At 45.5% G+C, this 71,802-nt stretch overlaps 1 protein-coding gene across 1 annotated transcript; it reads right to left on the bottom strand.

The window, feature by feature from the left end:
* Positions 1 to 30,465: 30,465 nt before the first annotated feature.
* WNT11 (Wnt family member 11) lies at positions 30,466 to 54,800 on the bottom strand. Its single transcript, XM_074861082.1, has 5 exons — positions 54,674 to 54,800; positions 45,279 to 45,514; positions 44,240 to 44,517; positions 42,486 to 42,778; positions 30,466 to 31,886 (listed from the first exon to the last, which is right to left on the bottom strand). The coding sequence occupies exons 1-5, from the start codon at positions 54,754 to 54,756 to the stop codon at positions 31,712 to 31,714; spliced, it is 1,065 nt and encodes a 354-aa protein (XP_074717183.1). The 5' UTR covers positions 54,757 to 54,800; the 3' UTR covers positions 30,466 to 31,711.
* Positions 54,801 to 71,802: the final 17,002 nt, after the last annotated feature.

Genomic DNA, 71,802 nt, shown 5'->3' with positions numbered 1-71,802 from the left:
CAGTGCCCCAAAGACACTGAAATAAGTTACTCTGAGCACTGCATCAAGGGGCAGGCTATCTGACATGCACTGCAGGGTATGGACTGGACTTGTCCTGGGTGATGCTAAGCACCGAAGCAAAGCACATAGGAGTGCATTTCCTGGAGACTCCCCTTTATGCTCAGTGGAAAGAAAGAGGCACTTCCAGAAGAACTGGGCTGAAATGCCCTCTGAAGTTGTCTCCATTGGTTACAACTAGTCAAGGGTGTTCCTGACCTCGGCTGGCTAGCTGAAGTTGGGTAAAATGAGGTCTAAAATATACAGATCTAAATATCTACACATTAATAAGCTAGAGGAGAAGTGGGGGTAGAGCAGAGGAGGTGAAGGTGGACACTGAGTGGCTGGAGGAGGTGGAGGTCCTAAGTGGAATGGTAGGGTAGAAGTCAAAGGCAGGAAGATAATGGGGCTGGGGAGTGAAGGAGGCAGAAGGCAAAGCTCCTTTAGTGAATTCTCGGATAAAGAGGAGAGCAATTCTTCATAGCCATCCCCAGTTGTTCAGACCTCCAAATTGTCAACCCTCATGCTCCCACAAGAACTCTATCAAGAGCTGTGAGCATAGGAAAAGTGAACTCCCGCCTATGTGAAAGTGCAGAACAGACATAAAGTTCACCAGATATCAACAGGATGCACAAAAAGCCATGGAAAAGAAGACACAGAGAGGCTACTAGCTGGAAATACAGAGATGAGCTAGTCACATGGGATAGACGTCTCAGACAGAAATGCAGCTGAATCACAACACCCAGATTTTTGGGAACAGATGCACTCTCCAGAACACACCAGAAAGCTTAGAGGTGCCTCATACTGGCCAAATGCGATCAAGGATATCTGAAGTCTGGTGAGCAGATGTTATACAGGCAAGGAAATGCTGGCCAAGCAACAAACAGAGACAATGAAAATATACAGCATCCCCAGTAGATTTTGGAACAAACTAGGAAAGGACCTTTTCATCGCAAACCACACAAACTACCTCATTGTTGTAGACAAGTGTTCAGACCGAGGAGAGGGAGATGAACTGCCAGATGAAATGCAATAAAGCAAAGAAGCATTTCAGCAGGCACCTTGTTTGACTTGCAGTAACTTTGCATGATTTACCCAGGAAGAGAAAGCCTGTCCCAGCGTGTCGCCCTCTGACCGTGACCAAACAGCAAAGCTGAACCAGCAGTTCTATTTGCTAAGATTGTACTGAAGGAAGCAAAGACAGTGCCTGATGAGTTATTCTCCAGGGTAGAAATTCTCTCACTGATGACCAGCGTGACGCTTTGATTCAAGCACCAAAGTCTAAATACTTGCACAGCATGAAAGAACCAAGAGGAGTGGAAAAAAATACGAAATGAGAAGGAAAACAGCCAAAGACCAGAGCTTACCTTTCTCTCAAGCTGGAGACCTTGTAGAACATCTTTTTGGGGTATTTTTCAGGACCATACTATTTTCTTGGAACAAAAAATGAACGTGTAAGAGCGCTCCATGTACTGAACAGTGAAGGGCGTATAAGAGAAAGCAATTCTTTGAAGCCACAAGTATATTTGCCCGTTGCACATATGAGATACAGATGCAGATGTAAGAGATTACAGATCCACTGAGACTTGACCGGAGGGACACAGAAGGAACACAAGCCACGAGCAAGCAGCAGATACAGAAATATATGCAAAATATCACATACACCCAGAAGAAATACATTCTGGAGAGTTTCCTGTTCTAAAAACAAAGGTCAGCCCCAGTTCACTGCAAGACTTACATGAGAGTTTGAAAATAATCAAGGTCTTTGCGTCAAGGGGTGAGATCTCCGGTCCAGCCCACTGCTAGACCTTATCTCTGTCTTTTCTTACTTTGTGGGCCAGCTATGGATCCTACATTACCTATACATTCCGCAGCTAAGCTATAGACTAAGATGAGATGAGGGAACCTCTCTGAACTCATCATTTATTCTTGTAATTCTTCAAAACCAATAAAGATTTGGACGATTTTCCTTCAAAAGGTGTTGCTGTGAAATGGTGCTAAGCAATGCGTAACATAAACAAAGCTACCAAAGGAAGCATGGTAGAATGTGAAATATGGAAAGAGACTTATTACTGTTACCTATTTGTATTTTCAATTTTCCTCTTCAAGGAAAAAAAAAATGGAAAAACAAACAAACAAACAAAAAAAAACACATGGAAAAGGGGACTTTACCAACTGTAGCCTCTGACCAGGGGAAGGTAACATGATAGCATGCTTATACTTAAAGCAGTTTTGGGAATGGAGGGACCCCTAATTGTGGGAAATGGTCAATAGGGAAGGATTGCAATGGGAAAGGAAGGGATCAGGTCCGAGTGTTGAAACTCCCTGTTTATGCTTGAACTCTGGCATCTGGTAAGGCAGATTTGCTGGAGGGTAAGTGAAGCGGGTTACGGTACAAAAGCAGAGGAAACATGTATGAGCTGGGAGTAATTTCATGCTAGTGTTTTAAGATTGAGGAGATTCGACTGATTCCTTCCCTGAGTTTCCTTACACCAAGCACAGGTTTTTGGAGGTTGGTGCAGAAAGATAGTCCAAGTATCTGTCTGGCTTTTGTTACTAGAAAATGCATCTGTCTGCCTGACTGCCAGTCACAGTGTTTATATCTAAACATTATTTCCTTATTCAGTTGGAGGACGGGGTGCACCAGGAAAGTGATCATCTGCAAGGCACTGAAAGCTAACATGGATTGAAAAAAAATCCCTTTCCCTTCCAATCTGTCAGACTGATGGACCAGAAAGGGTATCAAATCCATCAGGCCTGGCTGTATGTGTTTAGCAACAATGGAATGTAAAACACATTTGGGGCTCACCTGTTGAGAAATTCAGACGAAAGTTTCCCTTCATGATGTCTCATTTTCACAAACACCAAAGCCCTGCATGGCGAGGAGACCTGAAGAAACTCCTGCTGTTACTCAGCATGAAAATTACCCAGCTGGGATGGGCTCCATAAATAAACATTGCATTCAGAAAATCCTCCTCTGTAGGACTGTGTATACTCTAGCAGGAAAGAGGAGAGGCAAAGGGCTGCAAAACTGCGAGATACGATTTTGCACGCTCACTTGAGAAGACTTTGATTTTCACAAGGTGTAAAGTGGAAGTTTCAACCTCTGAAACTTGATGCACCCTAAACCAGCAGCAGTTTTGTTTCTCCAGTTTGGCTCTATCTGTCTCATTCAACTAAATCCACATAATTAAGCAACCCTGCACTTAAAACCGTTCTTCTGAAAATGACCTTCTGGCTTCAGACAGGCAAGGTATGCCTAAGGGGAGCAAGTGCTGATGAAGCCCTGGCCATACAGCAGATAGCTGCAAACCCTGGTTTGACTTTAGTGGAACAAGGACTGAAATTGTTTCCTACCTGCTGCTCATTCACTGATTTTGGGTAAAACTGGGTCCCTCAGTTTTCCTCCTTCCCTTGTTGCTTTTGTCTAGCTGGTTGTTGTAGATCAAGGTTTCCTGTGATGCTTTTGGACCTTCCTCATGCTTGTCGTGTAAAAGGGACTGTCCCTGCCAGCCCTGTGTGTCTAAGAGTCCCCAAATCATCTCAAATGACAACCATGTGTAACATTTCAACACTTACTTTGGGCAGCTCTACTGAGTGCAATATTTTGAAACGTCATCTGGCACAAAGGATCCTTTGAGTTCTGTTTTTTCTAAAACTGGTGGGCTTTAGCATATAAATTTCATGTTTTCTAAAGACAGAGGGTCACTCTAAGAGGACCCATGAGTACATGAGAAACCCACATACATTTTACTTTGACTTACACACCACACAGACACAGGCAGAAATGAATTTACTCCTTTGTGGTCTATTTTTGCCTCATTGACGTTTAAGACAATACCTCTAGGGAGCTCTTAGATGGGAGAAGTTGGCTGTGGCCACCTGCAGAGGTCCGTAGTTGAACCATAATCCCAGCTGATATAAAGAAGGGAAGTTGTATTGCTGCCTATGGAGCTATACCCTGGAGAGATGTGCAGGCAGGTCTGGTCCTGGAGCTGCACACTGGTCTGGTCCTGTTTGAACAGTTTCTCCTGTCACCTTCTGAGGGTTTTTTTCCAGTCTGAGCTATAAAATGCTTATTTCATAACAGACATTTGTTATAAGCCTCTTTAAAACTTTTATTTTTAGAAAGCGTAGCTGGGAGCTGCCTGAAATGCAGTCACTTGAAAGCAAGCTCAGCAGGCACTGTACTTCACTGCGCTTGTCCGTAGCCTGGACAGACCATCACTAACAGAAAGAAGGTTGCTTCCATCTTCCCAGTGCTCTCCTTCTGCATGTAGGATGGTGTGAGGACCAGCCTGGTATTTCAGACACCCAGGCTCAGCATCCCACCCTGCCACTCACTTCAGAGGTGACCTTGGCCGAAGTACTTCATCTCAGTTCCCTTTCTGAGACAATAAAAGTAAAAGCAAGGGTTGATGTCACAAAGCATTCAATATCTGCAGAGGTGAGATCACAAAAGTTCTCAGGAGTACGGCTCCAGTGCCCACTGTTTTTACAGTGCAAAATTTGCACCTCGTGAGGACTGGTAAAGTTGCTCTCCTCCATGTCTTTTTTTGTCCCTTATCCCTCCAGATGAAGGACATAAGGCACCAGGTAAAGGTGGCAGGGGTTCATCTCACCTAAGCTTAGACACCTGAAGGATCCAGAGTAGGACCCTGTAACAGTCTGGGGCACATCCAAAACTTCTTTCATATCCCACCAGCCTTCATCTTCTGAAAAAAACTGGGATGGAGAGTGGGTGCCTGCCTCTCTGTCTCTAGAAGCATTTGGGATCTACATGGTCGACAGACTCAGTGCATGGGCTCACCTGTAGATGCTGGCTGAGCACTAGCATACTCCTAGGAAGGTTTTGGCAACATTGCCTGAGCACTGACCAGAGACCATTCACCACACACAGTTTTGGGGAAGAAAAGTGGGATTTTTAACTGTGTGGATGTGAGTCATGATCTGAGATCAAACCTGGGCTGCTTTCCTTACCCATTCAGGTGTAGCTTGGATGGTCAGTGTTGGCTAGAGATTGAGCTCAGAGACAGCAAGTGGGGAGAGGTGTATGTGTACCCTAGAGATCGACTCAGCTGCAGAGGAGGGCTTGATGGCGTGATAAAAATGCATCTTCAGCACTCTCAGTCACTACCCAAATTGGAGAAGGAGCCTAGCCCTTTTGGCAGAGAAACCTGGACTTGCTATCAGGGTGTTGGTGCCTTTCTGGGAGGGGATGGCCAGGCATCACCATGCTGAGGACACCCTGACTGTTTTTGGAGCTGGGACAGGTATTAAATCAGTGTCTGCACTTAAGGCTGAGCCATAAATTTCACCCTGTCAGTTGCTCTCAGTCTCTTTGTTGTTCGTTGCCTTGATGTGTGAGATTTTCCTGCCCTTATTTGAAGAAAAAAACCCTGCAGTGTGGAAAAATGAAGGTGGGTGAGAACAGCACCCTTCCCACAACCAGCGCGATGCTGGTGTTGCTGCATCTGCTGACATGACTCTCTTGAATGTTCACGTGGGGCTCTGCGGTCCCTCTCCCTTCATTTCCAAAAAAAGTTCTTGGTTGTCTGCGACTGTTGGTATAAGCATTAATCATAACCATATTAGGACCAACAGTCAGACTGAAGCTAGCAATAACAGAACTGAGTGATGACACCCTGTCTTCTGTGACAATTCAGATTCAGATAATGATGGTGTTTTTTATTTATGAATAAGCAAATTTCCACGGGATGAGAAGCAATGAAATCTGCCCAGGCTTAGCTTTCTGGGGACACAGGAATTCACTCTAAATGGGTTCCATCCCATGACGGTTAGTGTAAATTAAGCAGTTTCTGGTTTAAGTGCCTGGAGATGTACATGCTTGTCAGATACTAATAGTTTTAAGTAAGTGATGACCCTTGTGTGACTTGGGTAAGTCCTGTCCAAACCCTTACATGTTTCAGAATCATTTAGGCCTTGATCTGACATCCACTAATTGGAATAGTCTTTCTGGCAGACTAAATATTTGCAGATTCCCTTTCCCCGGTGGTTCAGGCAAGCGCTGGAGTCTCAGCACTGACATCCTCCTGGCTCTGTGTCCTGGGTACCATCCCCAGGGAAGGCGATATTGGACTTGGACATTATCTGGATCTGATTAGCGTCAGATCTTCTGGCATCTGTCCCAGTCGTCCTCTCCGTCTATTTTATGTTCTCCCTTTTTAACTATTATCCTGATTTTTTTTTTTTTTCAAATAAAAGGAATATTTTTAACTAGCATCAGATTTGGAGGGAAACTGAAGCACGTCAGGAGTTGCTTAAGAGATTTAAGGCAATGCTGAGCTTGTTAATTTTTTCAGGGCTACTCCTTTTCCCAGAGGGAGGTTATTGTGACTTAACTGTGGCGAAGGCTCCAGGGTAACATAACTGCCAGCCACAGTTATGGGTTGAGGTGGTCAGCTCCATGGGAAGGTGCTACTGGAATGACAGGGATGTAGTCAGACTCAAAATAATTGCTTAATTCCCCATTTTGCTATAGCCTTTCTTTATAGTTTTTGCTGCCTCACCTTCCTAGATGAAAACCAGAACAAAACTATCCTTTTTTCCACCCTTTCATCTGCACTTCTTACTGCATGTCTATGAGTTTTCCCCCATATAATACTGTAGGAAGGGCTGCACTGGGTTAGCCTTTCTGCCCTACCTCTGAGAAGATGCAGGAGCTCAGGAAAGACTGATTGAGCCTGAATACAGCAAGGCCTATTTTGGTTCTGCTCTCATTTTGTTCCAGGACCTTAAAAGATGTTTATTTTTGATCCTACTTCACTTGCTGGCATTTTTTATTGAGGCAGTAGACTCAACATCTAGGGCAATGGAAGTGTTGCTGTTGGAAATGTAGTGGAGGATACCAAAGGCACCTTCACATCAGCAGCCAGACAGGGCAGTTTCTTTCTGCCCCCATCAGCGCAGTTTGTTCCTTATCTCCTTTCCACTACTGCAATATTTTTCAAAATCACATCTGAAATATTTTGCCGATTGCTGGGGGTAAAGTGCAAATGCACAATATCACTGACAGTCCAAGAAGCAACATGAGATGGCTTCATTTCCATTTTCTCTATCAGCTTAAGGAGTGTGTGAGTGCTTCCTGACATTTCTCTATTCGGAGATCTTAAGGGTGGCAAAAACCATCGAACCCCTAATTTGATCTCCTGCGTGGCACAGAACAGATGTTTTCACCTTGAAACTGGACTGAGCCCAGTGACCTGGATTTGTTTAAACTATCTATTCCTGAAGGTACCCTAACGATTGGCCAACCCTTTAACCATTCCTTGATAGATCGCCCCAGGCTGTCAACCTCCCCCTTCAATTTACAAGGCTCACTTGCTCATAACCAACGTTTTTTTGGCTTCAGCTCCCAGCTGTTGATTCTTGCTGTTTTTTTTCTCTGAGTAAAGCCCTTTATTATTCCCTTGTGTTAAGCTAATATGATTGTAGCTCTTGCTGGAAGAGTGGACGGTTTTCTCCTCTGAACTTACAGCAGCTCTTACCCCATATCTATGTTCAATTAAGAGTGTTCTCAGTAACCAGCAAAAAGGGTAGGCTTGAAAAAACACAGCCCAGGATTTGGCAAAAGAGATCTCCTCTTTTCCCAAAGCTATTACCCAGCAATGAAATCACTGTCAGGTTTCTCTCTCAAGAGGCAATAGCACAAATTCAGGATCCTTACTCAGGAACTTATTTCAACATGTACCTAAGAATGACTCTAAGGGTTTTACCAAAACAATGGGTGCTTAAGCAAGTCTTTAAGTACTCTCTTCTGAGGGCACTAGGATTGGGGCAAGGCTAAATCTTTGTTGTATCAGAGTAACGCTACCCACAAAGCATGGCAGTGGGAGAAGACAAGCCTAGGGCCTCTCTGCTGTGAGGTCCCACTTCATCAGCTCACTCTGTGCTTCAGTGATGTCCCAGGCAACCAGGCAATTTTGTTGGTGGCCAGACAGGGGTGGGAGATGTGTATGATGAGGTTTCTGAGCACCAGGAGCCCCATAGTTACAACTCGTAGACTACCTGACATCCCAGGGGATACTGGGGAGACTTTGCTCTGTCCTTTTCCCCACCCTCCCTCTCAGCTGCACCTCCAGTTTCATCCAAAGCCTACTGAAGTGAAAAATGTTTTTCGGTCGACTTCAACGGGCTTCAGCTCAGGCTCCCAGCGTGTGCATGCGTCTCTCACTTCCAAACACGGCTACCCCAGTTCAGACGCAGGGTGTCTGAAGGCTCCTGGCATCCACGTCCTGCAGCTTTCCTACTCAGCTCTGAGCTACATTGCCAAGGACTTCACACCTTGAGTACGGGCCATCGCATGGCTGGATGTGTGGCTCCTTCCAAACTGCCAGCATTAGCACCTTGTCCATGTGCAGCTTCACGCAGTGGTGTGGCTGTACTGGTCAGGGCTGAAGCTGCACAGGGACAAGGTTTCTGGTGGCCCACCTACATTTGCACCCCCGTTCCTCCCATCATGCACACATAGACACACATATGTGTACGCAGAGCCATGTGCATTTCCTGGCTTTGTTTCAACAAGAAAATAAAAAAGTGGGAACCTCTGGTCTAATCTGCAGGGACAGGATTCCTGAATTAATAAGTCACCAACATCTAATTCACCTCTCTGTCCTCAGCAGCAAGTGTAATGATTCCCTTTTTGCCTCTAACAAAAGCAATAAAAAGAAAAAAATTAAAACAGAAAATTCCTGAACAATGCTTTTCTTTTCTTTTTCTTTTTTTTTTTTCCTCCTAACATCAGTAAGTGGGGGTACTTCCATGATCCTGAAATTAAAACAATCCAGACAAACAATATGTCAAGCTCTGTCCTGCTTCCTGCTGCAATTATTCCTAATGTTTGGCCTCAGATCAGAGACAGCAGCAATCTCTATAAATACGACAGTGGAGCGGAGAGTTATTTCCAACAGAAACGCCTCCCGAATCATGTCAGGAATTTATGAGGCTGAGAACGGGCCAAGATTGAAATATGTTCTGGATCAAATGGCATTGCATAGGTGGCTCTGATCAGCTTGGCAGTGGTGGGATGAAGGAGGAATCCTCCAGATGGAGGAGTGGAGGGATATTTATTGATTTAAAAAAATAATAAATTAAAGCTGAGAGTGACAAGAAAAGGCATTGGTATTTTAAAACTCAGGCTCTGCCAGACAGAGCCAGCAAGGAAAAGGCTTTAACAAGTCTAGACTCCTCTGCATCTTTTTTTTTTTGTGTGTGTGTATGTGTGTTATTCTTACTGTTAAAACTCCCTGGACCACTTTGTGCCTGGTACATAGGAAGAAGCAATCCCTATACCTCTAACTTTTCCCCTCTAAATCTCATCTTCCTGGGGGTATGATAGCAGATTTGCCCCCCCCCCCCATTGCAGACCATTTGGAGCAGGTGTCTTCTGGTGGGTTTTGTTCAATGCCTGCCTCCCATCAAACACAAAGTAAAACATTTTGCCCATCTCTTTCTCCGCTGAGACCACGTTAGGTTAGACAGAGTCCTCCTCAGAGCCAGATCAGCCTCCTATGCCTAAATAAACCTGGGGAAGGAGAGAGCGAGCTGTGGGGAGATGGGCTGGCATGCTCTCTCCCCTTGCCAGCCCTGAAGGTGCAGCACTGAGAAACGTTTAAAATTGCAAAAGAAGCACCAGCATCTATTTTCTTTCACCGCACTTGCAGAGACTCAGTGTTAGACCTTTTCACCCCATTTTCCTGAACCATGATGTAACCAGTGCTGGAAGTAACAGATCTCACTTGTGCAGAGACACAGTGACCAGCACCAGCTCAGATAGAGCAACACCTTTCTTTGTTAAGCAAATTGAACATAGAGAAACAGCACAGACTTAGACCAGGATTTTCCAGGGGTAAACGCCTGGTTCGCATCTTAATAGGGCTTTTGGGCAGGGACAGCATATATATAGAGCCACATTGTGCTGGGTTTGGCTGGGATAGAGTTAATTTTCTTCGTAGTAGCTGGTACGGGGCTATGCTTTGGATTTATGCTGAAAGCAGTGTTGATAATACAGGGATTTCTTCATTATTGCTGAGCATTACTTACACAGAGTCAAGGCCTTGTCTGCTCCTCACCCCACACCAACAGCGCGTAGGCTGGGGGTGCACAAGGAGTTGGGAGGGGACACAGCCAGGACAGCTGACCCCAACTGACCCAAGGGGTATCCCAGACCATATGACGTCATGCTCAGTATAGAAATCTGGGGGAAGAAAAAGGAAGGGGGGGGCATAAGAGGGCCACAGAAATGGTGACAGGGTTGGAGCACCTCCCCTGTGAGGAAAAAGTTGGGGTTGTTCAGCCTGGAGAAGAGAAAGCTCCGGGGACACCTTAAAGGGGCCTTACAGTACTTAAAGGGGGCTCATAAGAAAGATGAGGACAAACTTTTTAGTAAGGCCTGTTGCAATAGGACGAGGAGTAATGGTTTTAAACTAAAAGAGGGGAGATTCAGACTAGATATAAGGATGAAAGTCTTTCATGTGAGGGTGGTGAGACACTGGCACAGGTTGCCCAGAGAAGCTGTAGCTGTCCCATCCCTGGAAGGGTTCAAGGCCAAGTTGGACAGGTCTCTGATCTGTTTGAAGATGTCCCTGCTGATTGCAGGGGGGTTGGACTAGATGACCTTTAAAGGTCCCTTCCAACCCAAACCATTCTATAATTCTATAATTCTATGACATTCAGAGTGATGGCATTTGTCTTCCCAAGTCACTGTTACGTGTGATTGAGCCTTGTTTTCCTGGAGATGGCTAAACACCTGCCTGCTGATGGGAAGTGGTGAATGAATTCCTTATTTTGCTTTGCTTGTGCACACAGCTTTTGTTATACCTATTAAACAGGTTTTATCTCAATCCACAAGTTTTCTCACTTTTACCCTTCCGATTCTCTCCACCGTCCCACTGGGGGGAAGTGAACGAGTGGCTGTGTGGGGCTTAGTTGCTGGCTGGGGTTAAACCACTACATGTTTTGTGAGTCCCAGACTCCACGAACTCCAGGATGCTTTTGAAGGACCAGTGACATTTCCAAAGGTCCCAATTAACATTTTACACTGAAACCACTCCCAGATGTCAAACCCAAAGAGCGATATCATATGTAGATCACGGTGGCATCACATGGTCGAACAAGCACTTGATCCCATGCACACACAGGGAGTAAGGGGATCATGGAAAGCTCATGCCCTCTGTGAACTTTTGGACCAATTTGCTAATTGTCATGACAAATTAACATTTGGTGCGGCGCCAAGTACACTGTTTCTATAGTCAATGGAAGGAGACAGGCAATGCAAGAAAACAGTTCATTCACCACGGTCAGATATTGAGAACGAAGTATTGAGGGAACGTGGATGACAATTTTTCTCTAGAATCCAGTGTTTAGAAGCAATGTCTATCCTTGGCTTCTGATTCATATACCAGCTCGGGGGTGGGATATAAACTCTATTTTTCACACTGTCCAAGCTGCTGATAATATATGTGATGAGAGGAGCTTGAAAGGAAAAGGAAGAGGTCTATTTTGAATAAATGAGGATATCCTACAGAGCCGTTGGGAGATGCCTATATACTGCTGAGGTAAGCATGGCTTAGAGCTGGCTTGTCTAACAGAAGGAGATAAGTAGCAGAAAAGAGAATATCAGTTAAAGTAGCCCTTATCTCAGGGCTAAACTCTTCTTCAGCTTTAGCAGGAGTTCCTGAGGATAAAATGTGGGTATGGTGTATTTGCATTTGAATACAGTAAAACTGTACCCTACGCTCACCCATATCAAAAGCAAGAAGGGTATTGCAAAGGAAAGAGGAATCATTACTTGCTTTTTAGAGTACTTTTTCAAACATTTGTTTCTGACTACAGCTGGGTGGGACATTATCTGTGTATATATATGGTCTAATGTAGTTATTTTTTTATCGTTACTCTTGTAAGGACAAGGTTCTGTGTAGAGATGACTTTTTAAAATGTCTCTCCTCAGCCTGTAAAGATTTAATTCAGTTCTGCTGTGGAGGCAGATTAAGTCATTTTAAGGGCAAGTTGTTGCCCCAACTCACACCTACAAAGCATGTGGGGTTGTGTTCTCCAGGCCCTCTGCACATAAGCTGCAAATATTTAGACTTCTTGGCTCTCTCCCACCAATGTGTAACTTCAACCTTCATCTTTGTGACCCCTGACTTTTGCCTCAAACCTTACAACTTGTATATCATTACTGAGTTCCTGCTCCATCATTCCTGGGCCTCCTTTGGACTTTTCCATCAGCTTCACTGGAGGTGGAGTTCCCATCTTTTTCCAATATTCTTCCACCCAGCGCTCTCATTCCTGGGGCCGGTCCATAATGCATAATGTTCCTCTTCATGTTCCTGCCAGGTAGGTCTTTATTAGTTTTGGTCTACGTGTTGGATCATTGTTTGGATCGTTGCACAACTAAGTCCTGGACAATAACAGGATTCTGTGCATTCGCTAGTGTTTCCGTCATCGTTTCCAGGACTAAAATTTCCCCAATTAAAATGAAGTAAGAAGAAAAGAAACAAAAAAGAAGAAACACAGACCATCCGCTGCTACCCTCTACTTGCAAAAGCCATCTCATCAGTGAAACAATGCTCCCAAAATTTGGCTTCAGATGTTACAGCCCAAGCGCAATAGGTTTTGTCACCTTTGACAGTTTTTTATTGCTGTTTCCTTCAACACTGGTCAATATTTGCATAATAAAGTTTCTCTGATGCTGGAATGCAGCCATGTCTTTGGAAACAAGCCCTGGCTCTGTCGGGAATGCCTCTTAGAATGAAAGAAATATATGAATTTCCTTAATTTGTGCAGGGATTTCCCTTTCAGTAGCTTGGCTGGCCCTGGTGGAATAATAGCTAAAAGAGACATTGTGCCCAGTTATTTTCTTCTTTCTCTTTGTGCTTCAGAGGTCAAGACTGTACAAGCTGCAGCTCTGCTAAACTGGAGGAAAATCTTGTGATAATCATGGTAAAGGCACAATAGAAGATGCAGCTGGATTTTTGTAGGGGAAGCAGCTGTGGGATCTGTTTTGAATGGGTAGGATTTGGGGAAATTCCTAAAGGCTTGGAATATGTGTGGCATTTCTAAAGTGCAGCATACCTGGCAGATAGAGAGCTAACATCAATGTTTATTATAGTAATAACACCCATGGCTTCCGGGAGCTGAGTACTGTACAGAAGGGAGACATTCAGGGGTCTGTAAGCCTGCTGGGATATGTTTTGGATGCTAGTTCAAATCCAGCCTGGTTTGATAGAGGTGAAAACCTGCTCTCTCCTCACTGCCTGGAGTTAGTAGGTAGACATATGTCCATCTTTTATAAAAGCACAGTTGCCCCCTGTGATGTCCTTGTCAGCAGGGAGGTGGGTGTTGAAGGAGCTGCTTTATACTCCAGCCTCACTGCAAGAGAGATGGTTTCTCTTCCACATTATCTCTGAAGACGTATCAAGCCTCTCGTATTGTTTGACTGAGGCACACTACTTCCATCCTTGCAGATGAACTGGTATCTCAGCTGGGAAGCCTGCCTTGCTTGCCCCACCTGACCTGGGATCTCCAGAGCAACTTCACGCAATGATACCTGAAGATAAAATATAGATAATATAAAAGATAATATCCTCTGAGGTGGGCCACATGCAAGGTTTGAGGAATCATCTCCCAACACCTACAGAAATGGGACAGCAGTGTCCTTGTAGTCTCAGGGATAAAGGAAAAGGCTCATGAAGTAGACTGGCTGGGAGATGAGTTCTTGACGTTCACAGCTCCACAGGCTGGTTCTTGCAGACCAACAGCAAGGCCATTGTGTCAAGAGATGTAAATTCCTCGAGTCAAAGTCAGAATGGATTTTCCAGTAGTGACCTTTCAGTCATTTGTTCACTGAGCAAACAGAGCCCAAAGTGTGTCCATGATTTTATACTAAGTCATTGCCTGAGGCACCTCCCTACCTACCTCTTCTTACACAGTCAAGGCACTCATATTCTTGCAGACCACATCCAGGCTATTGAACAGACTTAGATCACAAGCACTTTTGTACAAGGTCCTTTTGTATATACAGCAAAATATCCAAGCTCATGCTGCATGAGGACCTAGAGGTTTGTTCTGATATCTGCAGCAATGTCAAGATATGCCTGGAATGTCAAACCCATGCATTCTGGATTAAAGGCAAGCTGGGTTTTCTTTCTCAAAAGAGCAGTCCACATCTGCTGTCCCTTTGTGGAGATGCAACCCATCGTCTGTGAACAGCAGGATGCTGGGGCTCAAGCACACAACCCAGTTATGGCAGCCCATATGGCATTACCAGATGTTGGCTGAGATGTAATAACTATCCCAGCGCATAGCCTCCATGAAAAGCAAGCAGAAGTTGGACACTTCTGCATGGTAAGCTGAGTTGATGTGAATGACCTCACATTTGGCTGCCATGGCTTACCTTGCATTTGATAACCTTATTAAATGACTCTGTTGTGCTGGGGACTTAACCAGGGGTATTTATGGAGACTTGCTGGGTTTAGCATGTTGCCATGTGTCTTACCAAAGGAAGATTTCTCTGAGCCACAGTTTTCATCACATGAAAGTGAGCTGAGAATTCAGTCGGATGAACGCACATCTCACAAATTATTTCCAATGCCTGCACTGGCAAAAGTCTTTCTTGCCTTCTGAGGGCATGGTTCCCCTAAATCCACAGCGATTTCCTCTGTAGCAAAGTGGGCTGTGCTCCCATCTAGCCTTGAAGTCCAGTCACACAGCCTGGTTTGTATCGCTACACACAGCTTGGGGTTGCCAGCAGACTGCCTGGTCCACAGCACATGGCATTTGGCCTTCAGCCTCCTCTGGGTCTTGTGTGATGCCCCATGGCCCTAGTTCATAGTAATTATTGGAGGAGGGATGGGGGGGTTCAGTTCAAAGTGTCTGAAATATTAAGTGGGCTGTGCTGCAGCCTGCCAGAGTAATGTTTTTATAGCAAGAAACTGAGGGTAGGTGTTACGAGCTCTGAGATGTGGCATAAAGACTTGTGGGGGTGTTTGAAGGTGCAAAGCTTGCTGGGACAGAGGGAGCCAAAAGTGGTGCAGTCTCATCAGCAACACCTACTCTACTAAATAAAGCCGGCCAGGGCCCATTCGCTGGCCCTGAGGCCAAGTGTCACAACATGGCTTGTGTCCAAACACCTCGGCTCTCCTCTGACTGAGAGCAGGGTTTGAGAGTGAGCTAATGGTGAAGCAGCATGGACAACTGGCGCTCCAAGACCTGAGCTTACACCCTGGACCTCTCTTACTTAGCAGTGGAGATATTCCCTGAGATCCCAGGAATGATTTCAGGGATCTTTAAACAGGCTCCTCTATGGTTTAGAAGCAGCAAGAACCTTCTTATGGGGACTGCTGAGGACCTCAGATTTTATTTTATAATATAATCTGAAATTAGATGGTTGCCCAGCTCTCCTTCATCAAACACAAGAGCAGCAGCTCTGTCCACCTTCAAGTACCGGGACACTCCAGAAGAGAAGACCACCATGTCTTTCTGGTTGCCCTTTCCATAAGCCATTCACACAGACAACACCATTACTAAACAAGGCTATTATTTAAAAGTGTAATTTCACATGGGAGTAGCAGACTCAGCACTTCCCAGATGATGAGAAAACAGTCACTGGTCTCCTACCACTAAAATGAAGTGGGCCCACTTTCTTGGAGGTAAACATCTGTCTCTCATTACTGTCATATCTGAATGATCCTCAAGCTGATAGAAAAGTAAAAACCTTATCTTGCAAATAGGGGGAAAAAAAAAAAAAAAGGAAATACAGATGAAATATCGTAAGAAAATGTCACACCCAAAACCTATGCCTTTCATGTGAACCATGTCCACACCAGTGAAAAGGGTCACCTTGTTAAAGAAACTCAAATTTTGTACCATGTAACTCAATAGTTTTGTACAACATCATAACATACCAGTTATATCTTCTCAGCATCTTCCTGCATATGTTATGCAAAAGTTGGCTAATACATCCCAAATGTCCCAGCTGGTTTATGACCAAACACGCATTAGCCTGGCTAGCAATCACTCAGAAAAAGGCTTGTTAGACAGCTCTTTGCCATTAATTTTTTTTTGCTCAGACATTAAACAGCCTCGTCCACCTAGATCATAAAATGTCTTCCTAACCCTGCAGACTGTTAAAAAGTGTGTCTGCAGATATTTACTGTCACATCTGGAAAAGCCCGTGCTATCATAATGACTTCAGTACAGATTTCATCAGAAGACACATGGAAATTAAGCTGGATTCACCAAATCCCTTGCAAGCCATTCCACACTAAGCACATAGGAGCAAACTCCCTCTGCTTTGGGGTCTGCACAAGCTGGTGGTGCTCAGCTTGGTTTGCAGGTGAGTCTTCAGGTCTAGTGTTGGATCAAGCTTGAGTTAAGTATTTTTCCCTATTCCAACGATCCTGTTCCTGACTTTGTCTCTGCACATTTTGGATTCCTGCATGCCCCTGGGACCCTGGTTCATGATTCCTTTTCTGATACTTGCTAGCATGATGAAGTCGCATTTCCTTCTCTTGAAAAGAAACCTTTGTGGAAAGCCCAGACTTGACTATGACTTATCTATAGGTCAAGACACAGTCCCAGTGTTTGTCACAGTGCCAGCAGGGACTGGGTGCTCCCTACTTATCTACGACCTGAGATGCCTACTAACTTACCCTCTTGTTTTCTAGTTGTCTCTACTCTACGGTGTGGTGTAAAGGCTGCAGTGAGTTGCCCATGGTCTGATATAATTATGTGGTTTAATGGGGGGTCCTGAAACTCAGTACTGCACATCTTGAGGTTGCTCTGCTGTGGCTGGAGAAGAGCAGACCCAGGAGAGCCCTTGGCCTGTGGTTGCACTGCTCCAGCTGATGGAGCACAGATCAGTTGGAAGATGGCCTTGCACTTTGCAATGCTATCTTCAAATGGTCGAGGTGGCAGCATTATATTTTCCTTGTAAATGTCTCAATCCCTTCCTGGGGCTGGAAACTTGTGGCTCTGGGGACTTTGCCTACAAAAAGGCTGTTTCCACACAGATAAGTGAGTACAGCATGAAATTTTGCAAAACGTAGAGACAGAGAAACATTTCTTTCTAAAAAGAAAAAAGCCTCCAATGTGACAAATCCAAGTATTGGAAATCTCGCTGAGAAAAAGTCTTTTCTCTTGGTGAACATAGACAGGTTTTTACTCCCAAGTTTGATTTCTAGCCAGGAAGGACAAAAGTCCTTTTCATGAAACTTTAAAAAACTGGGAAAGAAATACAAAGTTTACAAATTCCTTTCAATGCTCCTCCTTATTTTACCATCATTACTGGAAACCCACTGGACCTGAAACCTTTCTGGCTTGAAAACCAATCAGGTGACATTTTAAAATACAGCCTTGAGAAGCAATCAGTGACTTCATTCCCTTCTTTTCCTTGATTGTTGCACTTTCTTTTCTCCATGGTTCCCAACCCTCTGCCTTCCAGCCCACCCTTAAAACCTACTACCTGCCTTTTCGTGCACACAAAGGACCCAGACTTCCCACTTATTTCTACAACCAGGACACAATTGACTACATATGCTTTAAAAAAACCCACACAGACTGTGTAAGGAACTCCGCCTTGAGCCAACCAACACTCCTGATTCTCTTTGCAGATCCTTTCCCATGGATGCAAAGCAATGATGGAGTGGGCGTCAGTGCCACCATACACAGTTTTTTGCACCCTCTTTGCAGGCCAGTCGGGCTGCAGGCTGTGAGCTGGGCCAAGAAGAGGTCTGTATCTCTTAATCTTCCTTCTCTTGGTGGGGAGCTTGGCCAGCTCTTGGAGAAGAGGGCACGTTTCTCCAGACCACTCTAGAAAAGGTTACAACATCTGCTTGCCAGGGAGGAAGAAAGCCACAGTACAAGGATCCCATCTGTTTTCCATCTTGACATGAAGCCAGAAAATCCAGTTGGTTTTTCATTTCCCCAGATGCTTGTGGAACTCAGCTCCTCACCCTCCTAACTATGCATGAGGAATGGAGGGTGCTGGACACCAGTGAGGTTTGGTGGTCCATGAAGATCTTGTGGACTGATTCACCAGCCCCTTGCCTAGTTTTTTGAGACAGGGAAGCCTTTTGTTCCCCTACAGACCTCACCTTGTGATACCTGAACATGTCTTCATGGTCTCAAGGATGGTGCTAAGACACAGAACTCTGTGTCCCAGGTGAACCCCATGCAATGAACCTCTCAAGAGTTTGTTCTTGAACCCCCAGTGTCCAAAGTTAGCTGAGCTGAGGAAACATGAAAGCTACTACTCCTGAAGCATTTTGGGATCCATCTCTGGTCCTTGTTGTGTGCTCCTCTCTCTGAGCAGCATATGAAGGGATCTCATAAAGGGAGAAGTATAATAGAGGTACAGAGGTTTCCTGCCAAATTTGGGAGGTGGAGAAAAGAGCAGTTTGCTGCTAGTCCTTACAGGTTAGCTGTCCTATTCCCCTGTCCCATTGGGAGATATGGAAGGAAAGGGGTTGTGTGACCTCTGTTAGTACCTGCAGGGTGATACATGTTTGTTTTATTCCAGAACATTTGGCTCAGCAGTCTTTCCAACTACATCTCACCTACATGTAGGCAAAGCGCTGGTCATTGTTCCCAGCCTGGCTATGGGGGCCCAGGTCTTGCCAGCACCTCCATCCTCTCTCCCTGCCTGCAAAGTCCTATGGAGAAAAAGCACTACCTCAGAAGAACCAGTAAAGGATCCACCAGTTCTTTTTCAGTCTCCACCCTCAGCCTCCAATTTATTAAGCAAAAGAACCAAATCAAAACCTGACCTGGTATCACTGGTGACGATGATGTGGTCCATATCTTGTGGTTGAGACTGGTGGTTTTTACCTGAAAAAAGTTGTTTCTCTTTCTCCTAGCCCTTCATCATGTTGTGGCCCAGGAACACTGTCTGAGCTCTCTCCTTTGGCTCTGAATCTCCTGGGAATCACTGGGACAAGAAAAATAAGCAAATGAGACTCAGTCCTACCTTGACTATCTTCAGTGAGGGAAGCCTGGACGGACATCACAGTGACTCCTGCTCCTTGCAGTCAAAAAGCTGCAAGGGCTCATTTCTGAGGAAAGATAAAAAAGAGGTCTACAGCTTGTGTGTTGCTTGACTACCAGCTATAACTATAGCAGGCTATCCCTCTTATGCCTCCATTATCACAGAATCACAGAATCACAGAATCAACTAGGTTGGAAAGGACCTTGAATATCATCTAGTCCAACCATTAACCTAACACTGCCAGTTCCCATCTACACCATATCTCTCAGCGCTATGTCGACCCTACCCTTAAACACCTCCAGGGATGGGGACTCTACCACCTCCCTGGGCAATCCATTCCACTGCCTAATAACCCGTTCTGTAAAGAAATACTTCCTGACATCTAGCCTAAACCTTCCCTGGCACAACTTGAGGCCATTCCCTCTTGTCCTATCGCTTGTTACTTGGTTAAAGAGGCTCATCCCCAGCTCTCTGCACCCTCCTTTCAGGTAGTTGTAGAGGCCCATGAGGTTTCCCCTCAGCCTCCTCCTCTCTAGACTAAACAACCCCAGTTCCCTCAGCCGCTCCTCGTATGACATGTGCTCCAGACCCTTCACCAGCTTCATTGCCCTTCTCTGGACACGCTCAAGTAATTCAATGTCCTTTTTGTAGTGAGGGGCCCAAAACTGAACACAGTAATCGAGGTGCGGCCATTATGCATCCTTGAGGATTATAAGGGTGATGATAGCTACATGAAAGTCAGAGGATGTCCTGGAAGGACATCCAGGAGGAATGAAGAGGGATCTCTTTCAGTACAAGAACCTTCTCTTGTAGAAGGAGGACTAGGGGACACCAAATGAAGTTTATGGGAGCTAGGTTCACAACAAACAAGGGAGTTAGCTCTTCAGTCAACAGAGAGGTGAATTGCAGGACTCTCTGCTGGGGCATGAAAAGGTGACAGGAGTTCAAGGGGAGAATGTATGATTTCAGGAAAGGGAAACCTAAGGGTTACGAAATGCTTTAAGCCTCCAAGACTATGTCTGTATTAGAGCCAGCTAGAACCAGAGCAACGTCTCCAGCTCTGTTCCATGATCATCCAGACTGCCTAAATCTTAGCTTACTCCCCACCGTGTCTGAGGCCCACACCAGTTATTGAGTCCAGACAACATCCAGGCATGGTCATCCTAGCAAAGGGCAAGGATCATTGACAAAACTCAGTAGGCGTGAAGTCATCTGTTTGGGCGATAAAAACCATCTGGTTACAAGTTCTGCTGTGCCATTTGCCATGGGCAGCCAGCAAACAGGCTCCAGTCTGGTTTATTTACTAGTGAAATGCAGCCAAAGATGCAGGTATCTCGGGGCTGTACACAGGCACTTGAGTCCAAGAAAGAAGTGTGATTTCCAACACGTCTCTCTCTTTGGCAGTGCCTGTTGGCTGGGCTGAGACATTCCCCTGTGAAGCACTTCAAGCTGCTGTGATGCTGAGATGCCAGTGGTCCTCATTTAGGCATGTCCATCTGGCCTTGCCCCATCTGCTAACAGGGCTGTGTCTCCACTAGACCTTTCCCTGTTCTTCTGATCCAGGGAACTTTAAAAAACAAGTACGATGCAAGCTGGGATGGGTCCCAGAAGGAGCATGGCACCCATGGCAGGAACACAATGTCCCATTAGTACCTCGCACCTTCCATAAGCAGCAGACCTGTTCTGGTCGAAACAGTTTGTCTGATGGGGTTTCTGCAAGTGAGAATAATGTGGCCCATCTGGTAGCTCCAGAGCTGGGATTTAAGCCCAGAAGCTTGGTCAAAGTCCAAACAGAAAGTTCAGCTGTAGCTGGGACATCATATTTAAAGGATAATATGGTTTTCCACTCTCAAGCACACTCTTATAAAATCCTGGTTATAACTGAGCACAAAGGAGAGCAGGAAAATGAATTGGTGTTTCATAGAGAAATGCCTTTCTTTGACTTATTATGCACATAGATTTAGCATGTTTCAAAGGCAATTTAGCCAGAATGGAGACAGGAACTCAGCTCCAAGAGTTTGGGATTATTATCACTAAAGTTAATTTGCCTAGCTCTACAAGGAATACAGTTGCTTTTTTTTTTCTTCTAAGTATCCCAGGTATAACTGATCATTTACTAGACTAATGCTGAACTACCCTGATGGTGTGCTACCTTAATCAGAGAAGTTCTGGGCTATTTTACACAACAATGTCCCTGATGCCAATTTCTAATCACTGCTTATAGAGGGAGTCCAGGATGAAGTAACTCAATGACAGAGCTAGCACATCCAGGCAGATGGGATATCATCCACCTTTGATGCTCTTGAAACCTCAACCCCCTGCCAAAGTTTTCTGGAGCTGCCCACTGAGAGCAGAAGTCATCTGAAAGGACAGAGGATGGATGTACACACATTCATGAAGGCAGAAGAATGTCACAAAAGGCTTGTATCCTTATCAAATCAGGGTCCAAACTGCAGTCCCTCCAGCTTACCAGAACTTGTCACCTCTCCTACAGCACTCAGCTCTGATAGACAAACTCTGGCCAAGTTTGCTAGGAGACTTAAGATATTGCCACCCCCAAGTGTTCATTCTTTTCCTCTGCCAGGCTTAGCTACCCCAGCGAGAAGAGCAGAAGATGTTCACTAGGTTCTCAGATGCCCCTAATCAGAGGTCCGTATATTGATTGTCACTCCTTGAATTCATTTGCCTCAGGAAAAGATCCCTCAGTCTTTTGGAGAAAAAGAAATACATTAAAAAAACCCAATAAATGCCATTTCCTACTTGCCCTCACACTGCACTGTCCTTCCCATCCATCACCGTGGTGTGTGGACACCTGTTCCCACCTCCTCCCATTGTGAGTATCCAACCTGTAGGCTGCATCCATCACAGCTCCAGATGCCTCTGGAGGCCCCTGAGATCTCTGTAAAGCTCTGTGGGCTCCAGCGGGGCTTGCAAGCTGTCAATACCTCGTACGGGATACTCAGCACCTCAGCTTCAAGTGACTGGTCCGTGATGTAAGAGGGAGCTTAGACCATTATCACCCAGCTCCTGGTCTGTTCTGCAACAAGTCCATCTTTCCTCTTGTTTAATCATGCAAACGACATGGGAATATAAAGGATATGAAAAAAAGATGGCATAAAATACAACTGTATTTTTACAAAATGTTCTTGTAACTAATATAATACACAGTCCAATGCACTTTACAAGGCAGGCCCTCTAAAACCTGCTACCAAACACCAGAATTCATATGTTCAGCTGGTATAAATCATTGCTGCTGATTTACACCAGCTGAGAAGCAGGTCACAATTGCCTAATTAAATAGCTTCTCTTTGAGCAAAAAGCTATACTTTTAAAAAGTATAACTGTGAATTACTTTATATAGCCCATCAACAGAAAGAGAGAAAGTGAGAAAGCAAGCACAAAAAAGAGAGAGCAAGAGAGAGCAGAAGAAAGAAAATTAAAAGGAAGGGAAAGAAAGGGAAAGAAAGAAGGAAAGGGAAAGAGAAAGAAAAAGAAAGAGAAATAAATATTTTTTAAAAATTATTATTTAGTTTGGGAGCTCAATTCCTTTCATTGGGAAAGAATAGGGAAGTTTGGGAAACCCAGACTAAATCACTCACAATGATAACAGGGTGATACTGAGAGCAGTAAAACTAATTTATTGGGTTGACTTTATCTGATTCTAGGGAAAGTGAGTACTGCTGAGTGCAGTTCTGACTGTGCTTGCGTCTGACAAGACACACAGTTCAGATGCAAAATTACATTAAGCAGATGTAGCCCATTAAGAAGCCGAGTCTGAAAATGTACTTTATCCTGTCAAGGCAAATCCTAGTTGAAAACTTTGGGCCTTTAAAAAAAACAAAACTGCAAGAAGATGTTCTATTTTGGGTTTTATTGCTTTAATCTTTTTTGTGTCAGTCCTAGTTACAGGGTGATGATAAATATAAACCCACCTCCACATAACATAACTCCATTACCTTGCCTCAGCTAGAGCAGTGAAAAGTCCCTTAGTATGAAACCCAGCAGAACCATCCTGGATTCAATTATAATCCAGAATTAGGTGAGGCTGGCCAGATCTCGGAGGCAAACCAGGTAAAACAAATCATATGCTCTTACCCCAGACCAAGCTAAAAAATAGAATAAAAAAGGGGCACAGCCAGTTCCTACCTCCCTCGTGCCCATCCATCACGAAGATGGTGCTGTGTTAGCTCAGATGTAGTGTCTCCATCACTGTCATCTGAAGCTGCAACGCGATGATTCTCTCCCCAGGTACCTCTCTGCATGAGAGCACCTGAAAAAATATGGGATATGGTGCAGAAGGAAAACTTGGATGGGATTTGAGATCTGTGGAGATGCATTTGGTTGTTCTAAAAGAGGACGGGAGTTTTATTCAATAAAAATTGTGGGGAAGTCCCGTACCCAATTCCTTTATAATTATCCTATTTATATACCCACATTAGTTGCTAAGCTGGGAAAGAACAATTGGTCTGGACTAAAAAAGGGCAAAATATACAATAATGTATTAGTCACTGAGGCACTTAATTCTTGCTATTGAATTTAGGTTCCTAAAAAGTATTTTGGAGCACCTTCCCTCTGAGTGCTGACTTTTTTTTGGAGTATTTCTGCTTGTTCTCCATGATTCCTTTATTCTTATGTATTTCATCCAGTACACACACCACTGAGAAAAGTGTTCAAAAGTACCAGCAGGGTATCAGCAACAAGAAAGAAAGTTAATCTCATTAGACTGACCAAGAACATTTTGAGGAGAAAAAGGATGACGTTGAAAGGATGATCAGTGTATGTTTATGTAGGAATATCTCTCATCTTATCTAAGTCACCTAAAGGTAAGCCAGGGCACTTAGGTTATTAACCAGACTACGTAGAGTAATGGAAAATATTTTGCAAGGATAAATCCTCTACCAGCAATTCAGTGTTCATGTAAAACACCGTTACTCTATGGCATTCATTTTGTTCTTTGATGTTTCTTTGTTTACATTTTATTATCTGGAATAACCTCTTTAATGTTGGGAAAAAAAAAAACATTACTTTGTACCAGAGCAGTTAACAACCCAAGTCAAGTTCAGGGCCTTGAGTCTGACATTTGATTGCAACCGCAAAGTGGACAGTGCACTTAATAGTTTGATTTTCTTTATAAACTCCAAGAAAAGTAACTTTTTTAGTTTTCTTGGAATTATGTGCAAATCCCAAGATGAAAATGTTCCCTCTAATGGAGAGAAGAGGAAAAAGTAAATCTAACCACCTACATTTACATGTTTACAATGCTTGATTTCATCCATTGAGTTTCGTTGTTTTATTTGGAAGGGTCTTTAAGCAATTTATGTAAAATAATAGATGCCAGCTGTAATCATTTTGAGCATAGGAGTTACACAGGATCATGCTCTGATGCTAATAGTCCAGATATGCTTAACAACTAATTACCTTGGTTTATAACAAGACCAAACATCAAAACAGAAGGACCTCTATGACAAGCATCAGGCTAAGGATAAATCTCATCCAACTTCTGACATCTGCTCTGTGGATGTCTGCATGAAAAGGGTCACACTAACTCCCAATGGACATAATTCATCTTATCCTGATTTTTGGAGGCACGCCAGGTTTCTAGCACTCTAGAAATATCTTTATTGACAGCACAGGGAGCTGAGGACAGCTTGCTCCATGACCTGTGCAATGTCAGAGGAGGTGAGTTCCTTCTGGAGTAATTCATTCAACAACTTGGGACTTTTTGTTAAGGTCCTGTTTAACTCAGAAGCCTCTCTTGGAGATTTGGGGCTGTAAGGACCAGATCTGGAGGTCTGACCTGGCCTATGTGCGTCAGTGGAAATTAGGAGGCAGGATCAGCCCAATGGCTTTGCAGAGCTCTTTTTTGAGTGTCACCTAGTTTGTTGGTCCACGGTGGACCTGGAAGAGCCCTTGGGACCAGTGCTGTGGAGGGAAGAACGAGTCCTTGAGTCCTTGCATCACCAGATGCAGGGGTGTAATTCAATTGTCTAATTGTCAACACTATTTGAAATGCCTTTGGGTGTCCCTTGATGTTTCTGCTCCAGCCCTGGTGGGCAGAGGACTCCCGCAGGGCCAGGGTCACTCTGAAGTCCTGTGCAAAGCCTCAAATGACACCAGATGCTTCACTGCAGACTGCTGAGAGGAGCCCTACGTCCAGCAGAGGAAGAGTTATGTGTGGGGGTCAGGGCGAGCTGGGGAGTTGTGGCTGCCTTAAATCAGCCGATTCTTTGCAACTGTCAGCTTGACGCTTTTATGTCACGCCAAGGGCTGCTCCTCAAGCGTGGATATACAGGGAGTTGCTAGCTGTCAGTTCCCACTTTCCCCAAATGCAAAGAGACTTCCAGCTTGCACCCCCCCCTCCCCCAAACCCCCACCCCCACCCCCCCGCAGCTTGCACACTGCCTGCAGCAAGAAAGGAAGCACCTGCAGAGGTGAGCATCGAGGTGGTATTTTAATCTGTTCAAGACAGATGAGGAGAGCAGCCCTGGACAGAGCAAGTTTAGAAAAGAAAACAGTTTTTCTGCCTAAGCCTGGCCCTGGTCAACATGTGCAGCACTTTGTAAAATTAATTACATATTGAGCCGGTAGTGGAGTGGGAAGTAGCTGCAGGTGGTGCATGTTTTCAGTGTCTGCATGCAGCAGAGAAAGGTCTGGATCCTCCTTTGCATGGTCAACCGCCTGGACGTGGGGATTTGATTTGAGATATGCACACCAGTTGGTTTTCTTTGGTGATGTAGTTGCTGTTATTAAGGACTTTTATAATGACCCAGATTATAGCATCTCACAGAATCACAGAATCACAGAATCACCTAGGTTGGAAAGGACCTTGAAGATCATCCAGTCCAACCGTTAACCTAGCACTGACAGATCCCAACTACACCAGATCCCTAAGTGCTATGTCGACCCTACTCTTAAACACCTCCAGGGATGGAGACTCCACCATCTCATCTTAAATTTCAAGCTATTCAGGAGTATCCTAAATATCCTAAACATAAGATACTCCTAAATAGCTTGAAATCTATGATGAGAAACAATGGGGAAGGAAGGAAGCCCCCTGGAATGATATAGCTAAAATCTCTCTTCTAAAATTCAGTATGAATTTTGAGAAAGCAGGCAATCCTCAAAGATGTTGAAGTTGAGCTGCCATACACTCCTAGAGTTTCAGACAAATGCGAGGTTGTGAAAACCCAACTTTACCTGGTTATTTTATAGTCCCACCTTCGCTCCAGCCTGGGTTCATCGTTCATCACCGCTGAGCAATGCTACAGATCCGATCCAGACTGAGTGAATTTGGGGCCCAGTGTTAGAAAATGTGAAAGAAACGTGGGTCTCCATTTTAAAAAAACCCATGTTTGTCAGCAGTTACCACTTAGAGAGATCTGAGATATCGATAACTGGCATTTATAGGATTCAATTCTCCAAGGTTTTCAGCGCTTTGGCCCTGATCCAGAAAAACACTTATACACGTGTTTAGCCTTAAGCGTGCGAGCTGTCCCCGTTCAAGTTGTCATTGTGTTGTACGAGTGGGCAGACTCCCAGAGTAACTCAACCCACGACAATTTTTAGGTCTGAAGCTTGTCCCTGTGTGGACGGCAGCACAAGAGCCCCAGTGCAGTGTTACGGGTCCTGTGGCTTTCTCATAAGCTCTGCGGCCTTTGCAGCATGTGCCTTCATATCCCAGCTCCTGAAGTCGTTCAATTACATGATACCCTCTTCTGCCTTTTTATTTTCTTTAGAGAAATTTCGAGGCCATGTGGTTCTGGTGAATACCCTGAAAAATTCCACTTAAAAGAGAAAAAAAAAACCTCGACACAACCAGAAAGGATGTTTAAAATAACTCATTTCATCTTTACAATGCAGACAAAATGCAGTCCACTCACTCTAAACCAAAAGCAAATAAAACCAGTCCACAATGCATACCATTGTTATTATTTTTATTATTATTGTTGCTTTTATAATTAGAAAACAAAGCTAATGCTGCTTCCCTGAATAGCAGGTAACTTTTGCTCTAGATGAATAAACCATGGCTCTGCTGAGATATTTAATCAAACTCTGTCTGACTGATGAAACTGGTCCTGAGGGAAAAACAAAACAAAACAAAACATGTTGTACATGTTAAAGTCATTAATCTCAGGTGGATTTTAAGTTTCCTGTTCTTTCTCTCCCTCTCCCAAATCTTCCTTTCTGCTCCGTCTCCCACATGTAGAGGACGAAGTCATTCCTCTCCTGGCTCCCAACTGCTCTTGGAAGCAAAGCGATGGTGTTTCATGACCCTCTGCCTGATGCAAGGAGGGCAAATCCTTCATGGTGGAGTGGTAGTGTTAAGGACAAGCAATCCCACGGCTGAATTTTTCTCTTGCTCCCCACATCCCCAAGTACCTACAGAGCCTCCTTCCAGCATCTTCCCAGAACAGGTAGCCTGGAGCTGGGCAGCGCAAACCCAGCTTACTTGGAGGATGCTAATGGTTGTCTACAGGGATCTGTTTTTCAGCAGAAAAAGGGAAGGTCCCTCAGGGTCTCTTACCACTTTCCTGACAACGGCACTGTTAATTGTATTCAGATTTTTGCCTCCTTTCCCCACCCCCCTTCCCCTCAGCAAGGGCTTTTGAGGCTGCACATGAAACACTCGTGGGCTGCCTGCTTTAGCATCATTAAGATACTTTCCGTTTTGCAGACTAAACTAAACAATCGGATGGGAGTTTTCTATAATGAATGTAATTTGCCTACCTTAGGGAGCAACCAAAATAATATAACACTGGAAGGGGGTGAGGATGGGGGGGAATTAATCAAAAAATAGAAAGCCAGCTGGATGCATGCAAGATCTAAATCCTCAGATTTGGAAGTAGCATTAAGTCCAAACTGTTTTATTAAATCACAGATATTTTTTCAAATGAATAAATGCTACAAAGCCATGGATATAATACTTTTCAAGATAGCTTGCCTTTTCCCCTCAGGGCTAATAGTGTAAAATTTTGAAATAATAGCATTTATGGGAATATATCTCAGCTGTATTTTCCCAGCTAGTGTAAATCAACAGAGCTGTGTAGTAGGACATGGAGCTGGACTAAATTATACCAGCTGTTAGGATCTGGTAGGGCATGTTATAAGAGAGGGAACTGTAGCATCACCTGACAGAGACATTAACAATAATTAAAGCTATTTCATTCAGAAGGTGAAAGACCTCAGTGTTTCAGAGCAAAGCCTTGAAAACTGGTTGCTGAGGGGCTGGGGTAGGAAAGGAGACTGGTACCTGAAGGTCTTGTCCTGCCATCAGGGATATATTTTCCTTGCAAAACTGGTTTGTGACAAGTGTTGTCCCAAATATCTTTCAGACTACACACACAGAGAAAATAATTCAGCAGCTATATTTTGGACTCCTGTTGTATCAAGAATTGCAGGTGAGAGTAAGGATACTTCTGGCCTCTCTGTGCTTTGCTGCTGATGCCAGGATGAAAGCATCAGAGCCAGGTTGCAAGATGCACCATGGGTCGTTCTACCAGTATGGTCCCATGTTAGAGACTCTCTTTTTATTCCTAGTTTGTATTAAAAGGAAAAGAAACATTTTTTCTGAAAAATTAGAGAATGCCAGAATGTCAAGAGGGAGATGACCCTAATTTGCTGGATGAAGCAGGGCTGTGTAACAAGGAAGACCCTGTGCATGACTCATCTTAAGGCACATCACCCTGGGCACATAGTTAATGCAGGGTGCTGCCGCTCCGGAGAAGGACCCTGAAACTTAGAATTTATGGGAAAAATGGTAACCAACAGCCTAGGACGTGGGCTGGGGCCACACAGACTCTTCTCAAAGAAGCAAAATTCAGATGAAGCCCATGATGGATTATCTAGAGGAGCCAGCAGAACTTTTGAGCCTGGATGCCCCAAACTGCAAACCTCCAAACACTGCAGACATTTAAGTTCAGCATTTTCAGTAACAGACAGATGTGGTCAGAGGCAGAGACGAAGCATGAAGTACCACCATGGCTAAAGGTCTGCTGAGGGGTCATTTCCCACCAGATGGACCTGCAGATGCCTGGTAGGCTTACTCACATCTTTTCATGCTCTGCAAAGTTATGGTTTCTTCTGACATGGGGAAAAGCAGCTGAGGAACACAGGCCCAACACTGGAGGAGTGAAATGCAGCTAAAAACAGTGTGCATATAGAGCATTTCTTCCATCTCATTATTTTTTCGCCAAGCAGAAAGACTCAGGACATCAGCAAGGGAGCAAGAAAAAGAATCATTACAGAATAGCATTGAAATGCTCAATTTTTTCTTCAGTCAGAACATCCCTGCCTTGTTGGCTTCATCAGAAACTGGAAATAAAAATAAAATTCCTTAAAAGAATGAAAGTAGACAGTTTCTTTACATATCAAACGAAGCCAAATTCTGGCTTTGGAGAGCAGTGGGATTTGTGCCACCAGCCTGTCTGCATGTCAGCCTAAAGACACCCACCGCTCATCACACCGCACCACAGAGATGTTTTAGTCCACCAGCTTTTATGGGGTGACAATAACACAAACCACTGACAAACTACCAAAGGCCTCTTTTTGCGTGCTCGTGGCTGGGGGAGGGAAGGAGGCGAGGAGACCAAATCCATTGCAGCAAAGCAAAGTAACTGAAGAGAACAAAATATCTCTAATTTTGCTCTATAGCCCATGATGTTTTTCTCCTCCAGCTCCCCAGGGCTACTCACACATATGTCAGAGGCAGTTGCCTCCTAGAGAGTGGCTGGGTGGGGAAAAATAAAGGATTTGGAGGAAGACTATGGTGTTATGGACATATTTCCCCTAGGAAAGTGCCACAGTCCCACCACATCTGTGTAGAAGTGATTTTCTGTCTGCTTACAGCACTTCTCTTGGGGAATGGGGTGCCCAAAAATGATCTGAGGGACTTCACAGGCTCTGCTGCCTTCTGCTGCTGGAGCAGACATCCTTCTCCAATGTCACCTTTCCTAACAGGGACACAGAGCTAGATACCCATTGCAAAAAAAAAAAAAAAAAAAAAAAAAAAAGAAAGAGCTAAAAAGGGAACCTAACCTAACCTAAAACCTCCCTTTGCATAGCAACTCCTCTCCACACGCAGGACTGAGGAGCAAACCACCCATGAGAGGTATTAGTCACATTTGTTATTAAGTTCCTTGGGGGCACTGGGATATTTTACAGATGAGAGTGATCACTGATACAAAAAGCAAAACAAGAACAGTGACTCTTCCTTTCTCCAAGTGCTCTGTTTCATTGTCTTGACTGTATCTTGGCTAATTCTGCTCAAAATGAAGAGGCTGGGGAGACAGGGAATAAAAGAACTTATCTATCCCACGCCAGTGAGTGCCTCGAGCCATGCTCTTCTCCCGTCCTTGGGAGGAAAATCAGGGTTGCTTTCCAAGTAGGAGAGTGAAACATAAAAATCTAACATTTTGCTGTTGCACCAGTAACTTCAGCATTTATTTCATACTATTGTTAATGCTTGTTTATAATATATAGATATATTTATGTAGAAAGTAGAGTAGACAAAAGCGCGAGATATATCTTATAAATATTTCTGTATGTCCGCATAAAAAAGAAAATATGTACAGCCACAGATAGTGGTTCTCTGCTGTGTCAGGGCAGGGCCACATGCAGGACTGGCATGTTCCCATTCCCTTTTGCTGGGAATAGCTGCTGCCCTGCATGGCTGCTTTCCCTACAGCCAGGACCAGACCCGCTCTGCTCTCTGCAGTTTCTTGGGGCTGGTTCAATAGTTTTGCTGGGGGAAAAGAGTCAGCGGCATATTTCCCTAAGGACTTGATGGCCCAATGTGGCAGAACTTCGGTGACAAAGGGCATCACACCCAAAGGGCAAGAGAGAAAGAGAGCAGGAGCTGGATTTCTTTTTCACTTTCCCACTGGATTTTGACTTCACTGTTATTTTATCCTAACGGCTGCACTACAGTCTCGTGGACCCCATAAAGTCCTTCTCAGGGTACCCTACTCTCACTGCCTCTGGAATCCCAGGGGGTTTTTTTGCATGGCTGAATGTGAAACCCCGTCCAGCCTGGATAAATCAAGGACAGCTTTTCCTGCAGCAGTAACTTCAAAGTCGCAGACCTGTGTAAAAGAAAAGTCAAAATGAGTTGCTCATTTCAGGGGATTGACCTGAAATCTTTCCACCTTTATCATCCAGAGGATGCTTCCCTGCTAAAAATTAAGTCTTTGGCAACAAAGGCAGTTGTTGCTGAAAAGTTGCAGTGTTTTTCCTTCTGGGATGGTCCTAATGCAGACTCAGTACCTGTGCTAGAAGGCATAGGCAGGTGGGAGCCTTAGTTACTTTCAAACAAGAGTTGCTTTTCTTCCCCGGGGAAAGTTTTTACTTTTGTTTCTCAAAATACTCAGGCACTTGATGGCTGGACGTCATTGGCAACCATAGGAAATACTTTGGAAGAAGATACCATCCCAAATAACATTTTGTCTTCTCAGAGAGCATTTTATTGGAGGGGGAAAACATTTGTGGGTTTGTTTTTTTTTTAAGGGTCCTATTTTTACTGATGTGATTGCTTTTTTTTCCCTCCTACCATCTTTCTTCAAGTCTGTGTCTTTACAAGATAAACGATGTCTAGTCAGGGAAATGTTTTCTCTTCTCTGGATAGTGCTGGGGTGCCACTGGCGTCTCAGCTCCCGGGTGGAGAGGGGAGGGTTTTCATTTGCACACATATCTCTCGACAGTCCTCTCGCACTTTTTACAGGTTACGTAGCAGCACCAGTGGTACTTGCAGTGGCATCGTTCCACCACTTTGTCCATGTAAGGGTTGTAGCCTCTGCCACAGCACATCAAGTCACAGCTGTCGCTCCCGTTGGAGGTCTTGTTGCATTGTCTGGAAGAAAGAAAATGCCGTGAGCAAGCGCAAATCCCTGCGGGGCTTTTCCAAACCCCTGTCCTGCGGTGGTGCTGGAGCCTGACGGCTCTGCAAGGGGCTGGGTGAAGCCAACACGGTTGCATCTCAGCTGTAGCAAGCCCCTGGCAGGGGAGAACACCCAGTCAAGCAGCCCTCTACAAAGGCAAGGGAGCCAGGGAGAGCCCTCAGGCTGCTCTAGTGCCCAGGATTGCTTTGACATCCAAAATAACATTAAAGTCCTGTTCTGACTCTCAGTTCGGGCTCAGCAGCATCCAGGCTGCCTGTCAGCCAGGACCTAGCTCCCGTACAGGCAGGCAAGCAAAGCAATTGTGATACCTCCACCAAAACAAAAACTTGTAGTGACTAGCAATCTGCATTACCAGGAAGGCCCCAAAGCTGTCTGGAAGAAGATGATATCTTAAAGAACAAACACCAGTGTTTGTCCAACACTACCTAACCTGTAAAGGATGGAGGAGGAACCCTGCAGCCACGGAGTATTTGCACAGGCTCTGTGCCAATGATCCTGGGCTGGGAAAGCTCCTGAGCAGGCTGTTACAGCCACTATCCAGCCCTGACCCTAACAGGGAAATCACAACTGATACTAGCAGGGCCAGACTCTGCACTGTTCCCCTCCGAGTGTCTCCCAGCACGGCATGACCAGCCAGGGAGCTGGCCCTATAACACCCCCAGTCCTGACCCAGGAGCAGGCAGCACGGCAGGAGTACAGTGTAGGATGACAAGTCGCCAAATATCACACGGACTTTCACTGCTTGTTTTGTTTCTGCTTTTAATTAAAGCCAGACTCATCGGGATAAGTCGGCCATTGTGTGGGGTTCCCTTGCTTTGTCTGCTTGCAAGTGGCTGGCTTGAGTTTTTCAGAAGTAACTCATGAATTGGGGAATCTCTTTCATTGATCCATTGATCATGGATCCCCTGCCATTCTCAAAAATCAGCTATCTCCTTCTCCTAAAACACTCCAAGTTGGGTCACTGGACATGTGAGCACAACAGACATTGACTTTTGGATGAGAAGAACCATGTCCTAGAGACGTTGTTTCTCCATGGGCTGTAAAGATAGCCCAGGGTGGAAGTGTTCATGTTTGTTCAGATGCTTGGCTGGATACTAGCGCTGTCTGACAGATCTCATTATGCATCAACACCATGGGGCTGTGAACTTGATAGAGTCTTGAAACTACTGTAAGAAAGGCAGTTTGGAGAGTAGGGGAACTGCTGAAATCTCTCCTAAATCTTATTCTGCATGGTTCTTTTGGACAGAAACACTCTAAGGCTGGTTTGGGGCAGGGAAAGGAGAGAGGAGCATGAGTCGGACTCTTGAGCTGAGCACTCCATTAATAGATGAAAACAAATCCATGAGATTTATAGGAATTCCTCATGAGGTAATGCTTTAGGAGAAGTTGCGGGATTAATGAGGTGTTGAGATTTTGTTCTTGTTCTTCCTTTATTTTTTTCTGACTCAGGCGGGCCTCCTGTTTGTTATTTCTGACTCGCATTCCTCTCCAGGTTCAGTGTTTAAAGGCACCCCCCCGCTCCCCCTCATTCGGGAGTGTGTGTAAATATTTACAAACCTTTGAAAGCCTCTACCGAAGCCGAAGTCTGCAACCACACTGAGCGTGTTTGCCTAACGCTGAACCAAAGGCGTTGTTACTGCTCCTGCGAGCCAGGGCCCCTCCGCCAGGAAACCTCTGAATGACTCCTCATAAATGTATTAGTAAATGCATTAAATATTCAGAGCAAAGGTTCAAATATAGGCGTGTTGACATTAGAAAAGGGGAGGGTATTGGACAACCTTACTCAGTTTCATCGGTTGATGGAAAGGTTGTTGCCCGGAGGTTCACCTAAGGAGGATGGGGAGTCTGCAGAAGCATGGTGATGGATGTGCAGTGCATCCATGCCACCTCGTGCTGAGAGTTCATTAAAATGGCCAAGAAAAGGAATACTGGTCCGCTCTGACTCCACCATTGAGGACATTGACTCCCCAAATGTACAAAGCACCTGACAGTCAAATTTACCCCATTCAAATAGAGAGCAAAACTCTTCTACCTGCTGTATTGGGACCTGGGAATCTCCCTTTCTTTGCACCCACTCCTGTGGTTTGCAAAAAAACAGCGGATCTACTAGGAGATATACCTTTCCATAGCTGTCCCCATCCCAACCAACATGAAATAAAGACAGGAAAAACCAAAAATCTTACTAAAAAAATCCCCAAGCTTCCCTCAGTTTTGGACAAATGAACATGGACATTCTAGATGGATGGGTTGAATAGTTGAAGTTTTTGACCCCATCCTGAACCTAAATGGACTTCTAGAAAACTTCCCTAACAATGCGACTAACCACAGATTTTGTTTTCTGTTTTAAAGCATAGCCCTGGATGAATTATCTTTATTTTTGTTTAAACAAGCTGAAATAGAGATAGATTCTCAGCTTTGTCTATACATACAAAAAGCAAGTGGGCAAAAGCAAAGGAGCCCAAAGACCAGAGTTTACCCACAGAAGCTGCCCCCAAGCATCTGCTTTCAGAGCCCATGGCTGCAATCTCACCAAGCTCCCTGCTGATGGGTTAAGTTCAATCTCATTTGGTTTGGGCCTGGTCCAACATGATTCCAGCAACTCAGAGAAATGCCCTCCTCCTGAGCCTCAGAGAGAAAATACGAAGGCAGGCGATTGCATCTTAACACAACATTGTAACCTCTAGAAGCACTTGGAAGACGGGTGAAAAACGATGCTTCAGCCGTAATCCCGGCCAAGGCCCTGGCTCAGGAACAGGCTTGCATATTGTCACAGTGCTTTTTGCTTCTTCATGCAAGAAGGGAGGAGGTCAGCCCTGCTGACTGTACAAATCCCACTCCTATGCCTGTCCAAAATCTCCCCTTTCCAGCCTTCATTTGCAGGAACACTGCGGTGCATCATACAGCCTCATCATGGGGGTGGCTCCTCAGCAGAGATGGTGAAGAGCATCCCAGCACTTCTAAGAGAGGTTAAGCCATCTCACAGATACCTCTGGGGGTATTTTAATGTTAAAAGCTATGAGTAGATGTCACACTTCATTTCATTGTGGATCCCAGTTCACGTCTGTCTATAAGGATAGATTTTTTTTGGTTGCCCAGCTGGCATCTGAGAGCCAAACGGAGGCCAACTCTGTACTGTGTCACCCCCAATAATGACAGATGATGACAAGGGTGGGCCATATGTCCAATGGGGCCTCACTCTGTCAGTCCTATTAATAAGTGGAAGCTGCTTATGAGCACATAAGAAAAGTCATTCTGAGTCACAGCAACTGCTTGCCTGGCCCATTACTCTGCAATGGCTGTGGGAAATGCTTTTCAGGGAGGAAAACACAAATCTGGCCACTTTCTGTAGTCCATCCCCTCATACCCCACCAGCACCTGGGCTGGTGTATCAGGGATGACAGAAGGTATATTCCTGCCTAGACATCTCGGTATTCCCCTGTGGGCATGCTGGCCATGGGTTTGCCTCATCCCTTTCTGACCTCAGGGAAACCCTCTGCCTTCACGAACTCCAGAAGCCACAAGTCCCAGAAGACAGTACTGCTGTGTAAAGAAGTAATTTATTTTTTCTCTTTTAAATCAAATTCCTATTCATTTCTTTAATGCCCCTTGCTCTGGTAATGTCAAGTTGGACAGCAGTATATAAATGAAAGAAAGAGAAAAATAATTCTAATCCCCCAGGAGGTATGTAACACAATGGACATTGCTAAAAATACATCAAAGTGCACAGCTTCATATAAGATTTTGAGGGCAGAATCTTAACTACTTTTAAATTGCTTTCTCATCCACAAGGAACGACTAGAGACTGACACTGAACAACTGTACGAAAGAGAGTTATCAATAGTACATGTCAGCAAGGAGATGTCAAGGGAGATCCTGGAACCAGCCTGTATTTTCATTAATGAGGAGTAGAGAGTGAGCTTAAAAATTTGTGGATAACCCTGAGGCAAAAGGAGCTGAGAACATTTTGTGAGAATAGATTAAAATGCAATGTAAGGAACATACTTTGAGAAAGATCCAGATAAATATGGGAATGTTCCCAGGAGAATCAGAGAAGCAGTTCAGAAAGTGGGAAAAGATGAAGGAGCTGATTTAGAAATGTTTGTAAGAAGAGGTGCCTTCCCATCTATAAAAGATTATTGTAAAGAGAGAGAAGAAATATTCTTTATATGCTGAGGAAAGAGGACAAGAAATTATTAGTTTGATTTCAGATTATGATTAGTTTGAATTCAGATTAAGAAAAACATTACATCTTTGTTGGTGACATGGACACTGGGACTGAGCGCACCCTCAGCAAGTTTGCCAACAACACCGAGCTGCGTGGTGCGGTGACATGCTGGAGGGAAGGGATCCATCCCGAGGGACCTGGGCAGGCTGGAGAGGGGGGACCCTCTGAACCTCATGGAGGTCAACAAGGCCAAGGGCAAGGTCCTGCCCATGGGTCGGGGCAATCCCAGGCACAAATCCAGGCTGGGCGAGGAGTGGCTGGAGAGCAGCCCCAAGGAGAAGGACTTGGGGTGGTTGGTGGGTGGAAAACTGCCTGTGAGCCAGCAACGTGTGCTCGCAGCCCAGAAAGCCACCCGTATGCTGGGCTGCACCCAGAGCAGTGTGGGCAGCAGGGCGAGGGCGGGATTCTGCCCCTCTGCTCCGCTCTGGGAGACCCCCCTGCAGTGCTGGGTCCAGCTCTGGGGGCACCAACAGCAGAAGGACACGGACCTGCTGGAGTGGGGCCAGAGGAGGCCACCAAGATGCTCGGGGGGCTGGAGCACCCCCCTGTGAGGACAGGCTGAGAGAGTTGGGGGGTTCAGCTGGAGAAGAGAAGACTCTGGGGAGACCTTAGAGTAGCCTCCCAGGACTGAAAGGGGCTACAGGAAAGGGGGGAGGGACTCTTGATCAGAGGGGAGGGATAGGATAGGATGAGGGGTAATGGTTTTAAACTGAAAGAGGGGAGATTTAGATGAGATGTAAGGAAGAAATTCTTCCCTGTGAGGGTGGTGAGGCCCTGGCACAGGTTACCCAGAGAAGCTGTGGCTGCCCCCTCCCTGGAAGGGTTCAAGGCCGTGTTGGATGGAGCTTTGGTCAACCTGGGCTAGTGGAAGGTGTCCCTGCCCATGGCAGGGGGGTTGGAACTAGATGATCTTTCAGGTCCCTTCCAACCCAAACCATTCTGTGATTCTATGATAACTCTGAGGATAGTAAAACCCTGGCACAGGTTGTTTAGAGAAACTGTTTTTAAGACCAGAGTAGACAAACACCTTCAGTAACAGCCTAGGTGGTCTCAGTTCAGTCTTGCTCCTAAAAAGATCAGGCTCCATGCAAAGTCATTCTCAGCCCCAATATTCCCTAACTTCAATGCTGTTTTGATACAGAGGGACTAAATACGTTTAGGAGAGCTGGCTGCAATTTTTTATCCCTTGAATTCACTATCCACTGCAATTTTACTGTGTAAAGTTACTCTTTCCACTAAAAAATTTATTTTTCACAAATCTGTTCAGGAAACTTTATGGTGAAAACCAGGTCTCTCTAAGTGGGAAGGATTCAAACTTCCTCAGGGATTAACTGAGAAAAGCTGAAAAAAGCACAGCTGGTCCGACTACCATAATGGGCACCAGTTATAAGCACATTGCCCTGGGAAAATAGAAATAGGTGGGAGGAACAGAAACCTACTGCTTTTCTGACTTTCCTCCAGTTTAAACCTCTGTGACACTTCCAGAAGAATTATTTGCTATTTTTTATCCATCATTTGTTGGATCCCATGAAAAAAGGGTGGCACACCTGATAACAATTTCAAAAATTACTAAATCATCATACACATTATAACCTGCCCAAAGTGAATGTTCATTCTATAGTTTCTTGTGCCCTCACCGAGTGACAGAAACTTAAACAGCCTGTAACAAAAAATAAAAAAATCAAATGCTGTTGTCTACCCATAACTACCACTCTTCCCCATCTAAATATAAGTACTTCTGCTAAGAAATTTCATTGCCCACATAATCATGCAATGCAAAGCATGTTTTTGGGGTGGCAGGAAACAAGTGGTATCAAGGGCTACCACTGAACACTGAAAACCACTGCATCCTTTCTTTGCAGCATTCGATCAGCCCTGCTGTTGGGACCACCAAGATGCCAAAGAGGTAACCACCAGCCACTACGTCTTTGTAGTCACCGCCGAGCAGCAGATGCATGCTCAACTAACATCATGCACGTTCCTACCCAAGGAAACACACCAGCCTAAGACACCTTGGGAGACACTGAAGACTAATATTTTATATTGCAGAAAAGAATGAATATGTGAACAAGGAGCAGCCACCAAAGAATAGCCACATTCGTTGCCAGAGTGAGTCAGCTAAGGAGTGGCAGCTGACGAACCCAGCTTAGCTGCAGCGCAACATTGCAACCCGATTTCTGCAGCGTAAGAGAGCTCCTTCCCACCTTCAGCAGGGAGGTAGCAGCATTCGCTTGGCTCCAAGACTGCTCTGGGAAAGGTCAGTAATAAACAGCTCAGTTATCTCTGAATGGCTTCAAGGGCTGGAGGCTTTTGCATGTATGGCAGAAATTCCCTTTCCTTGGATTCCTTAAGGGACCTTGAACAGCCTTTGAAATATGATACATTGCACCCTGCTGATAAAGAAGGTTAATACTTTTTACTTCTTTTCTCACAAAAGGGATCTCAATTTTATAATCTGCTACTATTTATGATTTACTCAAAGCTGATATTGAATTTTTCAGGCAGGAGAGACTGAACTACCTTGTTAAAAGATGAGGTATAGGGTGCTTTTGCCCAAGAAAGCTCTGAAACAGGAACATACACTTTTTTTCCCAGTGGTTAACTTGTTGTATCAAAAGTTGTGCAATCCACTTGCTGCTCCACAGATCAGCTTCTTTAGATTTTTCACCAGACCATTTTTTATTGGCTATGAAAGTGTGATGGTGGCATATAAGCACATGGAATTTGGCTGGAGTCGATGAGGGCTGTGGTTGCAGCAAGCCTGTTTGCAGGAGCCTTGGACACCAGTTGCAAAACTCAGCTTCTTAATCAGATTTTCAGCACTTCAAAGAGGCTTCAAATCTCAGGTTCAGGTTCAGCTCCCTGACTTTGAAATCTGGATACACCCCAAGCACTTGGAGGCATGCAGATTTCCAAATCATTTCTAACTTCAGCAAACTAAAAAAGGCCAAAGTGTCTTAGAAAACATTTCAGGCCTGTTCTGAAGAAGGCTTTGAAATCCTCTCAGCGAAGAGCTCTGAAAGGCTTTTGAGTAACCAGGTGAATCTTTTCTGAGTGGATTTTCACGCACTTCCACTACAAGGTAATTCAATTCCCTTTCCTGCCTGAAAAACACACAATAAGTCCCCATAATGTGAGGGGTAAATAGAGAGATGGAAGCCACAGATTAGATTATCCCTTCCACCCACCTGCCGGTGCAGGGTTGTTCCCTACAGCATCCACTGAAACCCAATATGTCCAAGGTGTTGCAATTTAGCCATCAACCTCTGTCCTGCTTCCAATGTGCTCTGAGCAAGCACCAGACCTGGGGGAGAGGGAGGGGGGAAAGGACTTTTTCTCCATATAATGCAAAACTACTAATTTTTTGTAACAAAAATGCAGAAATCTGAATTTTTTATTCCAGTAACAGGAAAGGGGGTTGTTAAGGGGCTCCCCTTTCTTCTCCACCCCTTTGGAAGCAGAAAGTGGGGCTGGAAAGCTGTGAAGCTACCCAGATCAAGGTCTTCTGGAGTGTGGTAAGAGGGGTCTGCACTGTACCATCCCGCAGGCTGATCCCTGCACCCATGTTCATGGCCAGAAAAAGGCCAAAGAGGGAGTAGGCAGGTGGTGGAAGAAGAGAAGAGAAAAAACTAACTGATGGACCACCACTAAAAATCCCTTTTGATTGTATTTGCTATAAAAGACTTTAAAAATTACCCTAATAGGACACAACAGGATGTCCACCCAAAAAATTTTGATGTGCACAAGGATAAAACGTTAAGATGCCTCCAGGACTTGACTTATAAAATAAAAACCTGTTTGGGCTATTTCCATGTAAGCATTTTTACATCTCTGCAGAGTAAGCGCGAACCACATTTTTCCCTACCCCCTCTAACAGCGTGACTTTTGTGTTCCCTCTCCCTCATCTCTGTCATTAGGCGCTATCTCTGCAGCCCCGCAGCCGGCTGGAACAGAGCCACCACCTTTAAAATACATTTAGCTGTCCTCTCCATGAGAGAAAAATTGAGAAGGGAAAAAGGCATCCATGGGAGGAGAAGGTTAGGGAAGCTCCCCTCCTTTTCTCTGCTCCCCCTGGGAAGAAAAGACTGATCTGCAAGCACATTGTGTGCATTTTACACTTATTTCCTCTGCTAATTTAATGCAGAAAAGGGACTGCTATGGCTTGTGTTACATATGCCAGTTTTGAGACATCAGGCATCTTCTCAAGGGCTGTCAGATGAATCGTGATGAAAATGAGCATAATTACACATGACCTTAAAACTTGGCCTGAGAGATGCCTACAGCTCAACACGGGCCTATCTTGCCCTCCTCCCCTCCCACGGCCATCACCATCTTGCACATCCAAGAATAAGGAGTATTTCTTGACAGGTTCCTTTTGAAAGTCATCCCCTCCGGCCTTAATATCTCAGTCCTCTAAATCCTCACTCAATCTCACTTCCCGTGGACCCTGCCTGGCAGGCTCACAATCACGGCTGTCGCCCAGCTCAGGATAAACGGATGCCTGCAATACACATTTTCCTATCCTCAGAGGAAAAAAAAAGAGAAATCATTCAAGACCTTGACATATTTTTCATCCCTAGCTGGGATAAAAAGGCATAATCTGCTGTAAAATGAAATTAGATGAAGAAGAAGTCACACCTCCCTCCCCCTTGAAAGGTTAGAAAATGTTTTACTTGGCAAATCTGTAATGGATTGAGTTTGTTTTTGACACAACCTGTTGATTTCATGTAACTCCTATAAAACTCATTTCCAAATAATCTCCACATTTTTTTTTTTAATTGCAAAACAGAGTGGCACAACAAAGAGGTCTTTTTCAAGACACAAATTTGTCAAAATCCTTACAAATCCACAAAAATATCACTTCCATTCAAATGACATTTTCCCTCAGAAACGAGTTTCAATACGTGATTTTTCCCTACAATCCTCAGAGACTCATAAACATCTTCACTTGCTAATTACTGCACCACCACTGGGCTGGTGATGAATGTCAGCCTGGTGTTCCCACCACAAAGCTGCCAGGTGAGTGCTGTTGTAGGGCAGTCCAGCTATTGGTTTTGGAGGATACAAAACTGTAACTGCCACAAAACATCAGAGGACAAAAAGGACATACTGGTTTCACTCAACTGTCATCATCTCCTCATCAGCTCCGTCAGTCAAATATATTTTTAAATATTGTCTACAGAGTTGCAGTTTCAGATTAAATGTCTGTTGCCAAAGGATAGCTTCCAAAGTCCCCTGACCAAATATTTCATATGAATCAAAGGTACCCAAAGAATATCTTTCCTGCATTTGGGTCATTTTTTTCATTTCCATTACTTCATTTCCATTACAGCAAAACCTTCTCTCAATTGAACCAAAGTGGTCCAAATACCACTACGTCCAACAAGGGTTAAGATGAAGACACCCCACAAAAGGGCAGGCGCATGGTCCTTGCAACTTGACTGTCTGAGTCCCCACCACAAAGTAACAGGAAGAGCAAAGAATCATGAGAAATATCTGAAGAAATCCAAGCCAGCAGATAGCAACTAATGAGACAGCTTGAAATCCAGCCATTGCAGCCACCTAAAAAAGATCTGGGAATTCTTCACAATTCTGGAAATACACAATTTTTTGGCTGCTGAAGGGTCTGCTGCCCACCTAGAGATGCTCAGACTGCTGAAACATGGAATTGGCCTGTCTTGGAGGGAATTAAACAGTTGATGGGAAGAGACAGGGATGTCTGCTGCCTGTGAAAGGGGACAGTGCTGTGCCCAGTGGAGGTTGGGTATGACAACCTTAAATCACTAATATTAATGAGATGACGAAAATCCTCTGCAGAGACATAAGCAATACAAACACACCTAGATTTTAAAAATGCAGTGGAAGAAAAATCCTAAAAATTCACCTTTATAGTTTTCAGGGCTTTTTAAAGGCTGCCTAGGAGCACTGGTCCTAATTGGGTTAACACTTGCCTACTCAGAGGAGCCTTACAGTAGAGTAACAACTCATCACATCAGCAGTGACTGCAAGAAATGACTCAAAGAGACTCGACACAGTAAAAACCAGCTGCTTGATCATTACAAGTTCCTGCGGAGGTGAGTTGCCTGGGGGATTTCAAAAGGTATCTTGTGCCTGCCTGTATAATGCTAAAGGTGTCTGCAGCCCTGTCATGGCCACAGCAACCACTGAGGCATCTGTTGACCATACCATATGTTAGAGATGTCCTTCACCTGCATGCATGTTCTACCTCCTCTATTATTTGCCTCTTATTCACACATGTTTCCCTCTTCCCCTTCCCTCTTTGGGGCACAGAGTGCATTCCAGCACCCAGTGCAGAAACCCTCACCTGTCCTGGGTCCCGTGTGACCCCACTTTTTCATTCTTCATGCAGAAATCGGGCGAGCTCTGCAGGTAAATCAGCTCCGTCTCTTTAACCGGCCTGATATCAATATCCTTTGGCACGAGGTATTTGCGTGTGCCCATGGGCCGGTGAACAACCTTGGTGGCTGATAAATACTTGTTTTTGAGGTCCAATGCAATGTCTCGCAGCTCTTGAAGGCCTTTCCAACAGGTCTTGATAGAGCATGACCCAGAAACTCCATGGCACTTACATTTCATTTCAAGAGAGGCTTTCAAGACCTGCAAAAAGGAATGCAGGAGTTAGGAAATGTCCTTCTCTTACCTCCAAACATCCCAAAACTTGCTAAAGAAGGCACTTTCTTAGCAGGGACTGCTATAGAAAAGGACTGCTGCTCTGATTTCTGCACAGTCACTCTAGAGTAGTTACTGTGTAAAGGGAATGAAATCCCACAGCTCCTTGGTGACCACTATCAGTCCAGGACTATTTTCACCAAGGCACCTTTGCAGCCAGCAGACAGAAGAGTATTTTGAATTTTGATCAGACATCTACATAGGGCTGCATTTCCACCCTCTAAATTCGTAAGGAGCTGAAAATCAAAGCAGTCCATAAATAGACAATTAACAACCATTTCTACCTCCAGCAGCTTTGGGTAACAGAGATACCAAGGCTCTGATGAATTCAGGGCACCCTCACCCTATCCTTCTACTGGCCATGGGCCCAAAAGAGTGTTTTACTTTAGATCTGCACTAGTCTAATTTCTATGGGACATGCCAGGATGCTGGCAGGAAGGGGTGAACGTACTAGCCATGGCAACACTACGTCCTAAACAAAAATTTGCTCATTGCAATGAAAACAAAACCTCAAGACATTACAGAAATAAAAAAAAAAAAAAACCAAAAAACAAAAACAACCAACAAACAACCCAGATAGAGTGGGAAGAGTAGAGAAAAACACCCAGGGGAGGCAAGTTCAGCATGGTTGTGCTCTGCAAAGGTGAGTTCTGCCTGTAACTACACATTAAGCTGCCGATGAGTTCAACATGCTCCAAGTTTGATTTGCTCCAGCGCTGGAGCACAAGCAGCCCTGGAAGGACCAAGCTGTGTGGTAGGACCAGCCTAGGGAAACGCTGCAGCCTCAGAGATGGGTGCAGGGGTCAGCTTTACAGTCCCTCACCCATTTCTCCAGCTGCACGGAGGGCTGCGATAGGGATTTGCACCTCGGTGCACACCAAGCACTGCACATGGTAAGCATTATCCCTCCACTGGATGCAAGCTGTTAAAAGCGCCGTCTGCCAGATATGGGAATAATCACTAGCGAAGCAGTTTGAAAAGGAAAAATCAGCCCTTCTGGCTGCAGGGATGGCTGGGAGGCAGCTGCTTCTGGACACGTCTGGCAGATGATAATCCTCCACGCTTACACAGCACTTCGCCTGTGCAACGCCCTTGGCAGAGCACGACAGGACTCATCCCCACCATGCTCCAGGGGTAAGCAAGCCAGAGCCATCCTCAGCTTTCCACGAAAGGATGGCAATGAGACATCCCACCCACGGTTATATAGGGCTGATAATAGCATTCAGGACCTCCTGAGTCCCAGCTGCAGTCTTCAGCAGGCCAAAGTAGTTCAAAGCAAGCTGGGAGAAACCTGCTTCTTTCACTAGCTGATAGAGACACTGAACCTCACAGAGCGACCGACTACTACAGATGATTGTACAATTACAATAACTCTCGTGGATTTGTTACCTGTCTCCCTACTTCACTGTTGTGCAGATGCATCAGTTTATTGGCTTGTGATCCTGATTTTTTCATCTTCATGGGAGCATCTGAAAATTTGGACCCCATGATAAGACCATAGTTGAGGTTGTCTGCACATCCTCCCCATCGATACCCAGGTCCAGGTGTCTCACCTGGGATGGGACCACAGGAACAGCCAGGGAGGTCCCCGGTGGTGCAGGCTCTGGCAATGGTGTGGCTGATGGCAGCAGCAGAAAGGGCATACACAAATGCTGACTCCCTTGTGCCTGGAAGAGACAAGAACGCCAGCTCAGCCTCCTGAGACAGCTAGATGTTCCCCAAAAAGAGACCCACACAATCTGTACCCCACAGAGCAGCAAACACACCAACTCACTGCAGCTGAGACCTCCCATAATGTCACCAGCTTGGAACACATCTCTTAAGTGAACTCTTCAACATGAGGCAACATCCCAATAGGGCAAAGAGGCACACGGACTTAGGCAACTTGTCCACTGCAGTGTGATCTGCTCTTGGAGCTCATGAAGAAGCCCTTCCATGGACTCTCCTACCTCCTCTTGGCCCTGTGCTGGATGCTGCTTGCAGGCAGGTCACAGAGAGCTGGCATGTATGAAGCTGGGGGAGGTGGTGGGAGGCCATAGAGATGCAGCAGGAGTGTACAAGGAAAATCTGACCCATGAAAGCTGACCGTGCAGCCTCACACATGGCGTGTGCTGCTTGACAAGTCTGCATGCCCTGACCAGCAGCTCCATGGATGTGAGTAAGTGCACCGTGGCTCCTAATGAGATGAGCAGACCAGATGGATGGCATGCTTTGTAAGAGCTGTGAGAGACTAGATCTTGGACTCAAGAGCTCCTGAGCATGACTGGCACCGTAATGATGAACATGGTCTCAAATAACAGGACAACTAGGCTGTGTAGTCCCTCCACATCCCCCCTGGTAACAAGACCCTTCCCAGCCCCAGCACGCATACACACACCAGCTGACTCTACTCACTCATGTCCCCGGCTGAGCCAGCAGTGCTGTTTACCTCTCTCTAAGTCCAGCAGGTAGTTAGGAGCCAGCTCAATGGAAGAGCAGTTCCATCGCATGTCTGAGAAAGTTTTACGGCAGGTCTTTATCACTTCTCGTGCCGCCTGGATGATGGTCTGCATTAGCTCCAGGTTGCTGCGGCACAGCTGCACCTGGGAAACCACCAAGCCTTCGAGCTGCTTGCAGTGCTGGGTTTGATTCAGGGCCAAAGCCGAAGGAGTCTTAGACAGAGCTCTGAGGAGACAAGCACAAACAAAAAGGCATTAAAACCCACAAAAAAAAGAGTTAATTTTCAGGTCAATGTTAATTTCTCCACTACTTTCAGTCCAGTGGATGCTTTGGCCTGTGTTCATCTGACTTAATTTTGGCTACCTGTAAATAGGTGCTCAGTTTAAGTTGGTGAGAAAGATGGGCAATTATAAAGGGTGATTTATCTCATCTAAAGTAGGTGTTTAAGGCAGGTGGGAAGAAACACCCTCTAGAAGTGCACATTTCTCCCTATCGTCTAGGAGAGCCTGGACAAAGCTCCTGGGGCATGTGCCAAGTTGACTGAACATGTAAATCCTTATGGGAAGGTGTTTTGCTGAAGAATGAAGGGGGTGGACTGTCCAACAGAGTGAAAAATGACCCATCAGTTCCATGATAACAGAAAGCTGGATCTTCCAAGACTGCAGTATTCAGGAAAAAAAAAAAAAAAAAAAAAAAAAAAAAAAGTGAAGTTGGAGTTATCAGTGTTTTGCATTCAGCATCTGTCTCGCACACTCTCTAAGGATTATGCTAAATGTCATGTAATTAATTATGGAGAAAATCCCCTGCAAGGCCTAGGAAAAAGCCACCAAGTTCTCAAAACAGATGCTTTCCCTTAGATTTACACCAAGGGCCTCCACCAATTCCATCACTGTTGCACGTAGATAAGTCTGTTTCTCTAGCCTCCAAAAATGTAGTGCAGAAGCACGATGAGAGTATGTGCAGAAAGAGTCAAAACTGAGAAAGGATCTACTAGCACCAGCATGTAAGTTACCACGGAAGAAACCAGCAACATCCCAAAGACCCCATTGGTTCTTCTAGTGTGTAATTGCCAACATTTCCAGGTAAAAAAGAAAAAAACCAAATGCTGCTATGCACTGTACAGGGCTGTGCTCTTCTTCCACAAGCACCCACAGCGATCAGCAGACGCCTGGTGTGCAACTCTCTTTGTATCTTTATGACCTGCTTAGGGTAGTCATAAATGTTATTCATTCCCATAAAACAACTTTCTAGCTGGCTGCATCAGTAACTGGCATCTGATCCTGGCAACACAACTGCCTTAACACATATTTCCTTCTCTCCTTGTTAAATGTGCTGCCTTTCAGTTTCATCCTAAGCCATCTTGGTTAGTTTGGCTTATTAGCAGACACATTTCTGGGTGCATTTCACTTTATTACTGTAACATCCACGTCCTTCAGAAGTTAAATGAGATGGAAACGGAGCTAAAATTGAGCCCTAACCAAGATTGAGGGTATTAGCTCTGATCTCCGGTTTTCAGGAAAACACATCTATGTTCCACCAGCTTCCTCAAGGTTGGCTTGAACCAGCTGCTGTGTATGTTGGAGCTCTCTCTGGGCTGCGCGTAACTGCTAACCCCAACTGCTTTTCCAGCAGGGAAAAGCTACGATCCTTGCTAGGGCTGAGTATGTCTGCATTGACAAATTCCCAGGCGGCTGGAGTTTGGCGTTTCTGGCACTAGATAATCTGTGGCAAACTTGGAAGGGAAACCACCACTCTGCTAGCTATGTAAATATATACATCATACATATATTTAAAGAAGTCCATTAAATACACAGCGAGCAGAAGTTTTGGCCAGTGAATTTCAAGGGGTAGGAAAAAGTGGAGTATTTAATTGTCAGAAATTCTGCCCTGTAGTTCATCTCTGTCCCTTGCACGCTCTTGCTCATCCAACTCTCTGTATCTGGAGAGGGGCATATCCAAAAGGCAACTTATCCTGCCTTAGATGTGAACCAGTGCTGGACCAGAGCTGGTGGGGACAAAACCTGATGGTGATATTGTGGGTGCTCGGGTATCTCAGATATCTCATGTCCTTGAAGGTAGAGGCATGAGGCTTTGGACAACATGAATGTCACCTGACTGCAAACCTCTACAGTGTGTACCTTATGGTAGTCCTTCAGGGCCCTTCTTCAGCCCATGGAAAGAAAAAAGGCACGTTTAGGGGGTAATTATCCTGATGTGCTGTTGAGATCTACAGTAGGATAACATCATGCCCTAGAAGTGCTCATTTTCTGCACTGCCCATAGAGGGAACCCAGGCACCGAGCTCAGATGCAGACATCTGGACTGTGTAAGCACAGAGCCGGGTGAGATGTGTCCAACCCCTAGAACTTGTCATCAGAAACCTGTGAAAACTTATCCCAGAAAGCCTATCAGCAACTCTCAGGAATGGGCTGAAACGCAAATCAGGCAAGAGGCCAAAGCAGCTCGTCACTAATAGAGTAAAAATGATAAATAGTCCAGCATGGTATGTCCCAGCAGCAAAATAAGGAGACAGAGTGAGGCAGATGAAACGAGAGAGCTTCACAGCCTGAGCTTCAGGCAGAGAAGGAATGCTCCAGGTCTCTAAGAGATGCTGTACTATGGGACACCAGCTCAGTTTTCTAATCAGAGATGTCAAGTGACACTTTAGAGGCTTTGGGATGTTTCACCTGGCCCTCCCGAAAGATGCATGAATCTCCTAGGTTCTGCACCACATTTTCTAATCTTTCATAGAGGTCTTCAACATCTTTAAAGGACCTGGAAGCCTATTTTGAGGCACCTGCATCTCACTATTACAGGCAAGTCAGGAACAGCAGAAATAACCACTTAAATGTTGGGATGAGAGCTGAATTCAGAATGAAACTCATCTCTATTGTGAAAAAAGGGGATGAGATACAACGAGATCATATTATTACAGATGGCTTGAAATGATCACCATTAGAGAAGCAGATTTATAATGCAACAAGAAAGAAATTCACTTGATGAAAGAGGGAAAAATATCTGCCAGACAGTCAAGAGAGGAAGGACCATGGCCCCACTGGGGAAAACTCAGTAAATGGCAGCAATGGCTGTTTCTTGTCGAATGAGCCGAGCTCCAGGGAGCCCGCCAAGAATAAAAATGCAAGACGCAGGAAGGTGTTTTCTGAACATCTCCCAGGCCTGAACTTCATGCCTTTGCTTGTGAGAACCTATAATTGGAAACATCTCCAAGCATCGGGAGGAAAAAGTAAAGGGTAATGGGGATGGAAAAGAAAACTCACAGTTACTGGAGTTGCTTGCCGTGACCAAAAAGTGCATTTATAAATCACAGATCAGGAATGTGAGAGGCCTATTAGGTCATCTAGTCCATGCCCTGACAGCCCAGGTTTGCTCTGTCCGTCATTCAGAAGTGTCTTCTCCACCCCTTGTCACTTTAAACCCTCCCTGTTGAAAGGCACCAACCCTTCCTGATCCCCAAATTCTGGCAGCACCAGGGAAGGATGCCTGCCACCTGCAAAGGACATTGTTGGGGAGAAAAATCCTTTTGTGGGGCAGTGGAAAGGAAATCACCTTCCCCCAGAAGAGTCTTGTCCATGGTGGTATTTGGTGGTGGGTCTCTATCTTATCTCCACCCAGTCTCTGTTGACCACCATCACTGGGAAGGAAACTGGAGCCAAAGGGACACAGCCAGTATGAATAAAGAAGTCCTCAAGGGCATAGTTAGCAAAACAGCCTTTAGTCCTCAATCTGGGAAAAAATCCCTGATAAACGTATTTCCTTGGACTCACACCCTTCATCTGAGAAACAGCATGTGGGGATTTTACCTGCTGCCACCCTACAAATGCTGCTTTTCACTGTTCCCCCCTGCTAACGTCGTGCTCTCCTCCCTTGACTCTCCTGCCCCATCCTTCATTTTCCAGAAAGTTGAGGACAACTGAGGGGCGGTTGTTTCTTTTTTTCTTTTTAATATACATATTTGACCCATCCCTTTAAATAAACAGGCCCCAAACCAAACATGCCCTGCTTTATATATAGCATAGCAAGGCTTTCAATTGAAGTTATGGATACTGACAGAAAACCATAAACGTAATTACAGAGGAAATATGATGCATGGATGGATCATGACTTTCGTTTACTCTTTTAATTATCTCAGGCAGTTAATAAATTCATTTGAAAACATGAATGCTCTACAGTGTTAGGTCCTTTGAGAGGTATGGGCCTGTTCCTGCAGATCTGGGCTTCATGAGAAGACTATTCATAGGAGCAGCAGCTCGGGAGAAGCACTGTCAGATCTGAGCAGATATCAGTGAAGGACATACATTATTTGGTTTATAAGGACCAGTGTGAGTAGGTGACTGCTCCCAGTCAAGTCAAAAGGAGAAAAACTCCTTGAATTGAGCAGTGAAGCATTGGTGCCCTTTAAAACACCCTTAAAGTGTGGAAGGATCTCCTCTCTTTCTGATGTGGGCTCTCTCTGGAGGGCATGTCCCCATCCTCCCTTGTGTGATGTGACCCATGGAGGTCTCACAGAGGGACCGTTGATGAAACCATGAACTTCTGCTCCAAACTGATCGCTGTGCTTTCTGTGAAGGCACTGTCTTTTTTATGCCTATTCTTAAACCCCTTAATCTTGCAGGGATTAGGGTGAAACAAAAATATTTAGACAAAATTACACAGCTGTGGAGAGTGAAGTGTGTGGTAAACTTTAATAGAGACACAGATTGGGACTTTTTTTGCATTTGATCTCATTGAAGGTTTTTAATCTGCAGGAACCTAATTTTCTCAGGTTTTCAACTGGAAAAGGATGCAGGACTGTTACAATAACCTTGTCCAAGTTCCTGGTAGTCAGAGACAGCCCCTGCCCCCCTTCCCTGCATCAGTCCTGGTCTGGGGACCACAAGTGCTGGGAAAACCACCATGTCCCCTGGTAAATGCTTCCACTGGTTCTGTGAAACCTTTTCAAACAGAGAAGCAGGATTTATACAGTAAAAAAGAAAAACCGAAAACCAAACCCCGAAATAAAGAGGAGGAAGAGGGAGAGGAGTGGGGGGAAAAAAACCAACCCTGAAGTAAAAGCTTAAAATAAGAGCTGCTTTCAGATACGGTGCCAAATCCAGCGCTGGCAGTAGTGGGCACAAGGCCATTGACTTCCAGCCCAAGCTCGACTGAAGTCGATGCCAGCGGCGAGTTGGCTCACCGAGCGCCGAGGAAGGCCATGGAGCTTTGTCAAGTTTTCCCGAGCTGCCTACGGAGCGAAGAGCAAACTTCAAAGCCGTTGTGTCCCCCCCTCTTCCTTGCCCCCAGCCCACTCCCCTCCCACCGTCCCCATCCTGCAGTCCTTTCACGGCAGCTCATCTAGCAGCCCCCTTGCCAGGCAGACGGTCTCCTCACAGGCGCCCATGCCCCGATGTCCCAGCTCCCCCCCCCGGTTGAAGGAGAGAAGCAGGCGCTGCTGGGAAGCACAAAATCTTTCCATTTTCTCCCCTGCTTTCTGCTGGCTGCAGAAAGGCTGCAGTGCTGCTCGAGGTTGGTGAGCTGGGGGACATCCTGGGTTCACCCAAACGCATGGCTAAGTCACCTTTTGCTCTTGAAGGGCTGTGATTTAGCCATGGGAATTGTGCAGCAAAGCTGACCTTGTAGCTGGGAATGGTGCTCAGCTAGGGATGGCTCCACAGGGCATGGGGCATGTCCAGGCCACCACAACAGGTACAGGCAGGAACTTCCCACAGTGACCAAGTTCCACCTTAAAATGAGAGGATCCCTAATGCCACCACTGGTTGTCATAGGCTGATCCTGCAAGCCACGCAAAAAAACCTTCAACGCTTCCTGCATTTGGCATTTTTACAACCACTCTTGCGTTGAAAGTGATACTCAATACAGAGGGACAGTCCAACCTGTGTCTTGGCACCTGGGTAGAGGAGATGCCAACCCCTGGGGAGGCAGAAGTGCCTCGAAAGCCACTCTGTGCCCGGACATCCTAACATCTGCAGACCTCTGTGGTGTGCACATCTGGCTACAGCTCCCTCTAGTGCTCATCTGTTTTTCAGCTCTACCCAAACAAGTTGCTCCAGCAACCTGCTTGGCCAAACCCAAACGCTCCTAGGAAAGCTAAAGGGGGTGCAAAAGGAGATGGGTAAAGCAATAGAGTTCCTACAAGCGATGGCTGCCTTGCCTTCTCAGCCACTGTGATGCAAAACAAGCACTGAGGACCACAAAGCGATGCAACAATCCTCTGCTCTAAGGGTGGGAAAGTGTTTGCAAAAAGCAGCGTGCAAAAATAAGACTCCGGGGCTCATATGCATTGAAGGGAAAGGCTGCCTCTCCACGACAGCCCTGATCCTGCAAAGATGTGTCTGTACCCTGACTTTACACCCGAGCAGCTCCCTGGAGCTTGGATGGAAGAGGCCAAAATATGAAGTTTCTCCAGCAGCAAGAGCAGGTTTACGAGATGCTGACTGTCCACGCACCGCACTGGATGCTCGGCGGTGCACGCCTCCATGGCAGGGAAGGGCACAGTGCCGACTTACAACAGCTGGGGATATGGACCACAGAACTCATAAAAATAAGCCAAATAAAATAAAACAAATAGCTCCCTTTTACCTTCTTCCTGCTTTTACTAATTTACAGGGGATATTTGTGTTACAGGGAAGTCCTAAATGGCTGAAAACTGTGTTTTTCTTCTCCCCCTCCCCCTGCAATTACATCATGCGCTGAATCAAAATTGAATTTCCTATCACCTTTCATATCAGTCACTCCCTCTTCCCCAGGCTGGCAAAACCCACCTCCTTATCTTCCCCCCTCCCCTCCCAAATCCTCTTTGAAGCTTGCCTCTGGCACCGTGCCTACAACAACGGCGCAGCGGGCAGACTGCTGAGACAAGCCCACGACTGAAAACATCTCGTAGCACTTTCCTCCCTTTTCATCCCGTCCTTTTTTTTCCCTCTCTCTGTTCACAAGGACAAGAGGGAAGGGGCAGGGTTTGGTTGTACAGCACCCAGCACATGAGTCCAGGGCTGCGATTGCAGCTCTGAGATATTACTCGGTATTCGGTAGCATCGATCTCTGTTCACCAAGAGTTTACTCATGTGATTTCCAAGGATGTTCCCCTAGCCCCAGGGATGGTCCCCTAGCCTCGAGGTTGGCAGCACTGTTGCAGCAGGGAAAAGAGAGTGATGGGGAAGGTGGGAATATTGGCCCTTGTTTCCATAGAAAAACAAGGGTGGGGAAGGGAGGAGAAACAGCAAATGAAAATAAAAGAAAAAAAACCAAAATTTTGTGAAATCCCAGCTGGCAGCATCCCAGTTGTGAAGTGCCCTGGGACAGGGAGGGCAGGTCTCCGCCAGGTTTTAAACAGGTGTGAGGGGAGCCCCGGCGGCACATCTGGATGCAGTTCATGCTTCAAATGCCACTTTAATCCCAGCTTTCATCTTCCCCACTTGCTTTTCGATAGGGGGGATGTGTCTGCTGGGAATGGGAGGAGCAGCAACTGCAGCGTCTTTCCTCCAACTGCTTCTCCCCCCACCCCATCCCCAAAAGCAACCCTCCAGCTTAACCACTTACCGGCCGAAAGGCTTCTTTTGCCAACAAAGCTATTAGGGACCTAGCCCTGCCTTCCAGCCCTTTTTTCATGGCTATGGCTTGTCACCACACTATCAGGTTCCATCTGAAGCTCATCTCACCCCTGCCCTTTGGCGAAACCCAGGCCCTTTTCTTGGGATTTAGAACCTTGCTTAAGTGGAACCCTAATGCCAAGCATATAAGTGAGCCCCTCCACTCAGTTATGGGTCTGCATGTAAGTGCCCTGCTGAACCAAGGTGCCACAAAACAGCTTTACTTCTGTGCTGCACAGAAATAAAAGTTGCAAAGGAGTCCAGGCCCTGCCAGCCCATGGAAATGTTGCTAAATGCCCTGCAGAGAGGAGATGCCTGCCCCATGCAAGATGCTGGGTATATGCAGAGCTGAGAGCCTAAACACTTGAGGAAGCTGGCAGAAATAAATAGCTGGGCTATGTAAGTTAGCTGTGGTGACTGCTACAAGGTGTAAAGCCAAGCCGGTGAAGAGCTAATCAGGTCCTGACTCTCCTCTGCTGCCATGGTGGTCCTTAGAGTATGGAGAGAGCAAATGAACGATGCCCTAAAGTGGGTGACTATTCCTCCCACCTGATCATGTGCGTTTAAACACCCTATGGAGGGATCCACCCTGCTTCCCTTTATGCATATAAAAATTGGATATGTGGTCTCAGCCAGCTCCCTACAGTCCATGACATCTCCAGAGGACATCTCTTGACATTTGTGTTGGACAACTCTTTGGAGATGGTGAACCTCCTCCATCTGGAAAGTCCTCTTTCCCATGACTCCATGAAGGGCAGTGGCTCCAACAAGACATCTGGCTTGAAGATGTCCAAATTTAAGAGAGCCTTTATAAAAGGTGGCAGGGGGAGAGCCACAAGTGACGATGATTGGGACAGTGGAATGGAAATTAGACATAGCATAGAAGGAGGAACAAAAAATGAACCTCTTGTCTCAATTTCCCCACCTAACTCCAAGATCCTCACCTGGACTCACTATACCCTACAGAGACTCTTCCTGGCATTGTATTTTATTGTGCCTTTTCTTTTATGGAAGATGGTCATTTGAGGCTAGCCCACATTCCCTTATTTATTTTGTCCACAGCTTCAAACCGAGTAGTAAAGACAGATCACTCATCAAGGACATGAAACCAGATGGGTGTTAGAGGGGCTTGTTTGTTTATTTTGCAGTAAGCAACTAATTGATTGCTTGCTTAAGCAAAGAAATAAGATAGTGATGTTTTCACTTTGTTTGCAGTGACATTACCTTGGAGGAAACTCAATCCAGATTGACCACACTTCCTGGTATTTCTTCACCCTCCTCCTCCCCCCACTTCTTTTTTAACACCCTTCATGAAATCCAAAGGTTAAAAGGTCCACCAAAAAACCATGTTATCTGTCAAGCATCCCCTGTGGTTGGAGATTGGCGGCATTATCTTAGCTGCTGTCCCTACTGCTCTCAGCTCCTACTCAGCACGACCAGCGGTCCCGGTGGGAGAGTTTCCCAGCATGGCAGGAGCTAACGCTAGAAACCTCATTAAGTGGCTCATGTGAGCATTCAAGTGTGTGCCTTTCCTTTATCAGTGAGGAGAAGAAAAAGCGAGCCTAAATCATGCATATTTTGGAAAGAAGATGGAGACATATTGTTAGCACAAGCCCCTAGTACACACACTTGAAATCAATGAATGCCTGGAGAAATGCAGCGCTTGCTGCTCTTTAAATGGCTTTACAGCGTGCCTCAAATAGCAGTTGCAAAAATGGGTAAGAGACCAGCAATGCCACAAAGACTTTAAAAATGCAGAGAGATAGCCAGGTACTTACATCCATTTTATCCCATAGCAAAGCCCCGTCTGCAGAATCAAAGACAGAAAACCAGCTAAGAAAAATCGCGGACTCGGCTTCATTTTCTCCACCGTCCCCCACTTGCCGAAGGAAATCAGCTTCTCCAAAGAAAAAAAAAAAAGTTTTCCTAATTTTCTGCACAATGTATTTCCCTTCAGTTTGGGTGTTGCTCCTCCTCAGAGATGAACAACCTGAAAGGAGAGAGAGAAAGAGCACGAGCTATGGTTAACTCTGAAGTTTAGCAAGTCGTCACGAGAGAGATCTATTATCCAAATTGCAAAGGAGTGGTTTATGAATCACGAAAAAGTTTGGATTATCCCCTCTCAGTCCCCTCCCTCGTCAAGCCTTGATACAACCTTTCGAGTCAACAGACAGACAAACCGTATGGCTTGAATTACACCCTGAGTTATGGTCTGATTGTGTGTTTCCATTTAACCCTGCACATGGCAAGACTTCATTCGCTGCTTCACTTTCCCCCCCCACCCCCCACCCCCTCCAAAAGGTTTGTGTAACTGCTCGAGAAGAAGGAAAAAAAAAAAAAAAGATAAATCTTTAGACGAGCCCAAATCTTCAGCTATTCATCTCTCCCTTCCTTCTCTCCAGATTTTTTTTTTTTCCTCTTTTTCTGCAGAGAAGACAAATTATAAAAACTGCATTTCCCAACTTCACGCAGGTGCCCATGCCCTGCAGATGTTTCGGTCTGATCTGTTACAACAAATGTGTTTTGCTCTTTCCCTTCTGCTTTCCTTCTCACCTCATTAACTCTGCCTCTCACTTCTTCCAAGTCCTCGGGCACCTGGAGCTCACAGAAAGGGCTGCAACTTTGTAAACATAAAATCACATTTCTGTCTCTGGGGAGCAGCCAGGAGGAGACAAAAGCTCTCAAGGATCTCCCCCCCTTCTTTTTTTTTTTTTTTTTTTTTTTGTTGTTTTCCCCTTCTTCAGTCCAAACAAATAAACAAACCAGGTGCAGGACTTAAATTCTTAGAGGGGTCCTCTCTGTCTCCAGGGCACGGCTTGCTTATTTTAGCAGCAGTATTAATAGCAGTAAATGGGTTTCCCTTCAGTTATTCACTTCAGACACTGCTCGGGGCTGCTTTTTGTGGTCTTTGCGGTGGTTTCCCACCCCACGAGAAAGCCAATAATAAAATAAACAGAAAAACCTGCCCACCACATTGTACCGCTGTGAGGGGCTCTGTGTTTCTGGCGTCTCACAGCCTGTCGCACGGCAGGCTGGCATCCCCGAGCCCTAAACTGCACATCCATCCCCCCACGCCACCCCCTTGAAGGGATTTGGGATGGGACCAGGACCGGCTGGAGCAGCCGGCATCGCTTTGGGGAACCCCTTACCCTGGAAAAAGCACATCCCGCCTGACCCCCAGCTCTGGATTTGTCCCAGCTGCAGCTTTCTGCCTCAATACCCCCATTTGGGGAGCAATTGGGTGGGGAAGGAATATTTCTGGGTGCTTTCTCTGTCATCTGCAGCATAATTTTCCATTCAGGCTGCTTGTCGGCTATCCCAACCCCAGTGCCTGGTGTAAAGGGTTACTAGAGAAGTGCTGTTATTATAAAGGATTTTAATAACCTCTAGGGGCAAGTTCCCGGCTCCCTTGAAGTCCGAGACAAAACTCCGACTGACTACAAGGGAGGCAGGATTTCATCGCCACAGGTTGTTTTTCTTTAATGCCCGCCTGGATTTGGGTTTGATGTGTCCCTTGAAGGCAGTGTTCCCACGAGCATCCAGGCGTACTTCTTGTTCAGGGTATTTCTGTATCTTTTCATGTTTAGAAGCTCTTTGCTTCCCCCCCCTCCATGAGCACAGTGGAAACCTTCAACCCTTAATCCTGCCCATGCCTTTTAGTGTCCATTTAGATATTTCAGACCCTTATCTCCCTCCCCTGAATTGCTGAACACTACGAGAGTTGGGTGTTAAATGTCTCAGATGGTCTAATACCCTCTCGCTAACCCTGACCAGACATCATCCTCTGCTTTGCCCCTTGCCTTGAAAAAGTCACAGTTTGATTCCACCCCCTGCTTCCAGGGAGGAAGAGAAATGATCTACCCCCCGCCATCCCCCTCCCAAGAGCTGCAAACCTGGCCTGCAATCACACCCCTGTTATTTGGGGAGGTAATAACGCCTTTTTCCACTCAGTCCAGCACAGGTTACGTTTGCAAGAGGAATTTGCAAGGGGAGGGGAAGGAGGGAGACTCTTTGGGGCAGACGTGATGTTTACAGCTCTGGAGAGCTCTGGGTCACTGATCAAACCAGCAGCAAGTGGCCTGCGGAGCCGTTTTTAACTCAAAGCTCTCTTTTCTCTTCACCCCACGGCTGTTTGCAGCCAGCCCCATTCTTGCACACAGAAAACGTTCCCATCTGACACCTCCGAGAGTCCGGTCCCGGGGATGGGAATAGGCAATACGAAGTATATATAAACATGTGAGTATTCATCTCACATCTTTCCAATTTTCCCACCCAAGAAGGAAAGACATCCACCTGAGCCCGCCGCCAGCCTGCAGCTCTCGCCGGGAGCACAGTCGCCTGGTTTAGGGGTCGTGCATCCCAAATGACCTGCAGTGAGGATGGGGAGCGGGAACAGGGAATGGGGGGAGTGATGCTTGAACCCCCCAGGTCTCTCCCTCTCCATGCAGCTTCTCCTCTCCCCTTCACCTCTCAGGTCTCTCCTCTCCCCTTCAGCCCTCTGTATCATCTCCCTTCTCCACTGCAGCCCCTGGGTGTCCCCACTACCCTGCAGCATCCCGGGCTCCTCTCTCCATTGCAGCCCCTGCATCTCCCTTCACGCTCGCAGTCCCGAGTCTCCCCTCTCCCATGCAGCCCCCGGATCTTAGGTGTCCCTATACCCTTCTCCATTTCCCCTCTCCCTTTTAGCCCCCGGGTCTCCCCTCTCACTTCAGCCCCCAAAGCCTCCAGTCTCCCTTGCAGCTCTTGGGTCTCCCCTGCAGCACATCGGTCTCATGTCTCTCTACACCCTCTGGGTCTCCTTCTCCCTTGCAGCCTTCTAGTCTCCCTTCTCCTTGGCAGCTTCCAAGTCTACCCTCTCTCCTGCACCCCACCAGGTCTCAGGTCTCCCTGCATCCTCCCCCTCTCTCCTGCAGCCACGAAGCCTGTCCTCTCCCCGCATCCTCCCGGGTCTCCCCTCTCCCCCTGCATCCCCCCCGTGTTTCTCCTCTCTCCCTGCATCCCCCCCGGGTTTCCCCTCTCTTCCTTGCAGCCTCCAAGCCTCCTCTCTCCCCACATCCCCCCCCGGGTCTCCCTTCTCTCCCTATACCCTCCCGGGTCTCCCCTCTCTCCCCTGCAGCCTCCAAGCCTCCTCTCTCCTCACATCTCCCTCCCCCGGGACTCCCCTCTCTCCCTGCATCCCCCTGCATCCCCCCGGGTCTCCCCTCTCTCCCTACATCCCCCCGGGTCTCCCCTCTCTCTCTTGCAGTCTCCCCTCTCCCTACACCCCCCCAGCCTCCCCGCAGCTGCCTGCTCTTGGTCACCCCCGCAGCTTCGGGGTTTCGGGGGGGATCTCCCGCCGGGGCACTGTCCCCTCCCGCAGCTCCCGCTCCCCGCTTACCTCGGCCGGGGCTGCGCGGGCGCGGCGGGGCTGCGCGGGGGCCGCGGCTGCTCTGACGGGGCGGCCCGCGGAGTCGCCTTATATGCGGCCCCCTCGGCTTTGATATGCGGCGTGATGTCAGCCCGGATTAGCATAACAAAGGGCTCCGCGAGGAGCGCTCCGCGCCTCGCGGATCCCCCCGCGGGCAGGGCCGGGGCTCCGCAGGGCGCTGCCCCGGGACGGGGAGGGGGGGGGGGGGCTGCCCATCGTCAGCCCCCCGGGGGTGTCAGGGACCTGGCTGGACTCGGTGCTGCAACTGTTAAGGGCCTTATTCTAATGAGCGGTTAATGATTAGCAACAAAAATAGCTAGTTCGTGTTTTCACCGGAAACTTCGTAACGTTACCTCTCCCGAGGGTGATCAGCGCTCGCCGGGCTGCGCGACCGACTTCCCAATTAAAGGACAAAGATACTTTTCATGCCCGGGGCTGTCAGGTGGATTTTCCTTCTCCTGCGAGGCTCAGAAATCACTGCCCGGCGCTCCTAACGCGGGCTGCGGGCACACGTCCTGCCCCACCGAGCCCTGCCGTCAGCCTTCAGGTTTCACAGCCTCTTTTCTCTTTGGTCTGACTTGAAACAGTGGAAAGTTCAGGTGTTGAGACCTGAGTTTTGCTTTCACGCCAGTATCGGGGATGGAAGCTTGGTGACTGCCTGCTAGAAAAAGAGAAAGAAAAGAGAAAGAAAAAGGGGGGAAAAAAGAAAAAGTGGAAATAAGAAAAAAAAAAAAAAAAAGAAGAGGAAAAAGAGAAAAACAAAAAAATAAAAAGGAAAAGGAAAAAAGAAAAAGAGAAAAAAGAAAAATATAAAGAGGAAAAAAGAAAAGGCGAAAAGCTAAAAGGAGAAAACAATAAAAAGGAAAAGGAAAACAAAAATAAAAATAGAAAAAATTTAAAAAGTGGAAATAAAAAAAAAGAGGAAAAAGAGAAAAACAAAAAATAACAAGGAAAAGGAAAAAAGAAAAAAGAAAAAGAGAAAAAAGAAAAATATAAAGAGGAAAAAAGAGAAGGAGAAACGCTAAAAGGAGAAAACAATAAAAAAGGAAAAGGAAAAAAAAATAGAAAAAATAGAAAAAAATAGAAAAAATAGAAAAAATAGAAAAAATTTAAAAATTAAAAAAATAAAAAATAACAAGAAAAAGAAAAAGAAAAAGAAAAAGAAAAAGAAAAAGAAAAAGAAAAAGAAAAAGAAAAAGAAAAAGAAAAAGAAAAAGAAAAAGAAAAAGAAAAAGAAAAAGAAAAAGAAAAAGAAAAAGAAAAAGAAAAAAAAAGAAAAAGAAAAAGAAAAAGAAAAAGAAAAAGAAAAAGAATCGTTAAGAAAAAAACCCTTAAGAGAGAAAAGCACAACTGGCTTCTCAACCTCAAGCCTCATGAGTCTGAATTTAAGACATCTGTGCCAGCTACAGACTGTGAAAAAATGGGTGCTGGTTGCAAAAGTACCGGTTTCATTTTGACCACTCAGTTTAATGGTGGGCTTCAGGTGAAAGGAAAGAACAGAATAAATACTTTAGTCTCAGGACCAAGAGACTCGGAATAGATTTCCTAAAGATCTATTTTTGGAACAGCTCTTTATATAGGACAATATTTTTACGTATATGTCCCTGTGCCGGAAAGATTGCATTCATATATGCAGGTCGATAATGGGCTTTCCTATGTGAACTGCAAAGAACCCTGGACACACAATCCCAAATTCCCAAAGCCACTATATTATTTGTTTAAGACCCAGTTTTGCCAGCAGCTCTGCACAGTATGTCCATTTTTCTTTGTGTTGCCCATAAGTGCTCAAAACTGCTTGAGACTCCCATTTCCCCAGCCCCCTTCCCACCCTCACTGCCCCCCAGAAATGTGGACCTACGAGGAGGAGGTTTTGTCAGGGTTCTCCAAGGAGGACTTATTTACACGGGGAAATTGCCTGGAATATCTATTGCAGTCTGCCTTGCTGTGCAAACGCCCTGATTTCTGTATGAATAGCTTTTTTCCAAATTACCATAATTTTTAAAGGGCTGTGGGGAAAATGCAGTTGTTATTAATCAATACGAGCAGAAGTAGTAAGTAGCAGTAATCATAATACTCATGATGTTGCAGTAGGCACCTGCTGTGCTTGGAGCTGTGCAAACACATCACAGCAAGGCAAATCCTACCACCAGACCTTCACGGTCTAAATATCAGTGATGAGAGTTGAATGGCCAAAGATGATGGTGCGGAGGAGGAATATGGAATGGAGCTGGTCCCAGTTTGCATTGGTTGTCTTGTGCCCTAACAGTTTGTTAAGGTTTCTTAGGATAGGACAACACGCTGAGGAATCATTAAAAAATGACACTGGGAGCACAAGTATCTACTCCTTGCAATGTTCATGAGATCTGCTTGTCCATCAGGACAGAAGGAGAGAGGAGGCAGAAGTCAAAAGGTGGGATAAAGTGTAAGAAACCAGAAGGCTAGTGAGAAAGGATATATACAGAAGAGATATAGGATAAATATGCTCTGGACTAACCACATGCATATAGGGAGTTATTCAGGAAGAGCTTCAGGAACTTTAAACCACCCCAACCATTTAATTTGAGACAATTTTGTGCATAGACAAGTCCCCAGGCCCTGGTATGCCAAAATATTAAATTCTCTTAATCTCTATGTGACATGTTGGGCTCTAAGTGCTTTGTTGAATTGGGGACATCCACTGCTGAAATGTGCAGGTCTTTGTCTCCTGCTCCTCACGCACACATTGGGGTGTGCGTCTGGTGGCAAAGCACAGATGGTTTTTGGGCACCTGGGAAGTGGGGAGCATATGGAGTTTTATTTCATGGACTTGAGTGATGAATCAGGGGCCTAAATTTAAAAGTCTGGCAATCATTACCTTTCCTACTGCTTCTGTGGGTCAGAGCTATTACCATTTTCATCATCAGAAAACAACCTGATTCACCATTTTCCAGGGGGTTCTCCCTCATTAAAGAGAACCGGCCACACCAGTGTGACAATAAATAAACCAGAGATGGGGGTTTCTAAAAGCATTTAAGTCCCATGGGAAGCAAGTGGTTGTTGAGCAAACAACCCTCTTTGGCATTGCAGCCTGCAAAGACACGGTCTTTACGTAGGGTATGGATGTATCCATCCATTATTAGAAGTGGAGGAAGTTGGATGATATTTTCTGGATTGCATTTCCCAGTTGACCTAATTATTAGACTTAAAGAAATGTTTGGAAAAATCATCTTGTTAATCTTTAGAAATATCTTTGGGGTGGTATTTTTTAGCATGTCAGAAACATACCAGGCTGGAAAATAAGGCTTTGTTGTCATCTGTTGCAGCAGATGTGGTAACCTCCAAAACTTGAAACCCTCCCTAAATCTGCCAGCAAGTCCTTGCAGGATTCCCCAGGAGTGCCTGCAGAGTTGAGACATCAGCCTTCAAAGCAACCATCAGCAGCAGAGGCGAGACTCCCTTCACCCAGACTGCAGCTACATCTGTCCCTGGCCTCAGACCTAACTCGGAAGCAAGAGGGAGTGAGTCCTGCAACCCCTGGCAAAGGTCCTAACGCTGCTGCAGACCTCACCAGACTCATGCTACATAAACCATAACGCTGCTGTTGAGAGAGGGATACCGTTCAGGTGCTGAGGAGCTCAACTGGATGTCAACCAACCACATAGATGCAAAAAAGGCGTGTTCCATTACTAAGGTCCCGGGCCCACCCAAGCTGCCTTCAGTAGCATCATTTATCATTCATTTCTGTGCATGTGTCTCCTCACCCTCTCTTCTTCTTCCTTCCCCACCCCCCCCAAGAGGAGAAGACCCTCCATGGATGACTCAGGATAACATTAAACATATGCAGAACCAGGACCCGAGTGTAAACTCTCCTGGAGCAGGGGGCCATGCTCCTTTACTTAAAAAAATCCCTAAAGCTCTGTGCCAAGTCGTGGCACTCTGCAAATATTTATTAATATGACATAGCTATGTATACTGTGGGGTGTGGTATTATGGTTTTATCAGTGAGTTTCAAGATGCTGTGTGCTATGAATGAGCTAGGAAAGCCATCACACCCGCAGAGGGGTTAGGATAGCACTTCACCCAGCATTAGTGTGTGTTCTGCATGTGACAGTCAAAGGAGCCATTTACAAATGTTCTGGAGGTTTTTTTTTTTTAAATTATTTAGCCAGGACCAGTGGCTGGAAGGTGCCAGGACATGTGACAGCATGGCCTGCAGCAGGATGCCATTCCTCCATTTTAAACAAGTATTCTGGTCATCTTCAGACACAGGCTCCAGCTATAAATATAAATAACTTCGGGCTAGTGGCCATTTACTGGCCCAATGCACAACTGGTATGTAAACTAAGCTCCACTACCCAAAACAGGGTGACCACATCCACACTCTGCATTGGGAAACATCTCTCTTTAAATCCCCCAAGCCCTGCTCAGACTTTAGTGAGTGGTTTTTTGGTGAGCAATGTCAATTAATAATAAATTGTAGGTCACTGATCAGGTTTGTGCCCTTGATCCTGTGTAGTTACTAGTTTAAGCAGATGCAAGTTTTTCATTTGGTCTTTAAGTTTCAATTTCAAGCATTGATAGGGATTTTTTTTTCAAGGCTCCTCCACCTACTAAAAAAAAGCTAAATTATTATCATATGATTTTAGAATATTCACCCACATGCTTTTTCTGCTGACAGGGAGAACAAACAAGGACCATTTGATGTGAAAATCTTCTACAAGATGCTGAAGAGCAGGAGAATATATAAAAGTAAGGACTCAGTAACTGAGGTTCCTCTAGATTAAATCAAGAATAGGGCATATACTTCAAGAGTGTTTGTTCTAGATTGCCTCATAGCAAGCATTGATACTCCTGAGGGGTAAACACATTGGTACAAGACTGGATACAGCACACCCTGGTCTGTACAGCATCCAGGGAGAAATGTCACATCTCTGGGAAGAGGAAGACATGGGGTTTTTTAGCATGAGGTTGTTCTGAAGCCAGCCAGAGGGTTAAAACAAAAATACACTTTGGCAGGAACCAAAGTGCAGAGGAGCAATGTGTGAGCATCTCTCATACCCCACAGCTACGTGCGTGGAGGGGTAGCAGCTCCGGTTATGCCTCAGTGGTGTGTGGCAGCTATAAGGCAAATAACAGAAATGAGGTTTTTGTCCCAAGAAAGTGCAGTCACAGGGAGGCTAAAGCTCTGTGGTTCTCCTTGTACTGCCCAAACGATGGCGATGGAGGCCAGATCTTAGAGGCCATATGCAAACTCCCTTGTACCTATAGCATGGACCAGTTTAAAAGGGGAGGAGGCCACTGTTTGTCCTTCCTCTGATGTGTGAGGCCAACCCTGTAAAGCAGCAAGATTGCAGCAACCTGAGATTTCTCCCCCACCAGACATCTTCCAGGAGATCATAACGTTTTCCAGGATAAAACGCAAGCCTGAAGCCTCACAGCTCTGCTTTATTTGGACTCTTTTCTCCCCCTACCCTGCCCTTAAATAATAGGGATTTTTGTGCACTAACACCCTGCTTACCTGACTGTAAAGGGAAAGGCTTCAGAGCTGTAGCCACAGCACATTTTCCCTAAATCTCAGTGGTGTTTGTCTCCCTCACCTTGTCTTTAATACCATCACTCATCACCTATACTGTAGGAGTGCCCAGTCCATGCCCAGTCCAAGCCACAGCAGTGGCCAACTCTTGTCGCACTGCGCCGACCCAGCTCCCACCACCAGCCAGAGGAAAATCAAAGCAGAGCTTCTTGACTCTTGTGCCATTTGGCCAGAGACCATGCAAGCCCGACCTTCCAGCCCAGGGACTGAGCAGAACATGCTTCTCCTCCAGACCAAAGGTCCCACCCCTACCCCAACACTGCCTTTTAAAGGCCTCTGTCCTAATAAAAACCAGCTGTCAGCTCCTCTCTCCAAAGCTGAATGATCCCTTCAGGGTGGGGTAGTGCTTTCTCTTCCCTACAAAGAAGTCCAGTAACCCCTCCTTTGCTGCGGTGCTGGAGCTGGAGTCCTCCTCGCAGCGGGGCTTAGCAGTGGGTGCATAATTCATAACAGTGATTTGCAAGAGTGGAGAGATGGAGACCAACTGGAAAGATAAAATGCCTGAATAGCCTTTTTGAAATAAGAGGAATAATGTAAAATGTTCAGCGGAGCATCTGCCATTATGGCCCCGGTTTTGCAAGCGCTGGCTGAGAATAGAAACACCTCATCTATGAGCAAGACATTTGTTAGACTTCCCTATTTCTGCCCATTTTTAACCAAGTCCCCGATCCCAACATTCATTCTGGTCCTGTGATGGGAAGCAGGGACCAGGAGAGAGCTGTGCCAGGTTTTGCTCTGACTCAGTGGGTCTTGGGACATCTCATGCAAGGCAGCATTACAGCCAGGTTATCCAAAGGGTTTTCAGACAAGATTCACTTGCAGAAAAGAAGGTGAACTTTTTGCAGGGCTCAAGGCAGCCCTTCCTGCTGCCACGCCTCCTGGGCAGATATTCCAATGCTGTTTGTATGAACATCCTTCAAAAATGGGATTTCTGTTGCCTAAGTGGGAGCTGAGCACCTCTGCAAACCCAGCTGTGACCCAAGAGGCTGAACATTTCTGAAGATCCAGACACGACTTGCTCTGCTGAAAGGACACATTTTCAGACAATGCAAAACAAAGCAAAACCAAAATGGGACATGGGTCACCTTGGTTAGTTGCAATCCATGACCTTGAGTGGAGAACATACAGCCCCCAGACTGGGGAAAGATGCCAAAGCCACCCACAGTGCACCATCTTAGCCAAGTATTTCTATTTGCAACTGTGTGAAAAAGCTGCTTTTTGATGGAGATTTGGGACAGCAAGGAGATTAATGGCATAATCACCTTATGACCTAACTTGACAAGAGCTGCCAAGGAACCAGACAAGGTACCATGCTTTGAAACTCAGTCTGGAACCATTCAGAAAGGAAAACCTCTCCCAGATACACTCTGGTTTATGTAATCATAAACCACAGATAACACCAGACTTTTATATTTTTACATAAAAACTTCCTTGAGTTTCATAGGAGTCATTTCATACAGCTGTTTCACTCACCCCTTCCCTGGCTTGGAGACTAAATTTGAAGCTCCTCTGGACAGCTCAGGTGGGATCTGATTTTCAAGCATTCACACTCCATTTAGTCCCCTCTAATACATGGCTCTACTCTCAACTCTGGGTGTTAGTTTCTCCTAAAATCCTGCCTGGCTGGGTCACAGATATGGGCAAACCAGAGTTGCTCATCTGCTCGCTTTGCTGGGAGCCCAGATTCCAAAAAACTTGGTTTCTGATTTTCTTAGGTATCTTTTAAGACATCCTTAAGACATTCTTAAGACATCCAGCTTAAGTTATCTTCCCTTCCTGTTGCTTTTATTAAAGAAGTTCTTCAAGGGGATGCTATGAAAATCCTTCATCCTTTCCCAGAAACACCTGGGCTTGGCTGTTTTGTTCATATCTAAAACTGCCAGGAAAACACAGAGATGAATCCTTTTTATTGACAGCAGTCATTTATTTTCCTGAGTGATTTCTCTCTGATCCTCGTGTGATTTATCTCTGATTCCACCTTGATGGTTCAGTTAGGCTTTCTGTTTATCTACAAACACCTGATTATGGGTGTTGGTTCCTCTTCCATGGTGGAATATGTCCATCATAGAAACTTTGTGGAATAGGTGCTGAGCAAGGTATAGGACTTTTGAGGTAGTATGGATTCAGGGCCTGACTTAGCACTGAGTTACTTGAATTTTATTCCAGAGCCATTCCAGGGGTTAATTATAGGATGGCATAAAAACACAGGCAGGCATTTGTTCCTTTTGCCTCCTCATAGCATTGCTGTGCTATCGCTTGGACACCGTCCTGCTCTTGGAAAACATAGGCTGTTACATATCACTTATTCACTTAATGGCATGGAATCCACAGAACAAATAATCATGAAGCCATTTTAATTGAGGAAATCTGCAGGGTAAATATTCACAAAGCTCGTTCCCTCAGCAAAATGCAAGGCAGATTTGAAAGCTATATTTCACTTTGCTCAAAAAGTTGAGGGCTTGCCAGGGTGATTACAGAGAGTTCATTAAGGTGAGGTAATGAGGAAGAGACGTGGGGTCTTGTCTGAGCCACCTTACCTAGGCACATCCCTGCCTGCCTTCTGCGTGCCACAGAAGTCTGAAAACAGTATGTCAAATTCCCTCTTCTGATCTCATCTCCATCCCTGGTCCCCACCAAGACCTGTGAGATGGGTCTGAGAGAGTTCTGGATGCCTCTAGAAGTTGTGCCTGGCAGAGGGTGGCCACTGGTGTGACCAAGCTGGGATTATAGTGCTGCTTCATCAGCTCACAGAGCTTGGGAGCCTGTGTCCTAGGGGGGACATCCCACCCCACCCCACCTGCCTAGCACGCCATTTTCTCTGGCAGTGAGGGTTGTTATCCTAAATTCACTAAGAAATAGTGCAACCAAACTGCATGCAGGCCCCAAATCTGGCCGTAGACTAGCTATAGGACCATGGTACACCAGCTTGGTAGAGCTCCCTTCCACAACCCACAAGGTTCACCAAGCCGCTGCCGGTTTAGCCGCTGGAGGCATGTGGTGGTGTGGAGGTGGTGCTGAGAGTCAGGGCTGACATGTTGTCTTTGAAATATTTGGGATGACAGATGTTGGAGAGAAATGGATGGGTTAATTTAGGACTTCCCCAACTCCCCACTTGTTTGTGTGCAGTTTCACCGCTCTTGTCTCCTCTCCCATCCTTCTCCTGGGGACAGTGGACTGTCACAGGTACAAAATCCCTGCTGCTGCTGCAATATAAATAGTATTCTTTATTTTTGAACATGAATACAAAGGCATCAGGCCTCCTTGAATTATCCCGATTTGTTAGATTGCAGCTTCCTAATACTGCAGAGCCACAGATACCATGTCTGGGTGTGCATGTGCTTTATCAGTCACGACTGGGAAGGACCACACTGTCTATAAACCCAGCAAGTCTGGATGCCATCCCAAAGGATGCCCTTGTGCTCACACAGAGGTTGGGGGCTTGATGTTGTAAACATTTTGGGTAGATTCCCCATCCCTCTCCATGCTGGAGGTCAAGCTCAATGATTTCTTCTTGCCTTTCAGCTTCTGAATCCAGTCCTCAATTGACTCAGTGGAAAAGCTCTGTTAATATCAACAGGACATGATCAGATGTGAAAAACATCTGATAAACCTCGATAAACTATAATAATTCATATTCACTGAGGAGCTGATCCTCCTTCTCACTGCTTCTTTTATCCCTCCCACAGCTGTGATAACAGTAAGACTTTATGCTACTAGAATAACCCAGAAATTGCTACTTGCATGTGAAAACACAACAGCTTCAATTACTGACTCATCCCAATACTTTATGGGACAACTCCTATATTTTTCTACTTTTTTAACATTTTGTGCTGTCCCTTTCTTCTGGTCATCTTCTCTTCAGCACAAAAAGAGCATGCAACTGTTCTTCAGTTGTTGGGGTGGTGTTGCTTTGTTTTCTTGCTTTTGTGGTGGTTTGGGGTTTTTTTCTGAACTGAAGAAGGTGAAATATAGGTGCAAGGGGAAGGAGCATACCAGAACGCATTAAGGCAGACACTGGAACGGTAAGCCAGCAGTTATCCAAGTACATGTGTCAGAAAGCATCTCTGAATAAACAATAATAATAATATTATTATAATAAAATAATATCAACAACAATAAATTATAATAATGATAATAAAAATAAAAATAAAAATAAAAATAAAAATAAAAATAAAAATAAAAAATAAAAATAAAAATAAAAGCAGCAGAAAGTTCTCTCCCATCCAACCAGGCCAAAAAAATAAAGATTTGGCAAAGAACAATCTGAGAAAGTGTCTGAAGAGCTAGAAGTATCATACAGAAGAGCCAAAAATGTGTTTAGCCACAAACAGTGCGTGATGCATTGCAAAACATTTCATGAGGAGATATTTAGAGGGTGGGATGGTTGGCATGGAGAGGAAAAGGGGGGGGAGGCATCACTGCTGGAGGAATATCTTTAACCTTCGAACAACAGCCACTAAAATATCCCGAATGCTCTGCCTCCCCAGAGGTGCCAAGGGTTGAAAGTTTTGTGCAGAATGGCTTTCACAGGATAATGTAATGTAATTTAAAATTATTTTTTAACTGCCCCTTTCGTAGTGAAAAGGAAAAGCCCAAAGATAGGGCCTGATGCAGGGATGTCAGTAGGCTTTGGATTAATGGGTTTTGGATTGGACCCATGGTGTAAGAGACAGTGCTCCAATCTAGCCATAAATAAAGTGGCTTCCATTAACGTTTATATTTGCCTTAATTTATTTAACCAAGAAAGTCAGCAGGGGCCCATAGGTCTCGGTATTAAGAATGAGCTGGCCAAGACAGCAGCAGATAAAGCTTGCACCAGTGTAAATCAAAGCTTCCATAAGTCATACTCAAGAAACAATGGGTGAGTAAGGCAATAAAATGCGACCACTGTTTCTTTATTGTATCATTCTCGACTTTCACTTTCTGTCGGAGCCAAACATCATTTCTGCTCCGTCTTTTTAAGAGGTCCTGGAAAGGATGGACCAAACTCATTGCAAACCCAGGATCTAGAGCAAGAGTTCAGAAGCTGGGATTTGCAAGCAGCTCACAAATGCTTTGCCTCCCTTTATGGCCAGATAATAATAAAGATGAGATCCAGAAGCTTTATTACATTTTTTTATACTTTAATGTTGGAAAAGTCTGCACCCCCACCTTGTTAGACCCACAGTATGAAAAATCGCTGCAATACAGCATTGCTTTGCCCAGTATAAGTTGAATTTACCTACATATAGACAGCCGTCCCTCCTGGAAATGGATATATTTAATTTTCCCTGTCTCAGGGGTGCAAAGAACTGGCACACGCCCCATGGAGGGGCCAGTTCAGCATCTCGCCTCCCTCAACATGGAGCCATGGAGACACCATAGATGACATTTTGCACCAGGGGGGAGATTTAATCCTTTAAAGTTCATCTTGGCAAGTAGCCCTTTTCCTATCCAGTCATGGCACCGACCTCCTCGGACCTTTTCAGGGTACCAAGTGCACTTTAGAAGCCTTTTTTTCCTTTTATAATACCCTGCAGGACAGTACCAGTTTATGACTGTATTACAGTGATGCTGTTCCTGCTACTACAATCATGGCTCTGTCATGATTTCCATTATAAACCTAGGACTGGATTTTTTTAATTTTTTTTTTCTTTTTCTGGGGTCTATAATTTGATCGTAAAAACTCATGCTGGGCTGAAATTCAGCTGCCAGGTCTTGGTTGGATACCAAATCTGACTTAACCCTGAGGATGCTGAACTGCTTGCAGGTAGATGTGAGCTTTGGGGTGCTGAATATGCCAAGGTGTGGGAGATGAGTCCTTAGGGGGAGCAAGAAGGGATGGTCCACTTTGGTTTGGGGTATCTGGGGACCAAGATGCAGTGAAAATCCAACTGGGCAATGCCACATCCCAACCGCCACAGTTCCCTTGGCATCTCTTTGACTACAGGTTAATATGCCTTATTCCTTTGATTGACATCTTTATTCCCCATCCTCATGGGTGCCTCATGTTTGATTTATTCCTGAGCTCTTCACACTGAGTTTCTTAATGTATTTAATGCATACTTTCTTACAAAAACCCACACTCATTAAGTTTTACCAGATGTATGTCATTCAAAAGCACCTTGTCCCCCTTGCTCTACATCTTGCTGAATCAGGCCTTTGATCAGCCCTTGTTTTCCAAGCTCTCCTCCGGAGAGACTGAGTTTTCCCCAAAGGACCACTTAAGTTAAGGTGGTTTGCAGGTCTGACAGCAGCTCCAGCCCACCAGAAACCACTGATTCCTGGGGGCAAACTCATCCATTGAGTGGCTCAGATGTACCAGCAGCTCAGAAAACTCTTCAGTCACCTCCTCAAGATGAAACCAAGGTGAGGACTCAATAATGCTGAGCACAGCACAGACACAACTGCACCATGGACAAAGATTTACTAGTGGAAAAAAATAGCCACCAGCAGTAGACGTTGCATCAGGGCTGCTCATGGGTTTCCCATCTCTGTAAATGTGTAATGTGTAAAAAAAGCTCAATGAAAGCGAGATAGTGATCTTGCAGTTACGGTGGGATGGAGCAAGCACACTTCCAGTTCGGCCCACCTTCTTTAGATATCTTCCCTAGGCTGGAAATAAATCCTTTCTGTTGTGGTGCCTCCCTCTTTCTCATTTTTTATCTCAACACAATTCCTTATACTTAAACACCGAGGTTTAAATACAGCTCAAAGAGCGTGAGGTGGATTCTGACGGCAGCGGGTGAGTTTTGCTCCCACGGCCGCTGCTGATCTGGGAGGGTCTGTGGGTTGCCCATCACACTGATGCAGCTCTGCCCATAAAAGCTGGTGGTGTAGACATGTTCAGTCTCCAGTGAGCAGAGCAGATGGCTTGGTGGCTGGGATACTACAGTACACCTCTAGGAAAGCTTCCAGTCCCAGATCCATCCCCAAATCACCCTGGAGAAACGGCTGTTCCCCTCTAGACCTGCTTATCTCTCCCCATTGCCTAGGGATGGAGGAGAAGGAGAAAACACTCTTAATTAAAGCAAGGCAGCACAAAACCAGGACACTCTGTCCTCATCTGGAAAGCCAGTGTAATAACACTTTCTTAGCCTGTGGGGAGATTCTATTAAAGACGTTTGCATTGATCAGATACTTCAGCCGTGAGGGCTCTCCTGGGAGCTTAAAATTGATGGGATGAGGTATCATGGCTGTACAAACCCCTAATCTATCAAAGCAATAATCTGTGGAAGAAAGATACTTTACAACGCACTTACACAGCAGATGGTAAGTGACTTATGATGTATTCCACCTATCGTCCGCAGGAAAACGGTATTAATAAAATATGCTGACATGACAGATTAATAGCTCAGAACTGCAGTCCAGAAGAGGTTAGGACTAGCCTATATCTTCCTCTGGGGTTTTTAACAATAAGGAATTAAGTAAATGTTACAAACTGAAGATTATGTGCAAGCAATATTAAAGCAAGGCTTTGGTCTGGATAGAGACTGTAAAACTGGCATTGTGGGACTCGATGTTTATTGTGCTGCGGTGACACCATTGTAACTTTGCGTGGTTTACAAATAAATCATGGCTCGCTCTTGCTGCTCGTGCTGCCAACCCATCCCAGGATCTGAGAAGCCAGATGTGCTCCTCTGACTCCGGCACCACCTCCAGCAGCACTGGGGGCCTGATCCTTCTCATCCTTCACATCACCACTGTGATCACTCCCATCCTGGAAAAAAAAAAGAAAAAAAAAAAAAAATCACAAAAAGGGCTGGGTTTTGGTGTTTGTTTGGGGTTTTTTTAACTTTTTGGAAGAGAAACAAAAAGTCCTGCTGGAGCTTATCACTGCTGAGGGATTGATCCTGGTTTAGAAACAGAGATGCTGGGACTGTGTTCTCTGCTTCAGCAGAGTCTGGGGGTGTTGCCGAGCCCATAATTTCACCCCATGTCCCTATTCC

This window comes from Strix uralensis, chromosome 2 (genome assembly GCF_047716275.1).
Source record: "Strix uralensis isolate ZFMK-TIS-50842 chromosome 2, bStrUra1, whole genome shotgun sequence".
Classification (NCBI taxonomy): Eukaryota; Metazoa; Chordata; class Aves; order Strigiformes; family Strigidae; genus Strix; species Strix uralensis.
The sequence above is the reverse complement of the archived record's forward strand: the minus strand, read 5'-3'. Positions and strand labels throughout refer to the sequence as shown.

What these genes read in the sequence shown, in the direction of transcription:
- WNT11 (XM_074861082.1), bottom strand. Translation starts at nt 54,756, where the DNA reads ATGAAGCCGAGTCCGCGATTTTTCTTAGCTGGTTTTCTGTCTTTGATT. An exon ending in TGCTATGGGATAAAATGGAT is followed by an intron (nt 45,515 to 54,673) that starts GTAAGTACCTGG and finishes TTGTCTCCTCAG; the next exon opens with AGCTCTGTCTAAGACTCCTT. An exon ending in TCACACGGGACCCAGGACAG is followed by an intron (nt 31,887 to 42,485) that starts GTGAGGGTTTCT and finishes TCTTTCTTCCAG; the next exon opens with ACAATGCAACAAGACCTCCA.